This window comes from Monodelphis domestica, chromosome 3, assembly GCF_027887165.1.
Source record: "Monodelphis domestica isolate mMonDom1 chromosome 3, mMonDom1.pri, whole genome shotgun sequence".
NCBI lineage: Eukaryota > Metazoa > Chordata > Mammalia > Didelphimorphia > Didelphidae > Monodelphis > Monodelphis domestica.
In genome coordinates, this window is record NC_077229.1 from 510,353,682 (window position 1) to 510,425,770 (window position 72,089).

The 72,089-nt window shown below is 37.7% G+C and overlaps 1 long non-coding RNA gene across 1 annotated transcript; it reads left to right on the forward strand.

Moving 5' to 3' along the window:
- The first annotated feature begins 24,123 nt into the window (after positions 1–24,123).
- Positions 24,124–41,120, forward strand: LOC103097282 (uncharacterized). Its single transcript, XR_463763.3, has 4 exons — positions 24,124–24,202; positions 26,615–26,703; positions 34,358–34,525; positions 40,837–41,120. It is a non-coding gene; the product is annotated as an uncharacterized LOC103097282 (long non-coding RNA).
- The last annotated feature ends 30,969 nt before the right edge of the window (positions 41,121–72,089 follow it).

Consider the following 72,089-nt stretch of genomic DNA (forward strand, 5'->3'; position numbering starts at 1 on the left):
ATTTCTGGAAACAAAGCAAAAAAAAAAAGTATATGTGCCTCTAATTTTTATTCTTGTGGCAAAGAATCCCTGTAGATCCTTCAACTGGCTCTATGAGCTACAACAATGCAATCTTTCTATTACCTTGGAACTGCTTACTACCGTATATGTGTTTGTTTTCTCTTCAGAGATCTCAGGGCAGAACCCTATTTCCCCACCCCCTACCTTAACTAAGTGGAGCTCTAGCTTAGAGAGAAAGGGGTTGGTTTCCTTATCCTGCACAGGCTTTCTGAAACCTGTTAAATTCTTAAATAGCTTATGAGCTTTTGAGCATCTGAGGTCACCAGGCTTCACATCATTGTTTTCTTTGCTGCTACGTGAACCAGAATAGATGGGCTGTGTCCTGGAGTTCCTGAAAGCTGGATTTCTCAGCATTCAATGGCTATCTCGTCTCCTAGACAAAAGCAATCCGGCTGGAAGGCTCCCCAAGCTGACCTTGGCAATTGTTCTTCTTGCACGTGGTTTCAGTAGTAAAGGGTCTCCTTCCTCCCCCAAATGGGAGCCATGCCCTCTGTAGAGATACCATCTTTTTCTCAATAGACTCATGTAAATAAACTTGATATTGGTTGAGGGACAAGCTCCATTTCTCGCACAGAGGGTCCTATCATTTTTTTTAGTTTTTTTTATCTTTATTTTAATAACAAATTTAAACATGTTTTCCAATGTTAAAGAGGGCCACATATTAATAGATGCTTTTGAATTGGTTTGAATTGACAATTCTGAGAAAATCATTCCCTGTTAAGAAGGCACATAAGATATGTTCTGCCCTCCCTCCTCATTCTCCTGATTCTCCTCATATTCAACCACAGTGCTGTGAACGCTGAAGCCTAACTTACCCACCCTCACCTATCACCCCTGAACTCACCTTATGAATCTCACTAGATGCAGAGCCAAAATTCTCATGGTAAAGTCTAGACTCTTGGCACTTACCAGTCATGCTAATCACTCAACCATTCTGGTCTTTGGTTTTTATATCTATAAAGTTAAAGTAATAATGCTTACCCTGTCAGTCCTACAGGGTTTGGGAAAGAAAAGCTATCTCACCAGCTCCCAGGGCTGCAGCTGATTTCCAGCTCTGTACATCTAGACCTTGTTTCTCTCCTCAGCTTCATTCCCCAATATTAAAATGCACATTTCAAACTGATTGTTTCATAGACATCTTAGACTCAGTATATCCAGAATTGAGCCCATTACCATCACCACTATGACCCTCCAAAAGGAAAAATCTTTCCATCTTTGGAACTTTCTTTCCCATTTTTATCAAGGACACCACTATCCTTCCACTCTCCCAAATTTGCAGTCTTAGCAATACTCTATTCAGTCCTCATTCTCATTCATCCCTCCATATCCCATCAGTTGCCAAATCTTGTGTTTATCTCCATGATATTCTCATATCCATTCTCAAAATATCCATTCATATGCACACACATACATATTCTATGTATCTTCAAATACAAATGTATTTTCTCCATCAATAGATTTTTAAGACTTTTGAATTAAAAGTGTGCATACCCTTTGATGCTAAAATACCATCTCTGTATCCCAAGGAGATAAAAAAAAAAAGAAAGAGGACCTAGTTATACAAAAACATTTATAGAAGTCTTTTTTTGTGTGTGTTGGCAAAGTATTGGAAACTGAAGGGATATCCATCAAACTGGGGAATGACTGAACAAGTCGTGGTATATGATTGTAAAGGAATGATGATAAAGATGATTTCAGAAAAAACTTGGAAAGCCTTACATGAACTGATACAGAGTGAAATGAGCAGAATCAGGAGAACATTGTACTCATTGAACACAATATTATATGATGAGCAATTATGGAATGACAGCTATTCTTAGCAATAGCGTGATCCAAGACAATCCCCAAGAAGACTTGATGAAAAATGCCATTCTCCTCCAGAGAAAGAACAGAAGTCTGAATACAGATTGAAACATTCTGTATTTCACTTTGTTTCTTGATTTGTTTTGTTCAAATTCTCTTCCACAAAATGACAAATATGGAAAAAAATTTATATTATTTTAGCTGTAGAATCTTTTTAAAATTAAAATTAATTTATTTAGTCAATTTATAACATTATTTCTTGATTACAAGAATCATATTTTTCCCTCCCTCCCCTACCCCACCCTTCCCATAGCTGATGCGCAATTTCACTGGGTATTACATGTGTCCTTGATCAAAACCTATTTCCATGTTGCTGGTATTTGCATTAGGATGCTCATTTAAAGTCTACATCCCCAGCCATATCCCCTCGATCCATGTTTTCAAGCTATTTTTTTTCTTCTGTGTTTCTGCTCCCACAGTTCTTTCCCTGTATGTGAATAGTGTTTGTTTTTTTTTGTTTGTTTGTTTTTTTCTCATAGATCCCTCCAAGTTGTTCAGGATCACTGCATTGCCACTAATGGTGAAGTCCATTACATTCAATTGTACCACAGTGTATCAGTCTCTGTGTACAATGTTCTCCTGGTATTGCTCCTTTCGCTCTGCATCAATTTCTGGAGATCATTCCAGTTTTCATGGAATTCCTCCACTTTATTATTCCTTTTTGCACAATAGTATTTCATCACAAACATATACCACAATTTGTTCAGCTATTCCCCAATTGAAGGGCATCCTCTCATTTTCCATTTTTTTGCCACCACAAAACACAGCTATCAACATTCTTGTACGTGCCTGTTTCTTTATTATCTCTTTGGGATACAAACCCAGCAGTGCTATGGCTGGATCAAAGGGCAGACAGTCTTTTAGCACCCTTTAGGCATAATTCCAAATTGCCCCACGGAATGGTTGGATTAATTCACATCTCTACCAGCAATGCATTAATGTCCTGATTTTGCCACATCCCCTCCAACATTCATTATTTTCCATTGCTGTCATATTAACCAATCTGCTTGGTTGGAGGTGATACCTCCCAGCTGTAAAATCTAAATCAAATTGATTGCAGACTAAGAGAGGAGCAAAGGGAGGGAACAGGCGGAAGTTTGGCTAAGATGAAAAGAAACAAAGGTTAAAAACTCTTTTTATATGTAATTGAGTAAAAATATTATTTTTAAAAGTTTTTAAACACTTTGATGGCAGGAGCTTTATTATTTTTATATTTATATAATGCCATGGGGTGGTCCAGCCTCCCACAGGGGATGGGGTCTTAGAGGTGGGACAGTGTTGGAGGAATGATGGGACACAGCTTTCTATTAAATCCGCAGCACAGGGTTTCACAGAGAAACTGTTCTGCTTTGGCTGAGACTTGGCTTTATTTTATACCCTCATGATCACACATCTACTTGGCACACAGTTTCATTCTCAATATACATGTTTCCATAAAACTGAACAATAGACACGAAGTCTAAGAAGATAGTCAATAGAACATTGTTGTTAAGTGCATGGTCAGAGGGTAGAATCAACATAATCCAGATATAGGTTGGGGAATTCAGAGCACAGATTTGCCAGAAGTTTTTATGCCTAGAAAAGAGGGTCCTATTTAAGTGGGTATATAAGAATCCTTAGGTTTAATTTTGTAAGTGGGATCTTCTGGTAATATTTTGAGGGGACAGAGTGGGACATCTGCATTAATCCTGCACACATGTTGCTCTCATATATTTTTCCTGGGGCTAAGTAAGAATAATAATCATAGCAATTCCAATAATAAAAAGATGTTAATAAGGAATAAGGGTTTCAGTGGGCATTTCCATCCTTCCTGGGGGCTGCTTTGCAGTCTCCAGTTTCCATATGTAACTATGTCAAACAGTGTGGTCTTTGATGGCTCCCAGCAATATAAGTAATTAATAAATGCTCATTGAATTGACTAATGAAGTGAAAGCATTTTGTACTTTTTGAAACATGATGAAACTATGAGCCTTCTCAGTCAGCTGTCAATATGCTCTTCTTGACTAGGGTTAATTACCTGCTAGAGACAGTTAGGTGATAGAGTAGATAGAGTACAGGGTGTGGAGTCAGAAAGATACTTATTTTTGAGTTCAAATCTGGCTTCAAACACTTACTAGATGTATGATCCTGGGCAAGCCACTTTACTCTGCTGATCTCCGTTTCCTCATCTGTAAAATGAGTTGGTAAAGGAATGACAAACCACTCCAGTATCTCTGCCAAGAAAACACCAAATGGAATCACAAAGAGTTAGACACAACTAAAATGACTGATAAACAATTACCTGCTGCTGAGGTGGCTAGACTAGATGATCTCTAAAATACTTCTAAAACAAACAGTCTCATCCACTAATTCCATGATTACCAGATGGAAATGGAATGGTGAGATTGTCAGTACTTTCATAACATTTTTAATGCTTGACCACTACTAGTCTTTTATAGTAATATGTTTTGATGTTATGTAAGAAAAGCTGGGACAGCTGGGTGGCACAATGGATAGAAGGCTGAGCTTTGAGTCAAGAAGACATCTTCCTGAGTTCAAATGTGGCCTCAAACACTTAACATCTATGTGACCCCAGGAAAATCACATAACCCTGTTAACCTCAGTTTCCTCAACTGTAAAATGAACTGGAGAAAATGACAAGTCATTCCAGTAACTTTGCTAAGAAAACCACAAAAGAGGTAAAAAAGAGTCAGATACAACTGAAAAAAATGACTAAATAAAAGGAAGAGCTTTTTTTAAATTTCTATTTTAAATAGAACTATTGACATGATAATGGATTGAGAAAAAATTTTACTGGCGATTTGGTAATTAGTTGATGTTTGCAAATCATTTTTATATGCTCTCAGACATTTGTACTATTCAGTAGTAAGATCATAGAGCAACATTTATGATAATCCATCTTTCACTGTCAATATAAATCCAATTAAGTTTTCCATTATTCCAAATGACGTACCAAATTTAATATCCAGTAGGATTGAAATGGAATATCCATAGAGCTCCTCAGAAATAACGTGGCTGGTATTTTATCACTTTATATGAAAGTTAGAAAAATCAGATAACCTTGTTTGTTTCCATATTGTTTTATGATAAAGTCCTTGAAGCAGAAACTGTTGCATTTTTTTCTCATAACTCTTGCCCTTAGTCCAACAGCAGACACATAGTATGTGATTGATTAATTATATGTAGAATGATGGTTCTGCTTTATCTTAACAACGTTTTTTGGAGCTAAGTCAAACTGTTTGTATTTCCTTTATTTACAGATAAGTCTTATAGAAGTCCAGGGACTTGCCTAAGGTCACTCTCTAAATAAGTAAAATGACAAAACCAAGAAGTTGGGTATAATGATAAGAGCACTTGCTTTGTAGTCAGTGAAACTAACTTGAAATTCAATCTCTGATGTTTACCACCTAGCACCTTAACTAAGAAATATGACTCAGTTTCTTCTTCAGTAAAATAAAGATATTAGACTAGATGCCCTCAAGATCCATTTGAACTTTAGATCTAGGAAGACTTCATTTCTTATTTCTTTCTCCAGATACAGGGCTCTTCTTGCTATGACATTTCTTTTCTTCCCCTTCTTGCACCCTCCACCCCTCCAAGTTTCCTTCATGCCTCCATGATCAATCATATTTAGAGCACCTAAAACATTCCCATTTTGGTGCTAGCCAGCATACATGTTATTGACCTACTCCTATTATGGGCAGGGAATAAATAAATGACTTACTTTGAAGAAGAGTCTTAACTGTTTCAGTGCTGTATAGATTGATTGAATTTACTAGAAAATAATTTAATAAGTGGTACCATTGTGCCCTACAGGATTAGATACAGTCTATAATTGTATTGATTTACTTTCTAGTTAATATTAGTAAAAGCAGATCTATTCTCATAGTCTAGTCAAAGGCTTAGTTGTATGCATGCTTCTGCCTCCTCAGTGTCAGAGATGTGTGCTGCTTGGATTCAATTAGGAAATTTAGCATCAATTTATTGCCACATAAAATATGTCTTCATGCGTGCTTGGATGAAATGAGGCACCAGTGCTATTATTTCAATGAAAATTCATCTTTCTTCAATCACAGCAAAGCCAACTTTTAAAAATAAAACAAAACAAAAGGCATTAAAGTTACTCAAGTCCACTTAAATTTATTCTTTGGTGGGCTTTTCTTTTGGAGAAACTAAATGGTAATCATATTTACATTGTACAGATATTTAAGGAAATCTCTTTCCCCTATCCTGTCTTCTTATCTTTTTTCTTCTGTTTTCCCTAGCCCTAGAATAAGGAAACAAATACACACAACAGGCATGAACATGCATATCAATGTAACCCAGAGACTTCGTCTTGAAAATATTAAAATAGTTCATGGAGAAAAGCCTATCAATAACTGCTATCCAAGTACAATGAATTGTGGTTGCATTGAGCTAAGAGCTCAATAGTGACAATGAGGTAGGCACAGAGAGTTGCCTTTCCAAAACCAGGAAGAGAACACATGGACGAAAAAGTGGAGATAAAAAACATGGACTTACATTTAGACATTTGCATGATTTCCCTGGATCCATTGGCCACTTCCTTTGGGACACTGCCTAGAAGGCTCAGAGTTCAAGTTCATGTTCAAATGTAGCAAACACCCCTCAGCTATAGCTACATCCAGAGCATTTGATGACATTTCCCAGGGTATTAATGTGGAGATTCTAAAATGGGGCCCATGAAAAAGGAGGAGCTTTAGAACAAAGTGAAAGTAGAGTGGTAAATGATACATAGCATTATAAATGGAAAGAAGAAGAATCCAAGGAATTGGAGTGTACTGAGCTTGATATCAGGAAGATGAGTCTTCCTGAGTCTAAATCCCACCTCAGACACTTACCAGCTGTGTGAGCCTGGGCAAGTCACTTAACAAATTGCCTCAATTTCCACATTTGTAAAATGAGCTGTAAAATGGCAAACTTCATTTCACTCCAGTATCTTTGCCTAGAAAATCCCAAATGGGGCCATGAAACATCAAACAAGACTAAAATGATTAAACAACAACCAAAAATAATTATAATGATCAAACTATTCTTGAAGAAGAAATGTGAAAATGTACTTCCTCTTTTTTGCAGAGGTAGGAGACTACAGGTATAGGATATTGCATGTATTATTAAACTTGGGTAATATATTGGTTAGTTTTACTGAAATACATACCTTTTTCTATTCTTTTTATTATTATTATTTGTTACAAAGGGCTCATTATTATGAGACTGTGTGACTTGATGGATAAAGAACTAGTTTTGGAACCAGGGTAGACCTGGGTTCAAGTCATGCTTTTGACACATACTAGTATAAGATCTAGAACAAGTCACTTACTTAACCCATCAATGTTCTATGCAATTCTATAGGACTATAAATTGTTGCAGAGGTACTAAGCTACTTGTGTAGATGTAGTCTCCTCATCTGGAAATTTCCTGTCCCAATGATATAACAAGTCTAGTCCCTGTCCCTGGACCCTATAATAATAGCACTTAATCAGTAGCTTTTTAAATACCATTTTAAGGTTTACAAAGTGCTTTACAAATATCATCTCATTGGATGTGCATAACAGTTCTGGGAGGAAGTGCTACTCTTATCCCTACTTTAAATATGAGGAAACTGAGTCTGAGAGGTTAAGTGATTTGTTGAAGGTTACATAGTAAGTGTTTGAGGCAGGATTTAAAGTCTGTTCTTCCTGCCTCTAGGTCCAGCAACCTTTCATGGCCTGTTGTATTTGGAAATTAGGGTTATATGAAAGCAAGATACATCAACATACATTCTTAAAAGTGTATATTTCCATACAAGGAACAACTTCAAAAATCTGCTATTGCTTTCTGAGACCTTTGTTGGATACCAATATAATTTTTGTATACTCAAGAACTTAAAAAGAAAGTAAAGGATATCATAATTTATCTGAATGAAACCCAGGTTCCTCCACTGTACATCATCTCTGTACCTTAGGAAAAAAGATATTTCTGAGTTTTTATTGTTGAAAATCCTGTTCATCTATGACCAGCTTTTTGACTAGACTGGCCTCACTTGCACCTGAGACAAAAGACTTAATCTACAGACAGCATACAAAACTCTTCCAACTTTGGTGATCCTTTAAAGGTTCCAGGGAGATTTAATGCCATAATGAGGCAGTAAGTAGGAGTTAAATGGAAGAAAATAGCACCTATTTTTAAAAAATCATTCACTTATTCATTCATTTATTCACTTGATTTTTTATTTATTTGTTTGCTTGTTTATTTATTTATTCATTGATATCTCCATCCAATTGTTTGCTTATTTATTTCTTTGTTTACTTATTTAGGGAAGAGCATGTAATTAGTTTTCACTTATATTGTTTCCCTTTTCTCCTCTTCAAATAAAACAAAAAACAAACTCTCAACAAATTATACATAGTCTAGCAAAACATATTCCCCCATTGACGATGTCCAAAAAAGTATACCTCATTTTGCATTTTAATTCCATTATTTGTCTTTCATGAGGTGGGTAGAGCCTTTCATCAGATCTTGCTCATTGCATTGATTAGATTTCAAAAGTCTTAACAGTTGTGTTTTTTTTTATAATGTCACAGAAATTATTCTTCTAGTTTTATTCCCTTCATTATGCATCAGATCATAGAAATCTTCCTGATTTCCCTCTGAAGCTGTCCATTTCATTACTTCTTATGGCAGAGTAATATTCTATTATATTCATATGCTATAATTTGCTCAATCCTTTCCCTGTTGTTGGGTATCTCCTTAGTATCTAATTCTTTACTACATCAAAAATGATAAATATTAATATTTTAGAACACATAAATTCTTTCCTTTTTTAAAATTTCTGGTGTATAAGCCTGGAAGTGGCATTTCTGGGTGAAAGGCTATCCACAGTTTAGTAATTCTTGAGGCAAAGTTTAAAATAATAGCACCTATTTTTTATAAAAATAATATTCCTCTCTAATAGTTATGACCATAGCACAAAAACACCAGTTTTGACTTAGCAACCATGGTATAATAGTTAAGACCCTGAACTTGGACTTAAAAAGGTCTGATTTCAAATCTTGCCACACTTACTTGTCAGAAGCTGGGAAAATCCTTCTCTTTCTATTCTTTAGTTTCCTTGTCTGTAAAATGAGCCATTGAGCCTTGATGGTACATGGTCTGTTCAACTCTTAAAGTTAAAATACCGCATATCTAAACCTAGATCGATAAACATTTTTTTCCTCTAAATGGTTGGTAACTGTATTTCAACAAAACTTTGTTGTCGTGGTTATTGTCATTTTTCAATCATGTCTAACTCTTAATAAAGATGTTAGAATGGTTTTCCATTTCCTTTTCCAGCTCATTTTACAGATGAGGAAACTGGCACCAACAGGGTGAAGTGATCCCCCTTAATAAGTATTACATGTCTGAGGCCACATTTGAACTTGGGAAAAGGAATCTTCCTGACTGTAGTCCTGACTCTCATTTATTCTGAGAAAATGTCCACAGGTCATGAGCTTTACCAGCCTGCCAAAGAATTTGTGACACATTAAAAAGTTACAAACTCCTGATCTAGGAAGAGAATATTCTGGGAGGTTCCTCCTCTCCTCTAAAAGGATATTCAAGGTTCATCCAAGATCATTCTTTGCTTCCAGACGAGTGCCCCAAAGTTAAGGAGAGCCATTGTCTTCAGTTTATATGGCACCAAGTGCCACTGACTTAAGGGTTTTCCCATTTGTATTTTACTCTCTTTTATCTACAGATGTAGACATATGCACAACATACGACCAAATAGTCCTTGGTCCCGTCCCCCATTTCTGATTGGTCAGCTTTTACCTTTTTAAAAATGTGATCCAGAGCCTCCTATGGCTGTTCCATCTTCGTATCATGGCAAGGAAGTAGATGGGACAGAGTTGCCTATGCAATGTAGTATACCATGTTACTACTATGGCACTGAGGAATCTTACTCAGATTTTAGAAGCAGAGAAACCAAGACTGGGAGAGATAGAAAAACACATGGAGAGACAGAGAAAGAGAGACAGACAGAGACAGTGAGGCAAAAAGAATATGAAGTAATATTGGTAATAATGTTTCCAACCCGTTTACAAAAGTTTTTTCTTCTCTTTTCTTCTTTTTCCTCTTTTCTTGTCTTTTTCTTTTCTTTTAGTTAAGTTTCTAAAAGTCATTTCCTTTCTCTATTCTCAGAGAAAATCTAATCAGTTCCTATCATCCTTTTTTTCTTAGGAACTTTTCAGAGACTGAAGTTAATTCATCTGTCAATTATCCCCTTCCCAGGAAAAGGACAATTTCCTGTCTGTGGATTTCACAAAATATTGGCTACCTTCTCACAAGTTGCAGTGTGGCGTTAGCCATTCAACTCATCTGTTCTAATGGTGTTTAGATGAACCTCACACTTTAAATTCCACATTTGGAAATGGTATCTTTTTCACCATTTCTGTAATGGCCATGGCTGGGGCTAACTCTGTACCTGTGGAGTTGGCTGTTCCTTTCATCAGTTCTCTCTCTCTCTCCTCCATGGCATCTGCTCCACGCATGGCATCTGTTCATGTCTATGTGAGGTCATAAATCTGAACTTTTGTTTTCCCCATTATTGTCTTAATTATCAAAGATTTATAACATTGATGTCTACAATGATGCAAACAAGCGATTGATATGAACAAAAGCATACGATTTCCATTTGTTTTATTTTAGGTATTTTGACTATTATAGATCCAGATCAAATCTGTAGGTCAGAGATAATGTGATATAATGGATAGTGTTGGGCTTATAGTCAGAATGATCTGAATTCAAACTGATCTTCAGTTACCTGTGAGATCTTGAGCAAGTCACTTGCCATCTATGTGCTTCTTAGCAGTTCTCGACAACTTATCTAAATCATGTTTGGGGGATGATTTACCTTGATAGGAAGATTTCTTACACACAGAGTTCTGTAGCCTGAAAATCTTTCACTTAGTAAGTATATCTAGCTTAGATGTCCTTGTCTTGAATGTCATGACATCAAATTTAATAATGTTGTTTCAAGTTCTTTCTTACAATTTCTTTTCCTTAAAAGAGTTTTCACTTTAATATTGTCCTCCAAATAAATTGACATTTTAAAAATTAAAGTGTAGGTTCCCTATTTCCTGAAATATTTCAAATGAAAATCTCCTGTAATAACTAGTTATGCATCATTAAAAAAATCTCTAATCTCTTCAAAATGACTGAAAGTATCTTTTTCAATGTCTTGACTTGAATTCAAGTATACTTGATTTTCATTTCCTTAGGAGGGAAGTGATGCTGCTTTCCTGCCAAGATTGAAGTCTATAGCCACTTGATTCTGAATAAAATGAACCCCAGATGTCAGAAGACATAAAGATAGGTTTCTTCTTTTCCATCCATAACTTTAAAATAGTTGAATTTTCCAGAATCTTCATTATTTAATTCAGAATCTGTTTTCGGTTTTCCCATTTAAAATGAAAACCCTATACTTGAATGCTCAGGCACCCATCAAAATGGTGTTTTCTGCCTTTGTTTTTTTTTTTTATAATTTGTTTATTTGAAGAAAATATGGGGTCAGATTAAGAAAACAGTTTGCCAAACTACAATTACGTCAAGATCCATTATTGTTCATGTGGATCTTTGAGAAGGCAGCAGAGAACAGGTCCTGGGTTCAAATCTCTACCACCTATGAGATCTTGGGCAAGTCACTTAACTTCTATGAAACTCAGTTTCTTCCTTCTTAAAAAATGAGAATCTAGATTAGTTACTCAATAAGCAATGATTAAATGCTCCCTCTGTACCAAACATTGTGCTAAATCCTGGGGACACAAGGAAAGGCAAAAACCCAGTCCCTACCCTCAAAGAGCTTACATTCTAATGGGGGGAAACAGCATGTACACAACTGTACCTAAATGATCTATATAGTACAAATGGAAGGACTAGATGATCTCTCAATTCCCTTCTAGCTCTAAATCTAGAACTATTCTTTTAAAATAAATAAATAAGCAGATATGCACATTCAGGGCAGGTAGGTGGTGCAGTAAATACAAGTCTAGATCTGGAGTCAGAAATACTCATCTTCCTGAGTTCAACTCTGGTCTCAGACACTAGCTGTGTGACATTGGGCAAGTCTTTTTGCCTCAGTTTTCTCATCTATATAATGAGCTGGAGTAGGAAATGGCAAGCTACTCCAGTATCTTTGTCAAGATCTCAAATGGGGTCATGAAGAGTCAGACAAATCTGAAACTACTGAATAACATAAAATTCGCATGTTATGCATGCCTATGCCCATTGGGGACTTTATGGTGTATTCCAACATGGCAGATGTAAGCCCAGACTGTAGACCAAGGAGAGGAGACAACAGGTCAGTTGCATTGACAATTTCAACACAAAGCCAACCATACAGTGCAGTGAGAGAAAGGTGGGTTTGTAGTCACAGCATCCGGTTTGAATTCTAACTCTTCCACTTCCAACTATATGACCATGGGCAATCATTTAACCTCTCTTGGACTCAATTTTTCCAACCATAAAAGTAAGTTCTTGCATTAGATGGGCGCTGGGCTTGATGGCTTATAAGGTAGCTTTTAATTCAGTATCTACGATGCTGCAAAGAATATGATTTGGTGCTCCATGAAGAGTAGGTAGGTTGGAGGACAGTGTCAAGAAGAAAGATTTCAAGCTCCACTTCCCTCCAGTCATGAATTTATGCAGCTGTTACAGGTCCCAGATCCTTACTGGGATGAAGCTACAAGTTTGGAAGTGGGATTAGGAGTGTATGAGGACCAAGACAGAGTCAGGGCACAACTGTCACATCAGAATTTGAAAAATAGAAGCTGGGGCAGCTGGGATTGGCCTGGGTTCAAATCTGGACTTAGACACACTCAAGCTGTGTTACCTTGTCCAAGTCATTTAACCCTAGTTGTCTAGCCTTTACTGCTCTTCTGCCTTGGTACCAATATACATTATTGATTCCAAGATGGAATGTAAGGGATTATTTTTTAAAAAAGAAAAAAACAGAGACCATTTGTGGAAGACATTTTAGATAAAAATCTGTTTGAGTTCTGAAATAAAAGCTGTTTTTGCAGAAAAAAAGTTTGTCTTACAACTCTAGTCCCTTCCTCAAACTTCCAGGGCTGCTATAAACTATGGGAGTGCCTTGTGCAAGTCTTCTATGCTCATTCACATGGTGGGCCTTTCTCTTATAGTAAATAAAGAAGGTGCCATTCTGGTGTAGAAATCAGTCTTTTGAGGAGTTTGGTTAGTGTGACTTGATTATCCAGAGACTTGTTACTCTGAAGTAAACAAAAAACAAATAAACAAATATATTTGAGTGCCTAAACTTTTATAAGCCCAGGGACAGACTTTGGGTCCAATAAATCAGAATTGGTACCCCCAAAAAATATTCAAAACACTTAATGAATCATGAACAATGATTTTCACATGAAAAAGTATCATTTTTATTTTGGCTTACAAAATTTAATTTTTTTTTTAAATTCCAGAAGTGAAAACTTGATTCCTTCCTAGTCAAGTCTGATTTCTATCATTTAGAATGACACTTAAATTTTTTTTTATTTTAAAAATATTTTTCCATGTTTACATATTTCATTTTATTTCCCTCCTGGTTCCAATAAGCCCTTCCATTGGGTTATACAAATGCTATCACTTATTTATATCTATTTCCATATTATTCATTTTTTCAAAATAGCAATCTTTTAAAAGCAAAACTCCCAAACATATATCCATATAAATAAATGATAAGTTCTTTGTTTTTCTCCTGTGTTTCTACTCTCACAATTCTTTTTCTTGATGTAGATAACATTCTTTATCATAAGTCCCTTGGGATTGTCTTATATTAGAAAACTCCATTACATTGTATTGTTCCACAATGTTTCACTTTCTGTGTATAATGTTCTCTTGGTTCTGCTCATTTCACTCTGCATTAGTTCCTGAAGGTTCTTCCAGTTCATATAGAAATCCTCCAATTCATCTATCCTTTCAGTACAATATATTTCATCACCATCATACACCACAATTTGTTTACTCAATTCCCAATTGAGGGACACCTCATTTTTCATTTTTTTTTTTGCCACTGCAAAGAGCGTGACTATGGATTTTTTGGTACAATCATTTTTCATTATTATCTCTTTAGGATACAAACTTAGTAGTGGTGGCTGGATAAAAGGTTGTGCAGTCTTTGAAAGCCCTTTTGGCATAGTTCCAAATTGCTTTCCAGAATGGTTGGATCAATTCACAACTCCACCAACAATGCATTAGTGTCCCAATTTTGCCACAGTCTCTCCAACATTTATTATGTTCTTAGCATGGCACTTATGACCTAAGTGAACTTGGGCAAATACTTTAATCTGGTTGGACCTCAGTTGCCCTCTTCTATAAATAAAATGAAGAGGTTAGACAAGGAGGTCTCTGAGATCGCTTCCAGTTCAAGGATCATGGTTCAATGATCCTAAATGTAATGGTCTGAGTGATTCGCCTTCATTTTTATGCCTCAGCTCAATCATCCCATATATGATGGCTGTGCCATTTTTTTAAGTTCTGGGATGAATCCTACCACTAGTCAAGGGAAAGAAATTTAAGTAAACCTAGACCACAGTTTCAGCATTCCATCATCCTAATGGTTGCTATAGGTAACTAGTGTAGGTCATCTATAAAAAGAAAAGTTTCAACTTGGTGGCTCTATCCCATTTTAAAATCTAGGATCTTATAATAAAAACTGAGACCAAAAACTCTAGCTCTGAAGCAGAAGCATTTTTTTTTACTATGGAGGCAGTAGCTTTTATGCCAATGAATTTAACTTGCCCCAAGTGCCTAAAAGCTGTCATCAAGGGAGTGACAGACCCCTGATTAGGTTGAGCTTTACCTAGCAGTAACTATTAGGCAATGATTTAAATGCAAACTTTGCAAACCTAGTTGCTGATTAATCATGGACTGGTGAATCACTCCCAAATATGAATTATTTCCTATAAGCAATCCAGACATTTCCTCAATTAGGTGTCACAGAGGCAGGTGAACTTACTCTTCTAGGGATGTGAGAAAAATCCTCTTGATGAAACCAGAGTCCCATAAAAAGTCCCCAAAGCAAAGTTCTGTGAGCTTCATTCCCCATTTGGGCTGAATCCATTCTAGTCCTACTTTTCATTCCCTCTGTGGGGAGGCTCCAAAACAAGGGAAGGGGGACAATGATGAATCAGGATTGGAAGGAAAGAGAGATAAGCAGAAGAAATGCAATTTTAATGTTTCTTTTTACCTCTGACCTGCGATTTCATTAAGGTAAAGAGCTTCTGGGGAAGGAAATTCTTTACCAACATGGCTCAGGACTTTCTCTACAAAAGAGTTAGTTGACTGATATAGGAGGGATTCAGGCCACAGAGCCAATATTTGACCCCTGCCTCAGAGGCCCCCAAAGGCAGGGAAATATTTGAAATGGCCGTTAGATTTCTAGACCAGCTTGCAAAAGAGAGAGAACTCATTTGATAAATGCAGATTGCAACAAAGATAGGCATTAAAGGAGCCTCCCACAGCCTTGCAACTGGTAGGTGTCAAGAGAGGCTTTTGAATCCAACTCTTTCACACCGAGACCAGTAATCTATACACTATACCATGCCGAATTCCACCTCTGACCCATACTGGCTGTTTATGCTCAGTGTCTTAGTAGCAGCTAGATGGCACAAGGAGTAGTGTTGGGCTTAGAGGGCGGAAGACTCTTCTTGAATTCAAAGTTGGCCTCAGACACTCAGTAGCTGTGTGATGCTGAGGGAGTCACTTCAATCTGTTTGCCTCAGTTTCCTCATCTGTAAAATGAATCCGACAAGGAAATGGCAAACTACTCCAGTATCTTTGCCAAGAAAACCCCCCAAAGTGTCAAACACAACTAAACAACAGTAGGGTCTCAGATGATTCTTTTTCAGGGATGAGACTCATCTGCACTGGTAGAGGGAACTTCTTAGTGGAATTTAAAACCAAGGAAGAGAAGAAAACCATACTCAGAGAGTTGTCTTTAACATCAAGACATAAAGATATGGAACAAATCAAAGAAATCTTTAAAAAAGCCACTCAGCATTATAATTAGACAAAACAGAAGATCAGAAAGGATTTTATTTCTCTTGAATGTAGCCCTTTAAAGAAATGTTGGTGTAATTAGAGAGAATGTGAGGTCAAAAGAAATTTTGATAGGGATTCTAAAAGAAATTCTGGGCACTTTCAAGGGCTCTTGAGGTTGAGATTAGTGGTTCCTTATGGCATTAAATTTCCCTTCAAAATGAATAGTTTTTGTAGAATCACAGCATCTCTCTGAGCTGGAAGGAACTTCAGAAGTCATATAGTCAAATCCTTTTCATTAAGAACAATTCTGGCTTCCCTTACCAACCAATCAATCAATCAATCAATCAACATTTATTAAATGTTTACCATGGGCCAGACACTCATAAATGCTTGGATTCTATTGAGAATCTCTTCTTATTGAGGACATACTATCTCTTTCCAGAAATAGACCATACTATTTCTGTATATCTCTTTTTTTCAGTTTAAATGTATTTGTTACATTAAATTTCCCATGTAGCTTCCTCTCTCTCTCTCTCTCTCTCTCTCTCTCTCTCTCTCTCTCTCTCTCTCTCTCTCTCTCTCTCTCTCTCTCTCTCTCTCTCTCTCTCTCTCTCTGTCTCTCTCTCTCCTGCCTGTACTAGAAGGCATCATTTGACAAGAACAAAAAAAAATAAAATAAAACCATATACAGTATGTGTAAAACAATATCAAGCATGCTTCTGTTTATAAGATCTTTTTCTCAAGGTGGCGATTTACACTTATTCTTCAAACAATATTTCTTTTGCTCTATAGAATGTTCTCTTGGTTTGGCTCATTTTACTCTTTATAATTACATTTAGGTCTTTCCATTTTCTAATTGCTTTAAAAAAAAACTTTTAACTATTAGTAAGTATTTAGGTTCTCTCCCCTCCTGCAATGAAAATAGAAAAACAAAATTCTTAGAATAATTAATAATAATAAAATAAAAAATCTTGCCTTGGACAAGTCCAAACATATATCTCATTCTGTTTTTTTAATCTATCACCTTTCTGATAGGAGTATGTTTTTAATTGCTAAAGAAATTCTTCCCCCTCCCCTTCCACTGAGCTTTAAAGTAACTTCTCTGGAATTCATATCCACTAATTCTGATTCAGCCTTCTAAGGCCAAACAAAACCTTCCTGGATGCCTCTTCCATACAACAATCTTTGTGTTTGAGAAGTTGTCACTGTATTCCTAGCCTTAGAGTCCCTGGACTCTCCCTTCCTCAGATATGCCTCAAATTAGTCATCCTCCCCTCCTCCCATGAATTGTGTAACCTAAACTTACTTTAGAAAGTCACCGATTAATTAGCTAGCTGTGAAACTTCAAAGAGAGACTCTCCATGGTGGCCACTGTTTTGACAATGTTTATTTCAAAAAGTGAGATAACATATGAGTAATTTTAGGGTTTTATTACTATTCTTACTTGTTCACAACTTGAATCTTCTCTTGGTCAGTGGTATTCCGTAAGAATCCAGGTCTGCATGCCTGGACAATTTTGGAATCATCCAATCGTTTGGGACCCATCTGATTTTCCTTTGTCATCTGTGATGGGTACCAGGCAAGGTCGGTCATCTGCTGCTAAGACCTGGCACTGAGGACAAAACAGGCCAGGTGAGCTCTCAGGAACAATCTTTTGTTACCACTTTCAAAGGACCAGACAAATTCCTCATTCAGACAAATACGTTCAGTGTGTCATCCCTTGACTTGTCAAGGTGATCACAGTAAAGTCTCAGAAATTGGACTTGGCCAACAAATGCTATTTTAATGGCTACTTCCTTGGAAACCTACCAGGAAAAAGCATGTCTCCTATGTTTTCTGAGTCACAAACAGTCCAATATTATGACTGGTTAATGGTCTAGTAGTAAATGGGGAACGTTACAGAAAGGACAAGAAAAAGAAGGGCTGGAAGGAAGCTGCTGGGCGACAGATTCTTCAGAGAATCAATAGTCAATAAAGTGTAAATACCTATTTTTGATTACTTTGCCAAGTTCTGGGAATATAAATAAGAAAACGACAGTCCCCCCCACCCCTACCCCAGCCCCAGAAGCTTACAACCTAAAGGAGAGAGAAAATACACAAAAAGAAGCCAAAAGGGAAGTTGAGGGTAGACTGGAAGCAGGGTCATGATAGTGAAAGAGTTATGGATTAGGTTATATGCATACATGCATACTTTCATACACACATATCTACATACATCTATGTGTGTATATATATATTTTTTTTTTCATATAGAAGGTCAAATGAGATAATATTTATAAGGCATTTAACACAGTGCCTGGACCATGAATGCTTAATGTAATATAAATGCTTCTCTTTTGCTCTTCCCCCACAGATAGTAAGCTCCTTGAAGAAAGGGACTAATCACCTTTTTCTTTGTATTTCTGATGCCAAGCACAAAGCCTGGTACCTAATAAATGCTTAATAAACGTTTCTTGATTTATTATGGTAAATGGATGGATGGGTGGAAAGCCAAGCTCTGACTCCTACATGGAAGTCATTTTTATCATTCTCATTATTTTTTTATCTGAAAAATAGGAATAATAATACTTAACACAACCTACTTTAAAGACCTTTTCTGAGCATCAATTGAGACATATAAATGGTTTAACAAACTTTAAGAGCTCCATCAGACATTTTTATTGTGAACTGAGCAAATAATGCACCCAATTCATTTAACAGGGTTCTTTTTTTTTTCTTCTTTCAAAACCCTCACCTTTTGTCTTAGAATCAATAATGTATGATGCTTCCAAGGTAGAAGAGTGGTAAGGGCTAGGCAATGGGAGTTAAGTGACTTGCTCAGGATCACACAGCTAGAAAATGTCTGAGACTAGATGTGTACCCAGGACCTCATACCTTTAGGGCTGGCTCTCAATTCCCTGAGCCACCTAGCTGCCCCCTAGCAAAATTTTAAAACTCATTCTCTTAAAGAGAATAACAGAGGTGGGATATACAGAAAATTCCACCTGTCTCCCCTACTTACACAATTGTGAATTCCTTGAGGACTCAGGAACAACTAGGGAACAGTGGCAAGAGTTGGGGGAACTTAGCCCTCAGTCCAAGTCCAATGATGTGCCTCAGAAGATAATTTGTAACACTTGCCACCTAGAACAGTGATGGTGAAGACCCTTTACACACACAGGAGAGGGAGAAAGAGCTCCCATTGGACTGCTGGATAGAGGTGGGGGGGTGAAGTGAGGAATGTCCTCAGAGAGTGAAGAGAGGGGGAGGGGAGTGAGCCAAGTGCTCTGCTCCCCTCCAGCTCTGCCACCTGTGAGCCACCCACCTTATCCCCTGTACTCAGCTCCTATAAGGCTGCCGGGCAGAGGGGTGGGGATTGGGAAAAATGTTCTCAGGCATGGGGGAGAGGTGGAGGGGAGCAGATCTATCCTAGTCCCTCTGTTTCTATAGTAACTAACTGGGGGAGGGGGGCAACCAGGCAACCATGTATCCACAGAGAGCGCTCTGCATTCCATCTTTGATAGCTGTGCCATAGGTTTGTCATCATTGACCTAGACTGTATTCGCCTCCTCACTGGTATTCCTGACTCTAGCTTCTGCCCATATTCAGTTCATTTAATGATTCCATAGCTATAAAAAGAATGTTCTTAATGTACAAATCTGCCCAGTCAGAATGCCAGATTGGCTCCCTTCTCAAAACTAATCAAACCTAGACTACTAGATATGTCCCAGTCTAGGCTTAGCATCTCTTTCCCTTCACTGGTGATCTGTGAAAGCTAGCCCCCATCTTTGGAAATGTTCTCTCTTCTCATCTTTTCCCATCAAAATCCTTCTCTTCCTTCAAAGATCAGCCTGGATGCTTCCTCCTAGTCCTTCTCTAGTTCTTCTGGTTAAAGGAGTCCTTTCACTTTTCAGATATTCCTAGAAAACTTTGTCTTGTATTTCTAGCTTTTCTTCTATAACACTATGTCTTGCATTATATTTATTTGAGTAAATTGTAAGCAATTTTCTAAGAGGCTAAATCATTTTTCATTTTTGTATCCAGTTCCTGACACACCTTGCTGTGCCTAGAAATGTTTTATTGAACTAATCAATGTAAGACTGTATATCTAGAGCTGGAAGGGTCCATCAAACCCCTCCCTTACAAAAGATGAAAGTGAAGCCCAGGGAGATTTTAGTGACTTAGCCAACACTGCACAGGTAAGTAGTGTCAGACAGTATATTAACTGGGTTCTCATCCTTTAGAAGCAGCACTTTTCCCACTGTGCTTCCCCACCTCTGTGGGTGACAAGTGAAGAAGCCACATTCCTCCATAACTCGGTGCTTTTTCATCTTCAAAGAAACGTCCTCCATTATTAGTGCAGGACTCATGCCACTCCCACAGCTGCTCCCACTGCAGAAATGCTCTCACATTTCATAAATAGTCGTGGAAATGACAAGCCGAGATTGGCATGCAGTTCACATTTGGCAGAAGTGAATTTCACCCTTGTAACTTCACCAGAAGTCTAAACGTCATTGGCAGCTTCAGCTGTGAAAATAAAAACTGGTCTAAGAGAATTATAATTTTTTAAATAAAGCAGATTTAATGCGGATTCTCACCCAAATTAATGACTGAGCAAGTAGATAAACAAATGAATGAATCTCCTCTTTTTGCCACATCTCCATTTGATTTCTGATTGAGTTATACTTAGAAACTCTTGGGTTTGCAGTGGAAAATGCTCTGTGATCTTTTTTTAGCCCCTTTGGAATATTTTGAGAAGGAGTAACACTAGTAAATTTGAACGAGGATTGGGAAAATTTCACATCTGTGAAAATTGTGAAAAATATCACATGTATATGATGGGGGGGTGAACTTCTCTATCCAAGCTAAGAGCTTTTAAAAAAAATGTCAATTGATTTATTTGTTTGTTACATTAAAATACCCAGCTAACTTCCTCCCTCCTAAGCCTACCTTTCCCATTGAAGAAGGCAACATTCGACACAGAGAGAGAGGTATATGGAAAAATGTGTCTTACTTATTTTCTCTATCAGTTCTTTCTTTGAAGGCGGACATACACATGTCATCCTTCCAACATTTCCGTTGCTATATAGAACATTCTCTTGGTTCTGCTCCTTTCCCTCTATTAATTTCATGTCGATCTTTCCATGTTTTCCCAAAATTCATCTGTCCACCATTTCTGAAAGCACAGCAGTTTTCCACAAAAAACTGAGGAGACAGCCTAGTAGCAGCTGCCCATCTGGCTGAGGGACAGGAAATCTTGACATTCTGGCCACTGTGCATAGCTGACTGACCTTATGTGAAGCCTCTCTCTAATGCCCCAGAGATGACTTAATAGCCCACAATGAGGAGGGCACAAGCAGAGTTCGGATTAAGAGGAAATTGTGGAAAGAGCTCTGGCTTAGGAGCCAGCGTTTGGTTCCCCAGTTATGCTACTGATGCTCCGTAACAACGAGCAAAAGCCAGGAGCCTCTCTTGGCCTCCCCTCTTGCATCTGTTTATGAGGGGCCCCTAAGATTCCGGCCAGCTCTATGGCCTATGATTGTGTGGCCTCTTTCAGAACCACTGACTTTCCTTTCCTGCAAGGTCTGTTAGATGGGAGCTTTCATTTTAGGGATGGGAAAAGGGTTAGAGAAATGCAAATTCCATTGACATGAAGTCATGGGGATTCCATTTCTTATTTTTAGTAGCAAGACCAAGTCAAAGGGTTACAGAAGGAAGGAAATTCACAGGAATACAATCGCACAATATTCCCAGGATGAGAGGAAGGAAGGAGGAGAAAAATCACTGAGATTCTACTGTACTGGAACGACATGCCTCTCTTAATTTCAGGCCTAATAGACAGTCCTTCCACCAAAAGAGAGCAGCTAGTTTGCTTTTAGTTTATTTATTTGTTTGTTTGTTTATCTGTTTATTTATTATTTGTAGCTAGTTTTTAGATAAATGCTTAAAAAAAACAACAACCCTGTCTTCTGCTCTAGTATCAATACTGTTTATTGGTTCCAAGACAGAAGAGTGGTAAGGGCTAGGCAATGGGAGATAAAATGATTATCCAGGATCAAATAGCTAGGAAGAATCTATAGCCAAATTTGAACCCAGGACTTCCTGTCTCTAACCCTGACTCTTAATCCACTGAGCCACCTAACTACTCCCTAGATAATTCTTTAAGGTTTATAAAGTTCTTTAGTAAAGAAGCATACATTTATTAAGTATCTGTTGTGTGCCAGGCACTGTATTAAGTCATTTAAAAACATTAACTTATTTGATCCTCACAATAACTCTAGGAAGTGACTGTTACTATTATCTCCACTTTACAGAGGAAGAAATTGAGGCAAATAGAAGTCAAGAAACTTGCCTGTTGTTTAGTCATTTCAGTTGTGTCTGGCTTTTTATTAGTCTATTTAGGGTATTTTTTTGGAAAATATATTACTGGGGTGCTCTACCGTTTCCTTCTTCACTTCATTTTACTGATGAAGAAGTGGAGACAAACAGCATTAAGTGACTTTGAGAGTCACACAACTAGTAAGTGTCTGAGGCAAGATTTGAACTCTAGGCCCAGAATATTATATACACTGCACCATCTATGTGCCCTTAGTAACTTGCCTAGCATCACACAAATAGAAAGGGTCTGAGGCTGGATTTACTCAGGTCTCCCCTAATCCAGGATCCAGAATTCTATGCAATATCCCCCATCCAACCCTTTCCCCCTCATGTCTCTCTCCTCATCACTTTATGACTGTCTTTCTCCCTTCCTCCCTCTCTGTCTCTCTCTGTCTCTCCCTCCCTCCCTCCCTCCCTCCCCTCCCCTCTGTCTGTCTGTCTGTCTGTCTGTCTGTCTGTCTGTCTCTGTCTCTCTCTGTCTCTCTGTCTCTCTCTCTGTCTCTCTCTGTCTCTCTCTCTCCCTCCCTCGCTCCCTTCCCTCTCTCTCTCTCTCCCTCTCTCTCTCCCTCTCTCCCTTTCTCTCTTTCCCTCTCTCCCTTTCTCTCTCTCTCTCTCTCCCTTTCTCTCTCTCTCTCCCTTTCTCTCTCTGTCTCTGTCTCTCTCTGTCTCTGTCTCTCTCTCTCTCTCCCTCCTTCCCTCCCTCCCTCCCTATCTCTCTCTCCCTCTCTCCCTTTCTCTCTCTCTCTCTCTCTGTCTCTCTCTGTCTCTGTCTCTCTCTCTCCCTCCCTCCCTCTCTCTCTCTCCCTCTCTCTCTCCCTTTCTCTCTCTCTCTCTATCTCTCTCTGTCTCTGTCTCTGTCTCTCTCTCCCTCCCTCCCTCTCTCTCTCTCCCTCTCTCCCTTTCTCTCTCTCTCTCTCTCACACACACACACTTATCCTTTTATATAAATTAAAGCAAGGACCATTGAGTTTTGATGGTATCACATTTGCTGATATCACATTTTCTCTAAGCCAGCCACTAGAGAGATTAAAAATCCAAGTAATAGTTAAATGGTTCTTGCATTTACATGCCCAAATGTACCTCTGTTTACTAGTCAAGGGGAAAGACCAGCGTTGGATCAAGGCACATAGAGCAGAGGGAGAAGGAGATGAGTGACAGATGGATTTGGTTACGTGGTCTTTGTGAAGTCTATACATGTGGTATGGGAGAAGGAATGCTGGATTTGGAAATAGAAAGGTCGATATGAATTCTGTCTTCCTCTTGCTTCCTGCATTTTTTGTTGTTGTTCAGTTGTGTCCAACTCTTCCTGACTCCATGGACCACTGCTTTCCATGGGGTTTTCTTGGCAAGGATCCTGGGAGTTTGTCATTTCCTTCTCTAGTGGATCCTTTTGCTGGACAATCAAGAGGTCCAGTGACTTGTCAAGGAGCAAGCAGCTAACAAGTATCTGTGGCTGGATTTGAAACCAGGTCTTCCTGAATCTAGGTCCTATGCTCTTTCCACTGAGTCACTTAGCTGCCTCCACTGCCTACATGATCCTAGATAATTTACTTCCCATTTCTGGACCTCCTTTCTTCATCTATAAAGGAAGCTATTGGACTAGACAAGCTCTACCAGATTTAAACCCCTGGTCTTTTGATGGTTTCTGCTGCATATACTCCTTTAGATATCAATAGAATGAGTGCTACAGCCCCTGAGCACCTTTGAGACCCTGAAAAATTCATTTTATTTCTCAGTTTTCTTATATGCAAAATGGCATCATTAAACTAGTTGATACACTCCTTTCCATTTCTAATGCTAAATCTATCCTCCTCCTCTATCAGTTTGCAAGAGGTGGAAACCCAGATCAAGGGCAGACTACGGAGACCTGAATAAAGAGAAGCATGTTTTAGAGGTGAGGCCAGAAGCTATCTGAAGACAATGTGCTCCATTGTGATAGAGCAATTCAGAGATAACATCTTATTTTATTTATTTGTAGTGGTAGCGACAATTGTCTTTGTGCATTAATTTATTGCATTATTATTGCATTCTTTATTTATATTTATATACTTATTTTTAAAAGGGCAGAAAGCTCTTTGTTTAGGGCTCAATCTCTTTTTTTCATGGGGTTTTAGGAGCCCAGGAAGTTGAATAAAGTAATAAATTCCTCCCAGATAAGTGTGACTGAGTTACACCTTCTGGGACAGTAGGTGGAGATTCCATTTTGGCATCAGGGCTTCACATTACCACATGGGTGAGGCTGAGCAATGTCCAAAGGGAAGAAGCTGCCCTCACACGCCTGGAGGTGTTGACCTTATAAGGAGTTAAGTGGCACCTCCCAATGAGGCTATATTGAGAAAGGCAACTGTGGGTGTAGTACATAGAGGGCTGGCCCTGGAATCAGATAGATATGAGTTCAAGTTGTGCCGCCTACGTATACTACATACATATAAAGGCAAGTCTTTAGGCAATTCTAGAAGACTAAGTCATAGAGGCATTTTTCAGAACTGTGTAGATAAAGGGAATTTGGACCATGGATGGGAGCTCTTTCTCCTTCCACTCACAGCTCCTTCCCTTCATGGGAGAAGAAAAAAATGACTCCAAGGGTAGAAAATTTCCCTTCTAGATTATCTTTATATACATGTATGTATCTTACACATACCTAGATGTGCCCTCCATTAGAATGTATGCTTGTTGAGGGAAAGAGCTGTATTTTTGACATTTTAGTGTTTAGCACAATGTTCAGCACATAACAAATACTTAATAAATGCTTGAGTGTTGAATGAATGACTGTAGAGAGAGACACAGCCAGGAGGGAATGAAGTACAGTTAGGAAGGGCCAGTTCCTAAAAGGAGGCTATCACATTTACTTTCCACAACCTCTTCATGAGATAATGTCAGGATTATTGTTCCCATTTTTCATACTTGGAAACTGAGTTAGAGAGTAACTTGCTCTAAGGTCATTGAGAATTTAAAGCCAGGTTTTCTTATTCTAAATACACTATTCTTTCATGGCATCACTTCCTAAAATATATGTTTCCATGGAATACAATTCCTTGGAGAATATTATTAAAAGGATGACTATTTCATAAATAAATTAAAATTGCTATAAGACTCCTTGAGCAAACATAGAGCTCAATGGTCATTAAACATGGATCTTTCATGTTAAACTGAAGAAACAAATTTTGGTTTTAGAAAATGGAATACACACTCAATACCACTGAAATCCTACCCTTGCTTCCCAACTTTACTAATTTCAAAATCTACAAATATTTCAAGGGTGATACAAATCCATCTGGTTTTGATTCATTTACGCTTCATTTGCTGGGCTGCTTCATATGAGCCATTAGATGTTCAAGGTACTTTGATGGGTCACATTTCTCTTTGAACAAAGTTGGGGTGCTTTGCCGAGATGAAAAACAACTTAGATTTCCAAAGGCTGAAGTCTGGTTTGAAACCTAAACCCAAGAACTTTAAGTAGGTTCTGAGAATTGGCACACTCTCCACTTCCAGTCTTGTTCTGAAGGACCTCAACATGTTTTGTACACCAGCCCACCACTACCTGTTCCTTGGTGAAGAGGCTTGCTCTTTCTCTGAACGTTGGAAGTTCACTGAATAGTGACAAGACTTCTGAAAATAGGTTAAGCAAATTGAAAACATCATTGGGCCAACTTTTGGGAAAGGACAACTCACAATATTCCAGAGGTAAATTAACTTTGACCTTGTAGGAGATGCATAGCTAATCTCAAGGCTTTAGTCAATGTAATATGGATTTGGGGACAGGTAGGTGGCTCAGTGGATCGAAAATCAGTACAAAGATAAGAGGTCCTGGGTTCAAATCTAGCCTCAGACCTAGTTGTGTGCCCCTTGACAAGTTACTTAACCCTCATTGGCTAGCCCTAACTATTCTTCTGCCTTGGAACCAATTCACAGTATTGACTCCAAGATAGAAAGTAAGAGTATTTAAAAATTGTCATATGAATTCAAGGGTTTGAATGGTGAGGGAAAAATATGGGGTGATACCTCCCTCATTTTCATGCAGGTCAGAGAGCATGGGAGCAGAAGCATCTTTTAACCTGATCACAATAATCTAGTTTCCTAAATTGACTAGGGAATCCCATCCCCTCAATACATTCAGTTCAACTCAGTTTAATCCAATCCAGTCCAATTCAACAAAACTTTAAGTGCCTACTATAGCCATAGCTCTGTGCTAGATTTAGAGGGTACTAAGATAAAATAATAGTCTTTGCATTCAAAGAAATTACAATGTACTAAGACTAAATAACTCTATGTCTTTCTGTCTATCTGTCTCTCTTTCTGCAATTAGATAGTGTGGTGGATGTGGTAGGTATGACTTGGAGTAAGGAAAATCTAACTTTGAATCCAGCCTGAAACTAAGGAGCTGTGAGACCCCAAGTAAGTAATTTTTCTCTATATGATTCAATTTCCTCATCTATAAAAAGGGAAGGGTGACTTCTAAGGTTTCTTTAAGGTGCAAACTGACATATTCTGATTATATCTATTGCAGCACTGGTGGAACTTCTAGAGATCACATGCCCACTTCTTTAGGCATTTTACACTATTGGCAATAACCTCATTCTGAATTTTTATAACACTGATCTTTTGGTTTTTCTTTTTCTTCTTTTTTTAAACTCTTACCTTCAATTTTTCATTCAATACTGTCTATTGATTCCAAGGCAGAAGAAGTTTGAGGGTTATAAAATGAAGGTTAAATGACTTACCCAGGGTCACACAGTTAGGAAGTATCTAAGGCCAGATTTGATCCCAATACTTCCTGTCTCTGAGCCCAGCTTTCAATCTACTGAGCCACCTAGCTGCCTACTCTTGGTTTTTCTTGATCACTCCCTAGATTCATTGACTGAATCACCATTTCCTCCCATCCCCTAACTTTCAAATTATACATCCCAAGACTCTGGGTGAAACCCTCTTCTTTTCTCTCTTTTACAACTCTTTCTTTTTGTGACTTTATTAGCTCCAATCATCATCTTGATGCAGCTGACTTACAAATCTATATTTTCAGCTCTCTTCTATTTGCAAAGATCCAGGTCCATATTACAACAGTGTACTGAGTATTTTCTGGAAATTCCTAACATGGCATGGTCAGAAAAGCATATATTTAAGTTCATCACTCTTCCAAATTTTATTTTTTCTATTGAGAGTTCCACCATCTTTACCACTTCCTAGATTTACATCCTTAGAGGAGTAGTCAACTGTTCCTCTTTCTTGACCTTCATATTGTATAATTAGAATTAGAATAATTGCATAATTAGAATCTGTTACCCTAAAAACTACGATCCCCAGCAAAACTATGATCCCCAGAAAAACTACAATTCCCAGAACCCCACTCACTTCTAGTCATTATATGCTGACATAGACAGGATATAAATTGGGTGGAGCTGCATCTCACTCTCTTTTCCTTCTTGTTGAAGCTATGGTGGAGCGGGGATTTTAGAGCAGGACAAAAAACTTAGTCACATGGCTCTATTTTTGCCAGATAATAAACTCCAGAAAATAAAATTGAAGTATTGGACATTAATTTAAATCCTACAGTATCTAATCATTTGCTAAGTCTTGTCTGTTCTACTTCCCAACATTTATTGCACCCATGCCCTCTCTACTCACACAGTTTATATCTAAGTTCAAACCCTCATCACCTTTCCCCTGTGTTATTGCAACAGCCTCCCAATTGCTTTCACTGCTTTCATTATCTTTTGCCATGAGTCCACCCTCCACATTGCTACCTCATTGATATTCCTAATGAACAAGCCTTGCTGGGCCACTTACTTTAGGACTTTCTGTGATTTGCTATTTCACCCATCTGGCTGTTTAAGCCACTCACAATCTGAAATTTCTTTTGCAAATTATTGTGATTCTACTTATGTGTTCCTATGTCATATATATAATTCCAATAGGATGTAATCTTGATGCCTTTTCTCTTTTTATGCCCAGTGACTAGCACAGAAAGCACATTGAATTTTCACACAGTAGGAACTTAATAAATGTGTTTATTGGTTAACTAGTATTGTGTTGCTACCATTCTCTGGGGCAATACCTTTTTATCCAGAAAAAGCGAGTCAGACATGACAGTACTCAGAGCCTCAGTCTTCCTGTGGCCTAAAGTTATTAAGCTTTTCCAGTTCCTTTATTCCTGTTTTACCAGGGGCAGAGCTGTATTTTAGATTTATGTGACCATAGATTCCCATGATGGTAGGAATATTGAATAGAACCTCAGAGATCATCTATCTATTCAACCCTTTCATTTTAATGAGCATTTAGAGAATTCTTAGTAGCATTTTGACAAAATATAGTTTTATTTTACCATTTAAATATGAAATTTTAAATGTTTAGTGCATTACCAACCTCAATTTTTAATGAGTAAGGGCAAATAATTTTTCTGAATTTCTGAAATTATTACGTATCAGTGGGAATTTAGAATTGATAAGCATCCATGCCATTGCTTCAAGGGATGCAGCTTTTAAATAAAAGCGAGCTTTAAATGCTGTGTTACATGACTTAGTGAAGTAGTTTGAAGTCAAGAGATCGAACCCTTACCATCAAACAAAACGACTTCTACCAAAGTAGCCTGTATCCTACAAGTATAAGTGAGTTGGAGAATTTGGTGCTCCCATCCCTCAAGTAGCTACCACAATCACAGGAAGAAAGATGTAGACAACAAACGTATTCATTACTAAATTAACCATGTAGAAAGATAAAGTCAGTGCTTCCTCTTCTCCTTATAAATTGAGAAGGAGTTTGCCAATTAAACTGAAAATTCAAGAGAGTCCAAGGCATAGATGAGCTTCATCCAGCATGAATGAAGAGAAGCAGTATTATTCTAGGCAAAAGGAAGTTTGAAGTTGTGGGACCTCTGGCAGCAGAGAAAAGAACCGAGTATGGCTTTGGGATTATTACATCTACTAGCTAAATATTAAAGGTGAGCTCCCTGGTTGACCTTGTGGGTTAAACTTGAGGGGTGCTATTGAACCTGGGAATAGTTGCTTCTCTGGGGACTCGACCTGCAAATCTGCCCAGTTAGGCATTAATGAGGTATACCAATGGAGGCAATAACATAGGAAGGGACCAAGTGGACTTCTTGAGTAGTGAGGTTAAATCAAAAGGAAAGGACTCAGGTTAAAAATAGAGAGCAAATAAATGGGAATTTTACCAGAGCAGAAATGATAGTGTATGTTTGCAGAAGGAATGTTATTAATCAGTGGGCTCTGCATGTATAATGAACTAATCTGGCATTTGATGTTGGGTAATAGTTCTAGTGATAGTTGTAGAGAGATGTCTAAAGAACTTAAGGTCACGTTTAAATAGAAGGGAACGGAGTAGTTATTTATGTAGCACCTACTATGTGCCAGATATTGGGCTAAGTGTTTTACAAATATTTCATTTCATTAAAAGTTTAATTTTTAATTTTTTTCTATGATTACATGATTCTTGTTATCTCCCTCCACCCTCCCAGAGTTGACCAGAAATTTCACTGAGTTATACATCAAATATTTCATTTTATGCAAAACAACCCTGTGAAGAGAGGAACTTTATCTCTAGTTAACAGTTGAGGAAATTGAGGCATACAGAGATTAAAGTAATTTTCCAGGATCTCCCAAGAGAGTATCTGAGTTCAGATTGAACTCAGGTCTTCCTGACTCTAGACCTGATGCTCCATCCACTATATGGCCCAGTTGCCTTGGCATGACTCAAGTGATGCCTCTGTCAGAGTCAGGGTACCTCTCGTAACTTTTCATAGATTTGAGAACAAAAGGGGACCTCAGAGGTCATATACAAAGCTTGCCCCTTAGCTTTCATTTTGTATTTTTTTAATAAAAATTATAATTAAAATATGTATTATATTTTATGAAGAATACAAGGCACAGAGAATTTGCCTGAGGTTTCAGAGGTAGCAGTTAGTAGGAGAAATGTGAACCCAGAACCTCAGACCCCATGGTTTGTTTGTTTGTTTTTCCCCCACTCAACCAAGAACTGCTCTTCCCTCTGCCTTTGAGATAAGGGCACCCGTGACTCAGAGGGAGCCACGTCATGGGCTTAATCACTGCATCTTATTTCATTCACAGTAAGTTTGCCTGGGAGCTCTCCTAGTCATATCCTGTACCTTGGCCTGAGCCTTGATTTCCATGTTTGTCTAATGAAAGCAGAGAATGTGTGTGTGTTTAATGTAATATTATGGCACCAGCCTCCAGGTAGAGATACAGGTAACCAGGCTAACTGGGCACATTTTAACATCCAGTGCGTTCATGAATAGGCGTCTTGGAATCCAAATAAACTTTTCCTGTTTGCACTTGGCCTTGCACTTGAGACAACACCCACTTCCCCAGATGCACAGCTGTGGAGATTCATGGGGAGATCCTCTGGCACATGCGTGCCTTTTCTAGAATGACATAGTTGCACTGTGGGTTTTCAAGGTGAATAGTTTTGTCTTTATACTTGAAGCTGGGCTGTGTGCAAACTTGCCCAGAGAGAGAGGGGGGGGGGGAGAAAGAGAGAGAGAGGGGGGAGAGAAAGAGAGAGAGAGAGAGAGAGAGAGAGAGAGAGAGAGAGAGAGAGAGAGAGAGAGAGAGAGAGAGAGAGAGAGAGAGAGAGGGAGGGAGGGAGAAAGAGAGAGAGAAAGAAAGAGAGAGAGAGGGAGAGAAAGGGGGGGAGAAAGAGAGAGAGAGAAGAAGGGAGAAAGAGAGAGAGAGAAAGAGAGAGAGGGGGGAGAAAGAGAGAGAGAGAGAGACTGAGGGAGAAAGAGAGAGAGAAAGAAAGAGAGAGAAAGGGAGAGGGAGAGAGAGAGAGAAAACAGAGGGAGAAAGAGAGAGAGAGAGAGAGAGAGAGAGAGAGAGAGAGAGAGAGAGAGAGAGAGAGAGAGAGAGAGAGAGAGAGAGAGGGAGAGAGAGAGAGAGAGAGAGAGAGAGAGAGAGAGAGAGAGAGAGAGAGAGAGAGAGAGAGCTGGGAGTTTGGATGAAAGGATCACAACTCCTCTTCCAACCCCCCAGCTCTGGATAATGGGTCATCATTCCCTCTTATGCTCTGACCACCTACACACCCACACTGAACAATGGGAGACCAAATCATCAGTTATGTGTCTCCCTGGAAAGTAGCATTTGTTTAGACTAGGAGTGGGCATCCTACTGATGGAGCACCAAATCTGGCCTGCAGCCCATTTTCTGGAGGGCTCTTGAGTTAGAATAGTGTTTTTTTTGACATTTGAAAATAAAATGTTATTGTTTTTAAAAATGTAAAAACTATCCTTAGCTTACAGGCCATAGAAAAATGAGTGGTTGGTCCCTTTGTCTGGGCTATGGTTTGCCAATCCTAGTTTTTGATCAAGGAGTACTTAACAGGGGTCCACAGACCTTTGAGATGTTCAGGGACAGATTTCAAAAAGGCCTGTGAACTTGGATAGGAAAAATATGTTTTCATTTCAACCTAATTGACTTCCTTTGTAATGCCATGTACAATTAACCTTTCCACGCTGCCACTTTTCCAGCCACAGTCTGAATATACATCACGAGATGGTATAAGAAATTAAATGGGAATTTTGGCACAGTTTTGGGAAAGCCATAGGCAAGCACCACATGAAGACTATTAGATGATACAGAGAAAGCTTAGAAACTCAGAAATGCTTTCTAATTCAATATGTAAGGATTAAAATTAATATCCAATAACTATTATATTTTATAAAGTTTTATTAATAATAACTAAAGTAAAAGAACTACCAGAACACAGCCCAGTCAAGGAGTAAAAGAGAGAGCATGGGAGGAGTCACAGTAAACTTAAATACAATCACATAAAGGAAGGACACAGGAAAAGGGAAAAGGATTCTAGGCAATACAGAAAGGAATTTTGGGTAATGTAGTTTTAGGGGTTCAAGAATTTCTAACTATACAAATAGGGAGTAATCAATAGGAATAACTAGATGATAGTTGGATAGACGAGAAAACTGAGGCCTCTTGCTGTGATCACAAAGCTAGCAGGTTTCAAAGGTAGGACTTGCAACCACCTCTGGACTTCACTTCTAAGACTTTCCACTAGCCTTTATTCCTCAGTATTAGAACAACGAAGAATCAAATGAGACTCAGAGTAGTCCCTTGGCACGGACAACATCACATTAAATATTCATGAGCAGAATTGGGACTAGAACTTGGGTCTTTTTTTCATTAGGGTAATAGAATTCATTATTTTTGTACTTCAGAATCACCTAATCTAAGCTCTGTGGGTCCTCCTTCTATTATTCTATAAACTAGGAATTCTTACCCCTTTGGCAATCTAGTGAAGCCCATGGACCTCAGAATTATGTTTTTGAAAGCATAAAATGAAATATAGATATCTCTTCCCCATCATGGGGATTAGGAATGCTATGCCCACACAATCTGGAAAACTCGTATAAAATTTGTATCCTTTCCTTAATATAAGAGAAAAAAATCTGAATTATTTTTCTCTTTCTTTTATGGGATTTTGACAGTACTTTAATGCAAATTTTGGGTTAATGCATTTGGGTTAATATGCTTTCTGTTATTAAAGTGATCCACGCTGTGACATAAACATGAAGCTTGTTAATATCAGACCAATGGCTATCCATGACACTTATTCACTCACTCAGCGGCTACTCTACCACTTTCCACTACCTGCCTTCCTATCCCTGACTCTCCCTAAGGGGGAAACACTTAGGGTCAGCTTTAAAATTTGAGCTTCACTCCTCTTTCTTATGATAAGCAAAAGGTGGAAAACTTATCTGATATACAAATTAGCAAAATGCATTCCACTTGGTCTCAGGTGTGCTTAGTTAGCTTTGTGGGATGCTCTTGCCATGTTCTCACATTACAGACAATTAGCGAGGGAAGGTTTCATTATTTGAGAACAATATACTAGTCCTACATCGGAAGCATCTCTCGTTAACCAAAGGTAATGAGGGGACGCTATTATTCTTGGCCAGGGATAATAGTTGAGATGGGTCACCTCTTCAAGGACACCACATAAGTAAAATGGGGTGGTCCATGGGGACTTGTAGCCTTTCTGGCCTATTAACAAATGTTAATTAAGTACTTATTATGTGCAGAGTAGTGAATACAATACAAAGATGTGAGACTCAGTTCCTTTCCTCCAGAGATATGTCATTTAGTTGGAGAGATTGAAATGAATACACATGGCAAGCTAATTAACAATAATAGGCAATGAGTGCCAAATGAGTGATGCGGACAATGGGTACTATAGGAGATTAGAGGAAAGGGAGAGTGTTTAACCTCTGGTAATATGCTTCCCTCTTCATTTTAGGGAAGCACGCTTTAGGAAGTCCATTAAAAAAGCTGGAACTATTCAGGGGACAGATTGCAGGGATGGGACGTTAGGATTAGCTTAAGTACCTAGGGAAGATAAGGTTTAGGGGGCTTATGAAACTTGTCATCTAGTATTTCAAAGGCAATCAGGGATAGAATGATTAGATTTATGTTTGAGCCCCCCCTGGGGGAAAATTAGGAGCAATGGGTAGAAGGCACAGTGGTGGATATAAACTTAAATGTAAGGAAAAACAACCTAATCATTATAGCTGTTGAAATGTGGACCAGCTGCCTGGGAAGTAGTGAATTCCCTCTAATTGGAGATCTTTAAGCAAAGGTTATATGAGCATGTGTAAGGGGATGGCATAGAAGGTAATCCCTGTTTACATATGGATAGAACTAAATCAAGGTTTACAAAGTAGAGTGCCTGAAATTCTCCTTTGAAATACAGAAAGAAAAAAAAAAGAGAATATCTAATCATTTTTAATATTAAAAAATGAGAGACATTCAACTCTAACATTTAATAAATAAGGAAGCTTGATGCCCCATATGTTCTGTATGTCAGATGGGCAAAAATGAATTGTATGCATTATTATGTACAGTATGCCTGTAACTGAGGGAAGAGTGAGAACTGAACAATGAGAAAGTGCTGACCATGGTACTGTCTTCTTGCTTTCCTATTGCAATTTACACCTGGATAAATGGATTTCCAGATTATATCATTTGGTTTTATTTATTTAATTAATCAGTTTGTTTGTTTTCTCATTTAGTTTTAAATGAACAAACCTCCAAAGAATGGACGAGTCCCTTAAAAAGAGTCCTTCAAAGAAAATGTGGATTGAAGATAATTCCGATGAGCACCTAAGTGAAAAAGAAGAAAATGGCAGACAGACCTGGTGCTTCTATTATTACATGCTTTCTGTCAATTACATTACAAGGTAACAATGAGGATGACATAATGAGATATGATAAAAAGTCCAGAATACAAATTAGCAAGCAAATTATTTTAAAGATGCATTATCTGTTATTATTAACGTAGAACCTTACCCTATGAGACCATTGTGCCTTTTTTTTTGTCATTATTGGTGTTTGATCATTTTTCAATCATGTCTGACTCTTCACAACTCCATTTGGGGTTTTCTTGACAAATATACTGGAGTAGTTTGCCATTTCCTTCTCTAGCTTATTTTATAAATGAGGAAACTGAAGTGACTTGCCCAGGGCCTCACAGCTAGTACAAACAGAATTTTCAAGCCTGCTTAAATATCTTTCAAAAGAATAATATCAGTGAAGTTTGACCTTGTTTGTTTAAAAATATATATGTAAATCATCCTTTCTCCATTAGTTCTTGGGAACAACTGATTAATGTCAGGAAAGATGGAAATTTACTAGCTGAATTTCAATGAAAGTCTTTGCATAATTTATGGACGGGATTGAAAAATGAGTATAATGATATATATTTTGTTCATTTATATCTATTTATTTTTGTGATACATAGCTATGGCAAATCTTTAAACCAAGCATCAAAAAAGAACAAAACCAAAATTGAACTTAAAATCAGACTTTAAGTGATTGTGTCTCAAAGTGTTCAATTGAGATTAAAAATGATAAAACATAGTCAGTTACATTTTTCTTGATGTTATAGTAAAAGCATTTCAGTGAGAGCAAAAATGGGTGTTCATGCCATTAAAATACAACTATACATAATTTATTTTTTAAATGTTTATAATGTATAGGATGTATTCATATAGTAATACATGTATCCAGATTATTAATAAACATGAAAACAGATTTAAAAGGGTAAAAGCCATGTTAAGATGGGGCTATAAAGTGGGACTAGAAACACTTTCACAGTGTAATAAAATGTGTATTCATGTTGTCCCTTTCCTGGTCTAGATGCTAGGTGCTGACATGTTAGATGCCTCCTTTTTCTCTGGTTCAGCTTGCTCACTCTAATCTGTTTTCCTATTAACAGGCTTAAGTATCTAATGATAGATCCCTGCTTATAGGGTGCTAGAGAAAGATGCCTAAACATCATTCAAGTTTTTGAGCCTGTATACAATTCATTTCCTATCTACACAGAGTACTCAAAAAATAATACATCCCAAAAGCATGTGATGGATATTTATACATCAGGACCACAAAGTGGAGCAGTGGTTAGAGCACTGGCTCTTGAGTCAGGAAGACCTAGTTAAAATCTGGTCTCAGGCACAAACTGTGTGACCCAAAGCAAGTCACTTTACCCTCTCTGCCTCATTTTCCTCATCTGTAAAATGGGCTGGAGAAGGCAATGACAAGCCACACCCATAGAATCTTTGCCAAGAAAACCCCAGGTGGGGTCACTAATAGTTGGACACCACTGAAAGGACTCAATGATAACAGTCACATTTATATGTCACTGATCACTCACAATAATGATACTCAGATCTTACATCCTACTATTTTGCAGATGAGGAAACTGAGGAAAGCAGGGTCAAGTGATTTGTCCACAGTCACACAGCTAGTGAGAGTCTGAGGGCAGATTTCAATTCAGGAAGATGAGTCTTCCAGTCTCCAGCACTCTATATACTATATTCCCTAACTACCACAGACTCAGCTTAAATTCTTCTACCAGTTTAGTCTCAGTCTCTTGCAGATTACCCATTTTCTGCCTTGTACTTATTATTAATGTATCTAGTTATTTAGATATTGTCTCTCCCATATCAACCTGAGATCCTTAAGAGCAAGGGCTGTGTTTCTTTGATTCATTGAATCCTCAGCAGTTATCATGGTGCTTGGTTCATAGTAAGGGGCTTAATAAATACTTTTGACTCATACACTGGAATTCATGGCAACCAATATTGTATGCATATGATCCAGCAGAGAAGCAAAGATCCAAAGCCTGAAAAAACAAAACTGAAACCTGCTCTAGAATTAGTCAAATTGTAAATAAAATTTTTAAAAGCCTTTAGCAAATGCTTCCTGTTTGTCAGTCTATGTCAGACCCTGAGGATATAAATATGAAATTGAGATTATCCCAGTTCTTTCACTCTACAAGTTGGCATTTTAATGAAAGATACAGCAATGTGAGAGAAATGAAAATTTACATTAAAATGGGAGAAATATTTTTCTTTATAGCCTTGAAAAATTATCAGTTTTATAGTACTTCTCTTGTTACTTTCTGACACTTTTTTTCTTTTTCTTCTGACATTCAAAGCTAAATGTGTACTGTGGATAGAGACAAGAAGACCTGAGATCAAATCTGGATTCAGAAATTTACTTAGTTGTGAATAAATCACTTTATCTCTCTACCTCAGTTTCCTCATCTATAAATTGGGAGTAATAGTGTCTACTTCCCAGGATTGTTGTGAGGACCATATGAAATTCTATCTATCTATCTATCTATCTATCTATCTATCTATCTATCTATCTATCTATCTATCTATCCATCTATCTATCCATCTATCTATCTATCTATCTATCTATCATCTATCTATCTATCTATCTGTCTATCCATCTATCCATCCATCTATCTATCTATCTATCTATCTATCTATCTATCTATCTATCTATCTATCTATCTATATCTGTATTAAACCCTTACCTTCTGTCTTAGAAGTAATATTAAGTATCACTTCCAAGGCAGAAGAGTGATAAGGACTAGGAAATTGAAGGTGATATTAAGTGACCTGGCCCAGAATCATATAACTAATGTTTCTGAGGTAAAATCGGAACTCAGGTTTTTCTGACAAAGAAGAGTTCACCACTCTATTCACTGTGTTAACTGATAATTTACCTTATTTTTCTCACTTGTTAAATAGTAGCATTTACCTCTTGAGGTTTTGAAAGGATCAAATGAGATAATATTTTGAAAGTACTTAGCACAGTGCCTGGCACATAGTAGGTACATAATAAAAATTTTGCTCCTTCCTTCTATGCTCTGGAATACCCAGTTGGTAAGTGGGTCTGACATTGTACTTGAATTTGTCCTTTGTGTTCTAGGTTCAGAGATCTATCCATAGTCACTTCTAGCTACAGACCTCAGTTTCCTCTCATTTAAAATGAAGAAAAGTAAATTACCTTAATGGTTCCTTTCTATTTTAAATCTATGTGCCATATTTGGATCTCTTCCTACTTTATACTTTACTACAATTTTTAATGAATAATGAAAATGATTGCAAAAGCAACAATATTCCTTCCTACTTCTCTTTAATGCTTAAAAAGAGTAATTTCACCATAATAGCAGTGCAAAGAAGAATTGAATAATGCCAATTTAAAATTATTTTCCTTATGGTGGTAATTATATTCAGTAAGAGTAGAAAGGAACATTTACAGCATTCTTCATTTTTTGTCTTATTAAAATACAGGAAAATCTGACAAACTTGTTAGCAATTTTGAATTATTACCCTGGACTGTGCCAACCCATTGAGTTTCTGTTTTACTGAGGCCCAAAGGGGCTGCTGAACCACTTGTAAAGAAAAGAAGAGGGGCAGGAGACAGTTTATAGGGATCAAGGGTTTTGCTGCTTAGAAGAATCCTGGGCCACTGCCTGGAGTAGGTCAAGAGAATCATAATCATAGTAATGGCTTAATAATCCATATTAAAGAATAGTTTTCTCACACATTCTACTAGTTAGAGATTCATTTCTGTGAATATTCTCACGTAGGAGGTAGAATTCTATAAGGAAAAGACTAATCTGGGAGAAGGGAAGCTATTTGTGGAGAAAATAGCATTAAAAACAAATTGTAGGTATAATCAAACGTAATGGACTTCTCCATTAGTGGCGGTGTAATGTCCCTGAACAATCTGCAGGGATCCAGGAGAAAAAAACACTATTCATAAGCAGAGGACAAACTGTGGGAGTAAAAACACCGAGGAAAAGCAACTGCCTGAATACAGAGGTTGAGGGGACATGACAGAGGAGAGACTCTAAATGAACACTCTAATGCAAATACTATCAACATGGCAATGGGTTCAAATCAAGAAAACATCTAATGCCCAGTGGACTTACGCGTCGGCTATGGGGGGTGGGGGGGAGGAAAAGAAAATGATCTATGTCTTTAACGAATAATGCTTGGAAATGATCAAATAAAATATATTTAAAAAAAAAACTGTAGAAGGAAGAGTAGAATTTGGACAGAACTAGCCCAAAGTGTAACTTACTGTAGCAAAACCTAAAAAAAGAAGATCAGGGTTCCAGACCTAGCTCTCCCAATGTGACCCTAGTCAAGTCACCTAATCTTTTGTTGCTCTAGACAGTTCTCTAAGACTATAAGAAAAGTTGCAGAGAAGGTACTGACTTGGACTGGTAGAGTAAGTTTTCTCATCTGAGAGTTCCCTATAGCAGTGAAATCTCAGGTCCAACCCTAATCCTTAGCCTTCTTTCCTCTCACCCCTGACTCCACTCTTTCTTACCCCTAACTTCCAGTCATGGTAAAATCTTGAAGCAAATGTGTCAGAAGACTTTGCACCCCCAGATCCAGCTCACTAAATAGATAGCTTTCAATAAGTCATTCATGTTTCTGGGCCTCAGTTTCCTCATCTAAAAAATGAGGCAGTTAAGTTTGAAGATCTTTGAAGTGCCTTCCAGATTGGACATTCTATATATAATTTTAAAATATTCTTCGTTAAGTAGGGTGAGAGGAAGTAGTGAGAATAAAGCTAGAGTGAAGGATTTGACTGATCAATATTACTACTAGGTCTATGTCCAAAAGAGATCAAAGATAGGGGAAAAGGATATACTTGTGCAAAATCACGTCTAGCAGCTCTTTTTGTGGTGGCAAAAAAACTAGAAACTGAAGGTGTGTCCGTCAATTGGGAAATGGTTGGATAAGTTGTGATGTACAATTGTAACTGAAAGACTTGTGTGAAATGATAGAAAATGAAGTGAGCAGAACCAGGAGATTATACATGAGCAACTAAATGACTGAAGAATATTATCAGGAATGCAAGGATCAAAAGACATTACAAAAATGGCTATCCTCCATCATAGAAAGAACTTATGAAGTCTAAATACAGATTGATTTCCTTGGAATAACAATCTAGTAGTTGGAATTTCTGGGTCAAGGGATATGGCCATTCAATAATTTCTTTGGATAACTTCAAATCGCTTTCCAGAATGGCAATACTATAATACTATAATATAATACTATGATAATTCCCATTATCACCAACTATGCATTAGTGTGGCTATCTTTCTAAAACCCTTTCAACATTATTTCCATTTTTCTAATATTATTTTCCATTTTTTTGGTTATTACTAATTTCCTGAGTGTGAACTCAAACCTTAGGGAGAATTTTTTGTTTTTGTTTTTGTTTTGCAAGTCATGCTATTAGTAACATGGAAAATAATTCATGTTCATTAATAGTCATTAATTCTTCACTTGGGAACTGCTTTTCATGTCTTTTGACCACTTATCTATTGGGAAATGGATATTGATCTCATATGTTTCTGTTAGTTTTTAAACATATCTTGGATATTATAAACTAACCAAAGATATTAAATGCAGATTTTCCCAGTCAAATTCTTCCCTTTTTATCCTAGTTGCATGTATTTTGTTTGTGTAAAAGGTTTCAATTTCATGTAAAATTATCCATTTTAACTTTTATGATTGCCTCTATTTCTTGTTTGGTTAATAATTCACAAATCGTCCCACTCCCATCCATGACTATGAAAGGTCCATGATTTATTTTTCATTTAACTTTCTTGTATGTTTATTAATACTCAATGAGTCTGTGAAAAATTAAGGAATTCCTCAAAGTGGAGAAGACAGAGAATATTCTGGGCTTTGGGGACAGATTGTACAAGACCATGGAAATGGATGATATCCTCTCCTTTTAACAAAGAATATCCACAACTCAGATTCCTATTAATATTCTAATTGCTACTATCACTTCCACATCTACTGTTATGACTACTACTGCACCAAAAACTAAAATGATTACTTCTAGAACTACTATAGATACTGCTATGACTTCTATGATCACGAGTACAATTGCTACATCTACTATTATGATGACTGATTATTACTACTAAATATAACAACCTATTGGCTGTTCTAATGGTTTGCAAGTACTTTACATGTTATCTTATTTGATCCTCACAACAACTCTATGATGTTGTAATCCCCCCTACCCCCATGTATAAAGATGAGGAAATAGACTGAGAGATCAAGTGACTTATCCAGGCTCACTTGGTTAGAAAGTTATCTGAGGCAGGATTTGAACTCAGGTCTGACTGACTAACTTCATTGTGTTCTTTTCATTATAGACCTTTGAAGTCTGAGTGTTAGGCCAAGTCTAATCATCTGGCCTGAGACTGTCCCTTAAGCTTCACCAAGGCTTTCCAGTTTCCCTTCTGCTACATCCTCCAGATGCCCAGACAATGCCATCTGACACCCTGCTATACCCTAAGGACTCCTAGACCTTGCAATCTACTATGTCACTTTAATGACTACCAGGTCTTTCCATCTAGCCATGCTTTGTCTCTCCTCTAATTAGGGATGACTTTTCTTTTTTATTTCCATCATTAGTGTTTGGTATACACTGGATTAAGTGCTCAATAAATGATTTTTATTCATTCATTCATAGAGTGTTTTAAAATGTTCTCTCTCTAGAAAAATGCTATGAAGTAGATAAATGGAAATAAGGGTTGCCCCATTTTACAAATGGGGAAAATAAGACTCGGAAACATTGGTCATTAAGTGTAGAAGCTATAATTTAAGTCATATCCGAGTCTCCTGACGTCAGACCCAACATTTTTCCTTTCATCCCACCTTTCCTTATAACATGCGGCCTCTTGGAATGTTCATTGGCATTAAAATTCCTCCTTCTCTCTTGGTTAAGATAACTTTTGAAAAAGAGAAAATCAGAAATAGTTCTTAGCTTTTGCTTTAAGGAATAACATCAATGGGGCAGTTTATCCTCGAGGATAAATATACTTGGTTCCCATTCCTATGGAACTTATATCTAGGAATTTTTATTTGCTGGCAAAAGTGAATTTGAAATTACAATTGTGCTTTGCCACACTTTACTGGATTTTAGATCAGAGAGAAACTGCAAGTTTCACCTTGAAGCTTTGAAAAATTGAGGACAGCAAACTACTTACCACCAATGTCGCCTTCTAGTGGTTGTCCAAAGAAAGCAAATGAGCTTTAGGATTTAGGGGGATGGCAAGAGGGAAAAGAGAAGAAAGAGGATGTCTCAATTGCAAAGTTGAAGGTTAAAGCGAGACTTTACAAGGATCTCTGCTTCAGACTGTCCTCTTATTCCCAGAGGCTGTAGTAATTCTAACCTTCCCTAAAGAAGATCCCCTTTCTGCATCAATAGAGAGAATTTTCCTATGCTTGAGGATCAGAATTAAATTTCCATCTGCCATTTCTCAATCCCGCTGAAAGTAGACCATCTTCCTCATGATATCCAGGAAGAATCAGCGCAACCAGAAGTAGAGGCAGTGATAGAGTGGACAGATGTATATTAGGTCAGGGACCGCCAGGAAGTCAAATCTCTCTTTGCCTCTGTTTTATCTATAAAAATGAAGGGGCTGGACTTGACTGCCTCCATGGTCCCTCCCTGACATAAATCTACATTCCTATCAATTGATTGCTTCCAAAGCCCAGAATCCTGAAAATATGGCTATTGAGAGGTTCTCTGGCCTAATTCGAAACCCTCAATTTAGATAGTATAAGGTTTAGAGCATTTTAGAACAGAATACTATCTTTTTCTTTCTTGACTATTTCTAGGAACAGGGACACAGAATGGTAGACCTCAGAAATCCCCTATGACCTGGACTTAACCAATAATCTCTTCTGCAACATGCCTGACAGGTTCTTCTTTACTGTAATATCTCTAGTGGGATAGAACCTGTTAAGTCCAAATGAAGTTTGTGCTGCTCTGAGATAGATTTAATTACTTATGAGGCAGCATGATAGATCAAAAAGAGAATGGGCCTTGAAGCCATAATCAAGTTAATAATCATCTATTAAGTTCCTACTATGTGCCAGAAACTGTGCTAAGAACTGGAAATAAGGAGAAATATAAAAGTCAGTCTCTTCTCTCAAGGAGTTCACAATCCAGCAGGGGAGAAAGCATGCAAATAACTGTGTACAAATAATATAGAGAAAGTCATTGTCAACATACATTTTAGTACCTGCCAATGGGGTACCTAAGTGGCAGAATGGATAGAGTGCTGGGCTGGAGTTGGGAAGACTCATCTTTCTGAGTTGAAATCTGACTTCAGACAATTCCTAGTTGTGTGACCCTGGGCAAGTCACTTAATTCTGTCTCAGTTTCCTCATCTGTAAAATGACCTGGAGAAGGAAATGACAAACCACTGCAAGTCTTTGCCAAGAAAACCCAAAATGGAATACAAATAGTCAGGCACAATGGAAACAAATGAAAGATAGTGTGGCAAGACCTAGATTAAACATGCAAAGAAAGGCATATGGCAGTCTATGCTTTCAAGGAGCTTACAGTCTAATGGGGAAAGACCCATATATAAAGACATATATAAAAAGAAGCTGAAAAGAGGGGTAAAAGGCATGATGGAGTCCTACAACAGAAGTGGGAAATCATTTGAGGAGGTCAGAGTTTCAGGGAGGGTGTGATTTGGCAGAATTCTGTGTTTCTGGAGATCATGAAGTTCAGGATAGTAACTGGATAGGAGATGAGGAGGAGGAGAAATTCCTTTTTAAATGGTGAAAGATCTGGGAGGAGCTCTCCAATGTCCACATTCTACTCTTTCCAATTAGATGGAGGTCAGGGTTTTAGGGGCAGGTTATGCTGAGGAAGTAAGAGTTTCAGGCTTAATATAATCTTGGTGAATAACGAATTTCTGGTGATCTTTAAATTCAGGAGAGCAGAATATACAGGATAATTTCAAGCTAATCAACAAAGGGAAAGCATTAGCAATAAAATGGAATCTAGAAGATGAGATTTTAACAGGAACTTAAAGGAAGTCAGGACAGCCAGGAGGGGGAAATGAGGAGAGAAAGCATTCCAGGAGAGGGAGATAGCTAATGAAAATGACCAGACCTGAGAGATGGGATGTCTTGCGCTAGGAACAGTAAGGGAGACAATGTCACTGGGATCAGCCAGTATGCAGAGGTAAGGTGTAAAAAAAAAAAAACAACAACCTGGAAAGGCAGGAGAACATGAAATTATGAAGGGCTTTAAAAGCCAAACAGAAGATTTTGTATTCGGCCCTAGAGGCGATGTTGTTCAGTAGTTTTTTAGATGTGTCCAAATCTTTGTGATCCCATTAGGGATTCCCTTGGCAAAGACACTGGAATTGCTTGCTGTTTTCTTCTGTAGATCATTTTACAGATGAGGAAACTGAGCAAACTGTGTTAAGTGATTTGCTCAGGGTCACAGCACTAAATATCTGAGGTCAGATTTGAACTCATGTTCCTCTGCCTCCAGGGCCAGTATTCTATCCACTGTGCTTCTTAGCTGGCCCTTAGAGGTGATAAGGAGCCACAGTAACCTGAGTTTAAATCTGGTTTCTAACACAAAGTGACTATATGACCCATTCCAATAATACTTCCCACTGAGATAAAACAAAATAAATTTAATGCTTTTTCCATGTGACAGCCTTTTAAATATATCAAGAAAGTAATGTCTTTTAGAAATCTCTTTTGTTGTTAAGTCATTTCAGTCATCATCTGACTCTTCCTGACCCCATTTGGGAATTTCTTAGCAAAGGTACAGGAATGGTTTGCCACGTCTTTCTCCAACTCATTTTTCATATTAAGAAACTGAGGCAAACAGGCTTAAGTGACTTGCCCAGAATTACAAAATTAGTAAGTGTCTTTGGCCGGATTTCAACTCAGGAATATGAGTCTTCCTGACTCTAGGACAGCCACTAACCATTTTGCCACCTAGCTGCCCCAAAGTCTTCTCTACTCTACTGACTTTGATTTAAAAAAAAAGAAAATCTGATATGAACTTGAGGCCCTTCACCATACTCCTTCCTCTCTTGGCTGCTTCCCTGCCTCACCTCAGGGCAGTGGATAGAGAGCCAGACTTAGTCCTAGGTTCAAATAAGGCCTCAGGTGTTTCCTAGCTGTGTGACCCCAAGCAAATCACTTAACCCCAACTGCCTAACCCTCACCACTATTTTGCCTTGTTTAGACAGAAGGTAAGGCTGTTTTTTTTTTTAATACCCTTCTTTAAATATGGAAGCATCAGTACCACAAAGATAGCACAGAGATGGTGTAAAGAGGAAAGGCTTCTCTATAGTCCACTCACTTTTTAGGAATCCTGGCTTTCAAGGGACTCCCAGGTGGAGAATTTGCCTCTTTTATCCTCTTGCTTGTCCTCTTCTTCAGTACCTCTGCCATCTTTCCCTTTCTTTCTCCTGACAATTAATTGTACAACTCATTTCCCTTCTTCCTCAATGAAATCATCAAGACAGCCAGTCATGTTTTGGAACTCTGGTAAATCAGTACTTAGTTAAAATCAATACCAAATCGCTTAGGAAATGGAGGGCTTCATCTCGATGATCCAACGAGAATGATGAAGAAATTCCTTTCAAAGGGTGTAGGTCATTCATCTTCCGCTTGAAAGAGTCTAAGATGACAAACCTCTCAGCAGGAATAAAAAGTTTTCTTTAAGACTGTTGTTGCCCAGGAGCCAGCTGTGCTCTTTTGACCCATAATTCCAAAGAATAACATGTGCAGATGATCCATGCCAAAACACGCATGAGTAAGGAAAACATTCAAAGTAAAGATCACATATCAAGCTCTATTATTTTCAAAAAGCAAAAGTATTTTTATTAATAGCTTTCTTTTTCATTCCTAATCTTCAGAAATCTCCTAAAGATGTTTTGCAATTAGGCTTTCAATTAGCTCCATTTCCTCCTATTTTCAGGTATCACTTTCCCTTTAAGAAAAAGTTCAGCAAAAGCAATAAACATATTTTAAAGGTCTGATGATGCATGGAGTGTTTCACTCATGAACCCTGGACTTAGCTTTTATTTTTTCGTTGTGAGCTCCGGCTCCTAGGAAGGGATAGGAGATGGCGTGAATGGGAAATACGAGTGACGTAAAAATAAATGTTATCGATATCTATTTGAAATCTATTATTTTATGCCTTTTGCTTTTTTTTTTAACATCCTAAAATAGGCCTTTTCTGATCTTGATAACTTACTTTCTACCCCAGAACACTTCCTTATTACAAATTAAAGTATTAACTATCATTTTTATATTTTCTTCACCACAAACAAGGAAATATACATGGGTAATTCATAGTCACATATTGTGACTATTCATACAATATTCCACGGGGATCAGAACACTAGGCAAGGATGTAAAAGAAACCAAGGTTTGAATCCTGGATCTGAAATGTACTAGTTGTGTGATGCTGGGAAAATCAACCTAACTGTAAGAGAGAAATTTTTGGCAGAAATCAGCTGCAAAGAGGAAGAGTGGGGAAAGTGCAAAAGGAAAAAACTCAAGATTTCAGTCAGAAGACAGAAGCTGGGAGTGCTCCAAATGATCTCTGAGATTCTCCTCCAGCTGAGAGCCTGAGAAGAGGATCTCCTAACCTGGGGCTCCTCTGGATATCAACTGTTTCCCAGTGAACCACTGAAATCTCTCACTCAGCTTAAGACATTGTAGACTGAGACTTTGAAGGAAGCTATCTACTAAGAAATCTTCTCTCCAAAGATCTATTCTCCATCTTTCTCCCTAACTTGTCCTGGACTCCATTAATCAAGCTAGATTAGCTCAGGAGTAGGGACCAAACCAGCAGCTGACTGGAAGAGGGGTCAAGGTCAAGAGCCTGGACCCCCAAGATTTTGGGGGGTCAGTCTGCCAGTCAATAGGGATTCCTGCTACCTACTTTCTTCACCTAATACCTTCATCTCTCCCTTCCCTGTGTGAACCCAAATGAAGTGTTTACTACTTACATCAGGTCTTCCTACTTCCTAACACTAAGAAAAGGGGCTGAAGATTTGGGGAGAATCATACCTCTCTCCCAGAAGGAGGGTTAGCTCAGGATCCTAGGAATCCAAACAACTAGATCCAAGGAGCAATACTCTCCCTTGGGTTGAGGAGTAACTCCAGGTCTTAGGAGAAGGGGAAGTGGCAGTTGGTGTACTTGAAGGACCCAGAGGTGGGAAACTCCATTCTGCCTCTCAAGAATAGCTGAGACCAAGGAGGGAGGCAGGGTGTCATTTCACCAAAGCTCTTTCCTTTGGTTCTTAACCTCCATCCCCTAGAACCACTCTCTAAGGAGACATATTCTGTCCATCAGGGAGACAAAACCAGGTTGCCTTTCCCAAGGGGAAGAGATGGGAAGATCAATTTCTTCCCCCTCCTCATTCTCTCAACTGTCTCTCTTTCTATCTCTCTCCCTCCCTCCCTCCCCCCCCCCCTCTCTCTCTCTCTTTCCCTCCATTTCCTCTGTGGGTGTGGGTGTTCCCTTTATGACCATACATTACAGTTGGCACCCCAGTTAGCTGGACAAAAAGAAGCCACCATTAACAGTCACAACTGACAGTTGAGAGAGACTGAGGGGGAAGGGGTGGCCATTTTGGACATAGAATTCTGTGAATAGACTCACAGCAGGGAAGGGGGCTTACAAGACAGATTTAAACAGACTTCTTTTCCTTTGGGGGAGGCTTGGACAGACATCTGAATGAAGGTGGGGTACAAAAAAAAGCAGAATGTATCAGAAGATACTGTGGACTGGCCTGGTGCTAGTGCTACTGGATCATTGATATTACTCACTTTGGGGGGCAATTACCACCATAATGTATGATTTCATGGGGGTAGCCATGAATATAACTAAGAGTTGAGAACAAATGAAACTTGAACTGACTGCATTATGGCCAATGTTCCCCATGGTCTATGGATCTGTCATGATGACATGGCAACTTTAGTCCACAATAAGGAAGGAACTCAAACTGATCTTGGGCAACGGTGACAGTAGCAACATGGACAGCAAACTAGACAAAGTATTATCTTTGGCAACCATGTGCCAAGACTTTATGACAAAGATGGAGAAACCAGGGATTGGAAAGGACAATATGACAGATACAAATGCAAAGACTGACACTAGCAAGGATGAGGACAAGGACAATGGGACAGTGACATCAACAACTCTGACTGTAGGGATATGAATAGAGAAAATACTGGTGGGTAGGCTAACTAATACAGAAGCCACACAAACTGAAGGGGATGCAGAGGTGCAAAGTAGTATGCCTCTCAAAGATTTTGCAAAGATTACTCCTAACTCTAGGGTCATCCATATGAAAATACACAAAGCTTTCTCTGCACAAGATTTGGAAATGCTCCATAAGAGAATGCTTAAATTCTATACTGGACCTTTCAAGTGTTTACAGGAGCAGAAACATGCTTTCAGGGTTTTTGAACTCAGTTTTGAGGATGTAGAACTTTTACTTAGAAAATTATTTAGCCCCCAGGAAAAAGGCCCAATTCCCTAAAAAGACAAGAGAGGATGAAAATTTAACCAGCTAGCAGGAATACCATGTGGACGTGGAATATTCTAGGCCCCCAAATTTAACTTATCTAAGAAAAGCTCCTGAAGACCTCCTTGAAGCAATCAAATCCTTTTGTATGTGTCCCAATGCATGGAGGAAATTTGAAAGAATTAGGCAGGACCCCAAACAGCACCCTTACAATTTTAGGGTATCCCCAGGATAGTAAACAAACAATTCCTCATGTCAAGAGGTAATTTTTGCGGTGATATAATTGCACGCTTAAGAACTTTTACAGACCATTACTGTATGCAATTTGAATCATTTTCACTACAAGAATAGTGTGATTCTGCAGCATATTTGCATGACACACACATGGAACAACAGAGGGAGAAGGATGACCAAATCAGAGACTTAAAACAAAATTTAGGGGAAACAAAAGAGAACTGAGACAAAAGGAAATAAAAGTCAAGAATTTAGCAACAATTAGGACTTTCTCACAACAAAAAAGGCCCCAATACCAACAAAGCGTGCAAGTGGATGCCAGAAGATGTGCCAGAATCAGGCACATGGTCAAATTTTGTCCCATGAAGTCATGATATGAGCAGGGGAACAATAAAGGGTCACAGTGCACTAACCATTGTAATCGAAATAGGAAATTTATTAGTTGTGTGATGCTGGGAAAATTAACCTAACTCTCTGAGCCTCTGTTTCTTCATTTATAAAACAAGCAGGAAGGATTAAGAATTCATATAGTACCTACTATATTTTAGGCACCATATTAAATGCTTTTTACAAATCTTTTATCATTTGATCCTCACAATAACACTGGGAGGTAAGTGTTAACATTATTTCCATTTTTTAGAAAGCCAAGCCTGGAAATGGGAGTTCTTGGGTTCAAATTTGACCTCAGTTATGTCCTAGCTTTGTGGCCCATCTTGAGTCACTTAACCCTGACTGCTTAGCTTATCTGTGTTCTGCCTTGAAACTAATACTTAGTATTGATTCTAAGACAGAAGGTGAGTTTATTTTTTTTAATTTAAAAAAAGGGAGGGAGGGAGGAAGCATTTATCAAGCATCTATTCTACTCTGTATGCTAAGCACTTAAGTAATATTGTCTCTTAAGATTCTGTCAACAACCATAGGGGATAAGGGCTATTATGTATCCCCATTTTAGAGTTAAAGAAATTGGTAAACAGAGTTAAGTGACTTGTCTAGGGTTCCACCCTGAGGGTAGATTTGAACTTTACTCTAGGCTCTGTACTCCATTCCCTGAGGCATTTAGTTGCCTATTTAATCAGATCAGTACCAGGAAGCTTCTAAATCTTACTTAGCAGAGAAGGAGCTTGGCCAGTGTGTGCTTTAGATCAATCATTTTGGCAACCCTGTGAAAAATGTTGAATGACATGGCTTCCTTCATTTTCTTTTCTTGCTTTTTTGGTTTCTTTTCCCTTCATTTTCATTTTGGAATCTACATAATAGTTACTCTGCCCATTTTTTTTCTCACATGACCTAAATTAATCCACTATAGATTACCTTTTATAGATTTAACCAGTGAAGTTGGGAGAGAGGGTAATATTTGAGGTAGTTTTCTCTTCTATTGTGAGAGGTGAAGCCTCTTCTGAGAGGACCTACAGTAACTTTAGAAGCATCATCCTCTGAAGGGCTTGGTTCTGGGCCAGCTAAGTATGGAAATATTATGCCTACTAGCCTCTCCCAATACTCTCCTCAACTAATTTAGTCCATTTCTAAATGTTTAGGGAAGCCAAAACTCATGACCTGGCTCAAAGACTCAAAGGCTCAAAGGCTCAAAGAATTTGGGAATCACCTGAGAGAGTCCAATGTTTTCATTTTCCAGGTGAGAAAACTGATCTATGGGAAAATCACAAGGAATATGATAAAGGAAGTCAGAAATCCATTTTTTTTTTCTCTCAGGGAATTGCCTATTCTCTTCTAAGTTGGGAAAGAATAGTGTTCCCTCACAGATTCTTAAGAGTTGGAAGTTAAGACATCAAATGTAGGTGGCAGTTAGATAGCATAATGGATAGAGCACCAGGCTTGAAGCCAAGAGACTTCAGGTTCAAATCTGGCCTCTGATGCTTCTTAGTTATGTGACTCTGGACAAATCATTTACCTTGATAGCCATATGTCATTCTTTTACTTAAGAGAGAAGGTAAGGGTGAAAAAATGCTGTTAAAATTAATCTGCCCCCCAAACTATTAAACTGTCCTTCCCCTTTGACCTAGCAATACTACTACTAGGATAATACTGAAAGGAGATCAAAGGAAAAAGAAAAGAATCCATATTTACAGAAATACTTATAGCAGCATTTTTGTAGTAGCAAAGAATTGGTAAACTAAGGAGATACTCCTTAATTGGTGAATGGGTGAACAAGTTGTGGCATGTGAGTGTGATAGTGCTTTTATGTGAATGGATGCTTTTATGCTATATGGAATGATAAAGGGGATGGTTTCAGAAAAAAAAACTGAAAAGATCTGTATGAACTAAAGCAAAGTGAAGTAAGCAGAACCAAAGTAACAATCTATACAGTAACAACAATTTGTAAAGGTAATCGAGTTAAAAAGATTTAGTAACTGATCAATAAAATGACCTATCATAATTCCAAAGGATTTATTATAAAACAAGTTATCTATATTCAGATAGAGAACTGATAGACTAATTGCAGAGTGAACATTTTTTTTCTTTTTCTTTCTTCTTTGGGGAGGGGCATAGCTAATGTGGAAATTTGTTTTGTCCCATTACTTTTCTTGCCTTTTCTTTGGGTAAAGGAAGAGTTAGGAGAAGGGAGAGAATTTGTAACTAAAAAACAAATTTAAAACAAAGAAAAAATCCAATGTAACCCCTAAAATAGAGACTTGCCCAAAGTTCCATGGCAGACCAAGATTTGAATCCCAGTCTGATGATTCCAAATGCAACAATCTTTGTACCACATTCTTTTTTAAACCCTTACCTTCCATCTTGGAATCAATACTGTGTATTGGTTCCAAGGCAGAAAAGTGGTAAGGGCTAGCCAGTGGGGGTCAAGTGACTTATCCAGGGTCACACAGCAAGGAAGTGTCTGAGGCCAGATTTGAACCTAGGACCTCCTGTCTCTAGTCCTAGCTCTCAACCCACTGAGCCACCCAGCTGCTCCCTCCACATTCTTTTTTTAAAAAACTTATAGGAGAGAACAACAAATCCTCGAATCATGTTAGTGAACTTATGGCCCATGTGCCAGAGGATGCCAGAGGGATTGTTTCCTTCCCCCTCTCCACACAGGTCTGAGGACATTTCTCACATCACCTGCTCCTCTGCCTGATGGCCCAATGGGAAAGCTTCCTCCCCTGAGCTATCTGATGCAAGGTTGGGGTGGGGATTGGGCTTGCATGCAAAGTAAGGGTTGCAGTTTGAGAATTCAGTCTCTAAAAGGTTTGCCATCACTGTCCTAGAGTGACATTCTTTTCAGGAGGCAAATTCCCAAACTCACACTAGAAGGGGAACTTCTTTGACTGAGATAGTTGCATCATTATGACCTCTGCCCAGGGAAACTTCTGAAAGTATCTTTGACAAAAGTCTGCATTTCATGGTCTTCCAGAACAGGTTTTTCTCGTGCCCTTCATCAAAACTCTCTTGATGAGGAAGTTTTTCCATGGCAGGGTCATTTTCAATCAACTCTTTCTGGCTAGAATTAGACAGAGCTATTCCTCAGTTCCTGGAAGCCTTACACAGCAATGGTCCACAGGATAATGACAAGTGGAGAGTATAGCCCAATTGAAATGGCAATTATATTGTAAAAGACTGAGATCTAATCAGCTTGTTAGCACTTTGCCTGTGCAACCAACACTTCTTCTCTTTTCATAAATTTAGCACCTGCCTCCTTTTGCCCCTTTTAAACAGGGGGAATAAGACTTTCCCCTGTTAACGGACTTCTTTCTAGATCTTAAAATGAAATCCTATGACTGGTGAGTCACAATGGATGAAACATGATTTGGGGGCAATTTTTCTTTAACCCTTTTTATGGTTATTCTTTGCCATGATGAGACTGAGAAGTTTATTAAACCTTTTAAAGATTTTTAAAAAGGTCTATTTTACTCAATCCAAAAGAGATGAAACTGTGGGCATATGAGAAATGTCATTATGAAGAAAACTGTGGTTGCTAGGGTCCTAGTGTTTTCTGGTCTCTGGCAGAACCTGGCTGCAACATCTGGAAATAAAGCAAGTACCACTGAAAATGATTCTGGTTGAGATAGATCAGAGGATCTAGCACCAGAAAGCTCCTTATAGATTCATAGGTTTGCAACAAGAAGAAGCCTTCGAAATCATCTAGTCAAGAGCCTTTGTCTTTTTCATGTCATGGAACCCTTTCTTATAGATAGTGAAATGTTATTATCTAAATACTGTTATTAAATAGCCAAGATAAAACATAGAGAATTATTAGAAAAGCCAATTATATTTAAAAAATTGTCAAAATAATACTTTCTAAAATCCTTAGAGCTCCGGTGAAGACCCTCAATCCAGTTCAACATTGTAATTTTATAGATGAGAAAATGATCCAATGACCCTATGCAGCCCAAAGACGTTAATTGCTTTGCCCAAGATCATGAAGGTTAGAGAATCAAGATTTGAAATTTAGGTTTGTTTCTTCAAATTCAGTGATCTTTCTATGATTCTTCATTGCCACATTGAATATTTATTTCACTCTAAAGCAATGTATTTTCAAAGAATTTCAGCTCTGGAGGGAACATTAAAGATGAACATTATATAGAAAAGATACAACAGGAGCAAAGGAAATGACAAGTCAAGGAACCTGAGACTGAATGATGGATATGCTTTTTACTCCCTGTGTGATGCTAAGCAAATCACTTACTCTCTTTAGATCTTAGTTTTGTCATCTTTAAAAATGAAGAGGTTGTAGATCAAATGCTTCTGAAGATACTTTCCAAATCTAAATGTCTCATTCTATGACCTAGTCCAATTGCCTTTTTTTTTTAACCATTAACTCCTATTTTAGTAACAATTCTGAGATAGCTAGGCTAGGCAAATGGTGTTTAGTGACTTTCCCAGGGTCACTTGATGAGGAAGAGTCTGAGGCCAGATTTGATTCCAGGTTCTTGTGACTCCAGTTCTGCCACATTATGCTCTGTGCCACTTAGCTGTCCCTCAACAGCCTCATTTTTGGAGAAGAGGAAACTAAGGAACACGGAACACTTATTCAAAACCAGATAGATAGTAAAAATATCAGATCTAATATTCAAACTCAGATCTTCTCATTTTGAGCAAGAATATGCTTTTCTTTTCTTTGCAGCTGACAGATTTTTTTCCTTATCACTGATCTACAAACACACTAGGAAAGTATCATTGCATTAGAAAGAAATGAATCATGTGATCGATATTTGCATTTTTCTCCAACCCTCACAAGCTCCCCTATCTTTTTAAAATAGAAATAATGCTCAAGAAATAAAGCAATTTTAGCTGTCTCCATGGTCTAAGCTGCTAAGAACTGGAACAAGCTAAAAACAGAATTGAATGTAATGCTAATGCTAGAGGCATCAGTTTGAAAAGTGCAAGTTACAAGGATTTACTAAAACACACACAGATGCAAATCTCACCTTCACTTACATGGACAGTACAGCAAATGCTAATACGCAGAATGATTCTCCTGGGGCTACAAGATTTTCAATAATCAACAAACAGACGAATGATGCTCTCTATCCTATATCCTGTTTAGTAAGGCAGCAAAGTCAACTAATCCCTTTAGGAACTGTGAGGGCTACACAAAACACAGCAAAAATTCTAATTACTGATTTCCATATGTTGCATATATATTTGTATACTACTTTGTATCTATTTTCTCCTTTTATTTTAACAACAGGGGCAGCTAGATGGCATTGTGGATATGGCACCTGGCTTCAAATCTATCTTCAGACTTTGTGACCCTGGGCAAGTCTGCTTGCCTCAATTTCCTCATCTATAAAATGAGCTGGAGAAGGAAATGGCAAACAACTTCCTTATCTTTGCCAAGAAAATCCCAAATAGGGTCATGAAGTGCTGGACAACTCAACAACTAGATACACATACATCTTTACAACAGTCTTATGACTCTTAAGTTGTATTATTCCCATTTTACAGATGAGAAAAACTGAGGTTTATCATGATGAAGTGACTTGCTAATGGTATCATACTAATAAGTACTAATAAGGAGGCATGATTTCAATCCAAGTTACTTCTGATTCAAATTCTGTTATTTCTCTGTAACCTAAAAAACAGTTTTTGTTTAGCCTTTACTTAACTAGGAATTTAATTAGCCAGAATCCCCCATTTTTTAAACATTTTGCTTAATTAAGGTGGATTTTTTTAAAGTTTCAGAATATCTCTCAAAATAGAAAGTAATAATCTGAATTTAATTTTTACTTCATGATGGGCGGATGGAATAAAAGAAAAGGTAAAAGAATAAAGTTGAAGGTAATAAAGTTAAAATGAAGATAATATTTTCCTTATAAACAGTGTGTGGGGGGGAAACCAGAAAACTAACATTAAACACTATTTTAAAATACCAAGTTATGCATGCTCTAGCACTGTTAAGTTATGCAAAATTACCAAATGATGATGCAACTTCAAAAAATCCTTGTGAATTCAAAGGGTTGAGAAGCAGCTACAATATACACCTGCAATGTAATCAAGCACAGAAACACATTTAACAAAGAGCCCCAGAGATGAGCTCCCCCAAGATACATCTTCCCTCAAATTATTTTTTCTAAATCTTAAGATTTCAAGCAAAACATCCGGTGCAAACTCCAACCAATCTATTTACAAAAAGAAAATATTTGATGCTCAAAAGCACCTTGGGTATTTATTGGATCTCAGGGTCAAAGATACAGAACTAGAAATGGGCTTGGAGACCATCTAGTCTAACCCCCTCTTTATACAGATGGTCTTTACCCTCTGGGAGGTGTAATTATAATGACTTGCCCAAGACCATACAAGTAACTAATGTTCACTAACAATGTAGCTTCTAAATGAATTACAATTTGTACAAAGCACTTTGCTTTGCATTCAAGGAGATACAAAAATTGGCCAACCTTCTTCTATCCTCAAGGAGTTGCCCAGCAGAGGAGATAGGAGATTTTCAATTTAGTAGGAAATAAAAGGGCTAGGTTTGGATTTAAAAGAGTTGGGCTTAAATTCCAGCTCTGCACTTTAGGATAATGAGGTGGTGTCATATAGCACTGGGCCTAGAGTCAGGAAGACTTGAGTTCAAATCGATCCTCAGACATTTACTAATTGTGTGATTCTGGTCATCATCTAACCCTACTTGCCTCAGTTTCCTCCTTTGTAAAATAAACTGGAGAAGGAAATAGCAAACCAGTCTAGTATCTTTGCTAAGAAAATCCCAAATGGGGTCATGAAGAGTCAGCCATGACTAAAAAAACTGAACAATAACAACACTGTGGGTCACTCATCTCTCTGTACCTTAGTTTCCTTATCTATAACATGAGAGATCAGACAAGATGTCTTCTAAGGTTCCTTTTGATTATTTCTTCCACATGCAGATTTCTACAATAGAAAATCAGTATGATGAGTGAATAAGAGGGGAATGGATAAAATGCCATGAGAGCTTAGAAGAAGAAAAGGTAATAAAACTATGAATTGCCATGTCAGTTTTACTCTCACAAATTTTAGGTTATAATAAATGTACATGTTGTTCTACCTTTGTTCATCATAAGGGCATCCTGCAAAAAGTCTTTATTTTTACATTTATTACAGACAGCTGTGCTTTATTAAGGTAACAGACCCAGAACTTTCTTTTGAGATTATTTTCATTTTATTTTTTACAAGAATGGATTAGATACTGACCTTTTACTCTCCCTCCCCAAACTCTGGACAAGACTTTTTAGGCCAGTGATAGAAAACATGTAAACTCATCTCCAGCACTGGAAAAACTCAAAGGGTTGAGTTCACTGACTTGGGGTTATTCCCCTCATCTTTGTTATATGGGCAGCACATTTTCATTAGAGCCATTTCCCTCCATAAGTCACAAGGTACTCTTTCCCTAAACTATATACAGAAAGATGGAGGTGCAAGGAGATGTGAGACCTTGATAACACTGCCAATGAATACAGACATACAATTCAATTAGTAATGATTTCTGAGGGGAGTCTCTCCTCCCAGGTGTCCTTAGTAACCCAAATGGACTAGGTTTTTTCTGCCTATTCTTCCTGAATCAAAGTGGCAACATATTCCTTTCTCCTTTAAGATCAGTCTGACTGTCCTGGGCACACAGTGTTTGTTCTTAGGGCCATATGGCTGCCATTTTGTGAGAAATGTCTTAAATTCCATTCTCTCACTTCATGGAACAATCCAGTCATCTGAATACTTTGCCTAGTATCAACTGTACCCAGCTTTGAAATTAATTTGATTCAATTCAATAAGCATTTGTTAAAGACCCATTATGTGATTAGAATTGTGTAATAAGTATGTTGGAGATGCAAAGAAAATAAAAACAAAACAACAGAACAGACCCTGCCTTCAAGGAGTTTATGTTCTATTGGGGGAGTAGGATTACACACAAAAAGAACAAAATCTATGCAAAATTAATGCATAGGGGATTATAGCAATTGAAGTAAACAGGAAAGACCTCTTATGGAAACTTACAGTTGAGCTAAGATAGGAATGAACAATTACTAAATCATTCAAATGACTGGTCTACACAAAATTAATCGATTTTATGACTTCATGCTTTTTTCCAGCTGAATAAAGCTACTCTAGTCTTAGCTAGTTAGTGCCTCAAGTCATCCTTCACAAAATGCTTTCTATATTCCACATGTGATCTGTTACATGTTTGTGTGAGTTGGGAAGACACTGAACTCCTTTCATTTCTTGGGAAATGGCTTCTTTTTCTATTGTGATGATGTGAATTTGATATTTACTTTCATTAAAATATCTTCACTCTGTCCCATTCTGCGCCTACCCAAAGCGCCCATTAAGAGTGGAAATCTCAAAGGCAGTTAGCAATTAAAAAATGAACTTCCAAAATGGAGAAATTGAAACATTTGAGAAGTTGTAGAATATCACAGATTGTTAGCTTGTGATTGGCATGAAACTAAAATTTAGCTCAAGATTTTCTCTGTTGTTTCAAGACCCACACAAGAGAAAGCACCATTTTCCCTCAGTAAGAACATCAAGAATTATTGATTGACATTAGAGGCTTGATTTTTTTTTTTAATTCCTTTCCCAGATGCTTGTAGGAAGCATGAGATGATGATTACTTGTCTTCAAAAATAAAATGTTCTGTAGCTATTAATCTCTACCAGAGCACCCCTGGCAGAAGTCCTCCTGTAAGACAAATGTGAAAAGGAAAGGTGAATTTAAGGCTAGGCCCAAATGCAAGGAAAGAATAAGGAGATTTTGGCACTTTTCAGTTTGTAAAAGACAAGTTCCCATTATAAATGGTGGATCGTAAACTGGGGTCTGTGGACCTGATTTTTAAGAAATGTATATCAATTTTTTTCGGTTGTAGTTTATTATTTTGTTAAACATTTCCCAATTATATTTTATTTTTAATTTTTTTAATTACAGGGAAGAAAAATTTTAACATTCATTTTAAAAAATTTGGATTCAAATTCTTTCCCACATGCCCTCCCCTCCCTTTGAGAAGGCAAACAATTTTATATGGATTTTAGATATATGCAGTCATGCAAAATATATTTCCATATAATCCATGTTCCAAAAGATACAGCTATTATTATAATTTCATTTTAATATAATTGATTACTTTTATAGTTCTATATATTTTATTTTTATTCAGAGGTAGATAGGTGATTCAGTATATAGATAGTTAGGCCTGGAATAAGGAAGAACTGAGTTAAAATATAGCCTTAGAGACTTACTAGATGTGTGGCCCTGGACAAATCACTCAATCTCCATTTACCTCAGTTTCCTCATCTGTAAAATGGGGATAATAATTGTACCTATAGTCCAGAGCTGTTGTAAGGATCAAATGAGTTAATAATTATAAAGTACTCAGTGCAGGATCTATAGTCATAGAAGGTACTTTAATAAATATTGATGGATTTTTATTTTAAAATATTCTGACATGGGCAGCTGAGTAGCTAAGTGGATTGAGAGCCAGACCCAGAGACAGGAGGTCCTGGGTTCAAATTTGACCTCAAACTCTTCCTAGCTGTGTGACCCTAGGCAAGTCACTTAACCCCCATTACCTTACCACTTTTCTACCTTGGAACTAATACATATTTTTGATTCTGAGATGGAAGATAAGGGTTTAAAATAAATATTATGAGGAGTCCACAGGCTTCTCCAGACCACTAATGGGGCCTGTGCCCCCCAAAAAGGTTAAGAACCCCTGAGTTCAGGGATTATAGATTTAAAATTGGATGTTGTTGTTGATCCCATATGGGATTTCCTTGGCAAAGATGTGGGAGTGGTTTGCCATTCCCTTCTCCAGCTCATTTTACAGATGAGGAAACTGAGACAAAGAGGGTGAAATGATTTTCCCATGGTGCTACAGCTAGGAGGTGTCTGAGGCCAGACTCATACTCAGAAAGAGGAGTCTTTCTCTAGACTGATGTTCTTCCCATTGTGCAACCTGGCTGCCCCAAACTGAATGATCATGTAGTAAAACTCCATCATTTTACAAATGTGGAAAGATCTTAAAAAATCAACAAGCATTTAAGTACCTACTATGTGCCTGTGTGCCTACTGTGCCTGACTTGCCAAGGTCATATAAGTTATCAACAGCAGAGCTGGGATTTGAATCTGATCCTATGATTCCAAATAATGGCCACTTGCCATTAAACCACTAGATCTAGTTTCAACTCTCTACCATAATTAACCCTCTAATTCCATGAAACAGATGAGTTAAATTTGTTATTCAGCCTTGTCTGGTTTTGGTGACTTATAGAAACTTAAAGTTTTCGTTTATCTACTCATAAACAAAACTCTTAATTCCTCTTAGAGAAGCTTCTTACCCCACCCTCTCATGTAACAAAGGAAGTTACAAATGAAGTTAAAATCTAGAGGCAAATGCTTTAAAATATGTGATAAGATGGCTAGTACCACATACCACTAGCTTGTGATTGGCTTGGAAATTTAAAATTATCTGTATTCAGATTTAATTAGCTTAAGGGGGGGAGGGGACAAAATCCACTGTGAATCTACCAAGAACTTTTTTCTTTAAAGTATTATTTTTCACTTAACACAGTGGTTCACAGTCCAACCCAACTTTCCATTTTTCCCGCCATCTTCTTTTTCATAGTGAAGACCCCCGGGAAGAAGGTACCATATTGAACAGCAGCAAACCAACAACCTGATTACTCCTCAGAGAAATCCACCCATTCAAGTCTGCAGTAACTTTGCATTGTGTTTGAGATGTGAATTTTCACCATCTATTTCTGGCAACTCTAGTACTGTTACATAAGAACAGAAAGGAGGAATAGAAGAAGAAAGGTCAAAACTTGTGCAATCTGTAGATTTCAGCATCAAAGCAAAAAAGCAAATGACAGATTATTTTCTCAAGTCTTGAATCTTATTTGGAAGAAAAACAGCACTAAGATTTTTATTCACATCTGACAGTACATTTTTTATAAATGGCAAATCTCTGAGTGTATGCATAGAACTCCTTCTGTGGTTAGCATCTGTGCTCACATACTGCATCACCCATTAAAGTCTGGGAACTTTCTACCTAGCTGTGAAATCAAAGATGTCCCAGTGGCATGCATGGCTGCCTGCATGCATGTGACTGGCTTAAAAAAAAAAAAAAGCAACCAATGGTGGCTTTTTCAATTTGGGGTCAAGGTCATTTTGTTGTCTCTCTCTGGCTCCTAACTGCATGAAGACATTACTCATGGAACATTTTAGATGTAGACCATCTGCTATTTGGTCCCTCCTCTGGCTCACCATATTTCTGTGTAGTTCTAAAATCAGAAGATTTTGCAATCAGAAAGGATCTAAATGGTTATCTAGTTCAACTCATACCTGAAAAACAACTCCTTCTCTGGCATACCAAAAAGAAAGTCATCCAGCCTCTTCAAGTCTGGACTCTTGCAGCAGCCTTCCAATTCATTTCCTGGCCTCCAGTGTCTCCCCACTCCATTCGTCCTCCACCCACTTATCAAAGTAATTTGCCTAAACCACATGTCTGATCCTGTCATCTCCTTCATCAATAAACGTCATGGCTCCCTATTACCTCCATCATTAAATGTAATGTCTTCTGTTTTCTAAAGATTTTCATAACTCACATTTTATTCTTCTCTATACAATCTTTGATACGATGTACTTGCTTCCTTCTTATTCTTCATACTTAGCACCTACATGCCTTTGTACTGACTAATTCCCATGCCCCATTCCTGGAATGTTCTCTTTCCTCTCTCCCACCTTTTGGCTTCCTTGACTTCATTTAAGATTTAGATTAAAACACACATTCTGCAGGAAGCCTTTCCTACCTCCCCCAGACTCACTCTAAGATTACCTCTTATTTAAACTATATATATATATATATATATATATATATATGTATACATATATATATATATACTTATTTAAACGTCCCCCTTATATTTTAAAAATATTTCATATTTTTAATATATTGCTTCCAGATTGCTTCCAGATCCTTCATTAAAATTTATCTTCTTTGAGCACAGAGTCCATATTTTTATTTTTGTTGTATTCCAGGAACTTAACACAATGTCTTGCATGTAGTGGGTGTTTAAATAATGCTTAAGCAATCAACAAAGATTTTTTTAAGCACTTATTATATGGCATGCATTTTACTAGTGATTCAAAAATTTTAAGCCCTCAAGAAGCTTATATTCTAATGGGGAAAACAACATGCATGTTTGTAAGCATAATAGACAACCTTTAGGTTTTCCTTTAGAGTAGGCTCATTCATTACTCCTGTTGACCATGTGGAAACTTGAGAGAAGGAAGAACAGATTCTAGGCATCTATAACTCATTCATTAAGAATCTTTTGATTGGTCACTGAGGCAGAAGAACTGAGCATCTAGAGAATGCTTTCAAAGAGAATGCAGCAACAAACTGGGGGAAAAATCTTTAGAGCAAACCTCTCTGACAAAGGCTTCATCTCTCAAATATGTAGAGAACTGAGTAAAATTTAAAAGAATACAAAGCATTTCCCAATTGACAAATGAGCAAAGGATGAAGAACTCAGCTGAAGAAATTAAGACTATATTTAATCATATGAAAAAATGCTCCAAATCATTACTGAACAACTCTGAGGTGCCACCTTACACCCATCAGACTGGCTAACATGATAAAAAAGGAAAATGATAAATATTGTAGGGGATGTAGAAAAATCAGGACACAAATACAGTGCTGGTAGAGCTGCTAACTGATATAACCAAGCAATCTGGAAACCAGGGGCCCAAAAGGCCATCCAAATGTTTATACCCTATGATTCAGCAATACCTCTAGTAGGTCTATATCCCAAAGAAATTAAAGGTAGAGGGAAAGAGTCTACCTGTACAAAGATATTCATAGCAGATCATTGTGTGTGTGTGTGTGTGTGTTGGCAAAGAACTAGAAGCTGAAGGGATGTCCATCAAGTGGCGAACAAATTGTGGAATATGTTTGTAATGGAATTCTGTTGTGTTGTAAGAAATGACAAACAAGATGGTCGTAAAAAAACCTGGAAAGATTTCTATGAAATGATGCAAAGGAAACTGAGGCAAACAGTGAAGGGACATAGTGTCATACAACTAGTAGTGTCTGAAGCCAGATATGAATTCGTGAAGTTGAAACTTCTTGACGCCAGGTGTAGCCCTCTATCCACTGTGGCCCCATTGTCTAGCTTACCAGTATAATATTCTCAATATGGTTTGATTAGGGGAGAGTATCACTAGAAGAGAATGGATGTTCATTTACTCATTCAAGAATATTTTTTTAAATGTTTTCTACATGTGGAACGCCATGCTAGTTCCTAAAATGGGGATACCAAACTTAAAAAAGATGAAGGCCTTTCCATCATGTCTAGAGCAAGAATAGGACACAGATGCATCAAAATATAATATCCAGGATTACTGGATATTAGAAAAGAGGAGCTAACCATAGTGAAGCCTGCCTGAGAGTTCTCTCCAAAGTACTCTGGTATTTGCTTGGGCACCGAAGGCATCTCACTGTTTCATTATAGTGCCAAGTCCCAGGATCTATTTCCCCTTACCATTCTCTGTCAATAACTAAAAACAACTTGAACAAGACATATTCCTTGTCCCCTTTTCTGCCTTCCTCTAGCATGCCAGTTTAGTCTAAGTCAGAACCTAGGAGGCAAATAATACCAAGAGACAGAGAGACAAACAGCTAATCGTATCTTATTTTTGTTCCTCTTGGTGAACATAATTGAACCTCCCTCTTTACTCAATTGTCAGGATACTAACAGATTAGAATTAGGGCTCGAGATCCAAGTGAAACCTGATTTTAAAATTTTAGTATTATACTGGTTTCTGTAGGGCAGGCTTGCATGCCCACTGCTTTTTGTATTTTAGCCCTGTCAGCAATATTGCTTTGTTAGACAACTAGTCAGCAGAATGGATTGGGGCCAGATGCACCAACCTCATCTTGACTCAGAATTCTCCCAAGCTTTGTCTGCTCCTTTGTCTCACCTTTCTTCCCAATGGTAAATTTATGTTGCTCTTTGTTGGATAGTAATGAATAAAGTGAGGCATGATGCCTCCTTAGGCTTCTTCTTAATGCAGATAAAGGCATATGATTTTTCAGTTTTTATTTTTTATTTTGGGATTTTGATTTTATAACATTATTTACTTACAAAAATATATGTTACCTGTTAATACATGTATAACTCAGATAGAATTGCTTGCCAGCTCCAGGAGGGAGGAGAAGAGGAGCAAAAGGAGGCAATTTGGATCATATAACTTTGGAAAACTTATGTGGAAATTTGTTATATTACATGTAACTGTTTAAAAAAAAAACCAATGAAGGAAGGAAGGGCTACCGGACCAAAGGTACTTCCTAGCCACAAATTCCAGGGCTGAAGTTACCTTCCAGGCTGAAGAGGTTTGTGGGACGGAGTGGAGAAGCTCAGCATGTACGTAGCCCAGTGAGAAATGAAGACAAGATCTTTAGGGGCTTAAAGAGTTTCTATACTGTGAATCACCACATTGATAAAACCACAGATTGAGACTAAAATATTCCTGTCTACACACCAGAGGGGAATTTTGCTGAAGACTTTATGTATACACTAGACAGGTAGAGCTAAAAGTCTCTCAATTCAGCCATGGAGTGGTTTATGCTTGAACCAATCACCGAAATATGTTATTATAGAACTCCCAAGTGTTAACCGATTGACTGCCACCTGTTGTGTAAGATCAAATTATTGAGCTGGTGTCAAGACAGAGGACTCAATTTTATAAAAAAAAATAGCTGCTCTGTCTCAATGAGGTTCCTACTCCAACAAAGCACAGGACAGTGGCAACTTTCCATGCAGTCTACCCTTTCCTCTCATGCTAGCTTATTAGCCTCACTTGACTTATTTTTCTACAGCTTCAAAAAAGGATTTTTGATACAATTCTGTGATTCCAAATGTCACGGTGTTCCCCGTAATCATTGAATGCAGACCCTCCAAGGTCAAGAGTAGCGATTTATAAATTGTAAACATATGTGTATATTAATTGTGTATATATGTAAACCATATATATGTATGTATTCCTTCCACATCACAGCTTTCTCCATTGCAGTTTCAATCTATCATGGGTAAGCATAAGAAATTAAATGAGGGCAGGGCAGCTAGGTGGCTCAGTGAATAGAGAGCCTGATCTGGAGTTGGGAGGATCTGAAGGCACTTCCTGGATGTGTAGCCTGGGGCAAGTTACTTAATCCCCATTGCCTAGCCCTTACCACTCTTCTGCCTTAGAACCAATATATAATATTAATTCTAATTAATAATTAATTAATTCTAATAGAGTTAATTCTAATTCTAATATAATTAATTCTAACCAATATATAATATTAATTCTAATTAATAATTAATTAATTCTAATAGAATTAATTCTAATTCTAATACAATTAATTCTAACCAATATATAATATTAATTCTAATTCTAAAGGCAAAGGTTAAAAAAAAGAGAACTTAAATGGGAATTTGGGGGGAGTTTTGCAGAAGCCACAGATAATACACAGATGACACAGAAAAAGTTTAGAGACTTGGAGATGCATAAAATATAAGTTTAGTACTGTATAATATCAACATATTTTATTTTATTACTATAAATATGTTCAATTTCTTTTTCAGAGTTAAAATAAGTAAAAAATTAAACTTTGTGAAAAGAACAAGAAAGCCAGCAGACACACAAAATGTAGAAATGTAGACATATTTCAACATTGGCTTATATGTAACTTATGATCAAATACTTAACCCAAATTTTAAATTTTTTTAAATTTTTAAATAAATTTTAAATATTAAAAAAATTTTTTTTAAATAAGGTACTGTAAACATTCCATATGAATAGGGGAAAAAAAATCAGACCTCTGTTATGAAGAGAGGAGCAAAAAGTTTTATCTGGATTTTCCAGATCATAGAGGCACCATACAATGTGGAAGGGATGTGTACATCTGCACATGGATGAGTGCATATATATGTATGTGTGTATAAATATGTATGTGCATATAAATCTATGTGTGTGTTTATTACTTGTGTGTATATGGAGATATTTGTCTTTTTACAGAGAGAGAGTCTTTTATAAAGATAGATAAGTGATACAATGGAGAGAGCACTCATCTTGGAGTCAAGTTCAAATCCAGCCTCATATACTTACTAGTTGTGTGACCCTTAACCTCTTTTTGCCTCAGTTTTCTCAGCTGTAAAATGAGAATAACAGTAGCACCTACTTCCAAAAGTTGTTGTGAGAATGAGATGAGATAGTAACTCTAAAGTACCTTGAGAACTTTCAAAGTGCTATGTAAATGCTAGATATTATTATGTGAATAAATCAATACTAGCTATACAGTTGTCCCTCACTATATCGAGGTTCACTTATCTGGGCTTCATTGTATCTCGAATTTTTAAAAAATGTATCAAATTCTGTATTGAGTAGTTACACTTATTGCTGCATACTGTTGGCTGATGGAATAAAAGGAGACCAACCACAGCACTATGTTCTGTATCCTGGGCTCTGATTGGCACAGTGACTATAGCTTAAGAAGATAATGCTGCTACTTTGGGGATTTTCACCTATCACAGGGGTCTCTGGAATGTAATTCACACAAAAGGTGAGGGATCACTGTAGACACCCATCATACTAATTTAGAGGTAAATATAAAGTTATCAAGAAAATGAGGGGTTTAGACTAATTGATTTTCTAAGATCACTTTCCTAAGTTGTTATTGAGCCAGATAGGTCTACAAGTAGTTGATATAAAACATTCTAAAACAGTATCAAAGCCAAGAAAAGATTGCAACTCCCCTCAGAACGAAAATTAATCTAGGTTCATCTAGCCATGACTTGGTGACGTCATACTGAGTTTAATAGGATCCAATCGCCTAAAAAGGTTGGCCCAAAAGGGATGGAAGACTGTCAAAAAAGAAATTATGAAGACAGAAACAGAAAGCATTCTGAAGAGGAGAAAACGAAGGCATTTTGGCAAGAAATTGCTATACAGAGAACTTAGGTAGGAAAGATGGAAGCAAGGACAAGCAAGAAAGAATGAAGAAGCACAAGCATGTACTGATAAAGGCCAGAATGGACTTGGTCTTGCAATGAATACAAATGGCAATGCAAATGGTAGTGTTTTTCTGTTTGTTCTGTCTGTTTTGTTTTTTAATAGCTATGTTGGAGACAAGAAGATCAGATAAAAGATGGGAACAAGGCTGTGAGTAGGTAAAATGATGATAACTGATAAAAAATTTCTTTTTTCTATATAAATAAATAAATTTCAAGAAAGGGAAGTACTAGGTAAAATAAATTTTGAAAAGAAAACTAAGATATGGACTTTCCTTTCTCAAGTCTCCTATAACTTCTCCCATTCTCTATGATTATTCTTAGATCACCAGTTTTAGTCCGTTTGAGGGTGTTGATTTGTTTTCATCAATGTTCTATGACATTATTCAGCCTGACCTAGTGATTTGAACTCAGCAATGGGAAAGGTACTCTCTTCCCTTATCTTCACTCATTTTCAGGTTGAATCTTTGTTAATAATTTCTTTTGTTCTATCTTTACCAATCCAAGAATTTGTCTCTGATACTATAGAGGAGGCTTAATCATTCTAGTACATGATGTGTTAGAGGCAAATTACTTTCTACTGATTTATGTATAATTTGTATTTACCTATCTTTATACCTGTCATCTTCTCCACTTAGAATTAAATCTCCTTGGGGGGCAGGGTCTATTTGCTTTTATCTTTGTGTCTCTTCAAATTTTAATTACACACATTCAGTCCACAAGCATTTATTAAGCGTGTAATATATGGAAGATACTGTGGTAAGGGTTGTGGAGACAAGAAAAGTAAAACTAGTTCCTGCCTTGAAGAGGCTTACTTTCTGGTAAGAGAGAACTGTGAAAACAAGGTACACCTAAGATATTTATGGATATGTGTGGAAAAGAATTGGAGAGAGAAAGGTTTAATAAATATTGAATCAAATTAAATTTAGTCCAGCAAATTTCCTTACAGATGAAAAAGTCAAAAGTCCAGAAATGTTAAGTGATTTGTCCAGAGCCACACAATTAAAGCAGTTTCCAAAATCCAGATCTCATATTACTGTACAGTGCCCTTTCTGCTACACCACAACTCTCCTTTGGTCCCCTCCTCTGACTTCAGGATCAGCTTCCAACTTTGCATCTCTATGAAAAATCTTTTGCAACATATCATTTCTCCAGCTGTGGGATGGTATGGGAGTCTTCCTTTCAAAATTTGATGTGAAAATTGGGAAGCAATCTTCATAAAAACCTCTGACAAAGGTCTAATTACTCAAATTTATAAAGAGCTAAATCAATTGTACAAAAAATCATGCCATTCTCTAATTGATAAATGGGCAAGAGACATGAACAGGCAATTTTCAGTTGAAGAAATCAAAACCATTAATAAGCACATGAAAAAGTGCTCTAAATCTCTGATAATCAGAGAGATGCAAAGAAAAACATCTCTGAGGTATCACCTCACACCTAGCAGATTGACTAACATGACAGCAAAGGAAAGTAATGAATGCTAGAGGGGATGTGGCAAAGTAGGGACACTAATGCATTGTTGGTGGAGTTATGATTTGGTCCAACCATTGTGGAGGGCAATTTTGAACTATGCTCAAAGATGATAAAAGACTGTCTGCCCTTTGATCCAGCCATAGCACTGATGGGTTTGTACCCCAAAGAGATAATAAGGAAAATGACATGTACAAGAATATTCATAGCTCCACTCTTTGTGGTGACAAAAAATTGGAAAATGAGGGGATGCCCTTCAATTGGGGAATGGCTGAACACATTGTGGTATATGTAGGTGATGGAATATAATTGGGTTCAAAGGAATAATAAAGTGGAGGAATTCCATGGGAATGGGAACAACCTCCAGGAAGTGATGCAGAGTGAGAGGAGCAGAACCAGGAAAATATTTTACACAGAGACTGATACACTGTGGTACAATCGAATGTAATGGACTTCTCCATTAGTGGTAATGCAGTGAGCCTGAACAATTTGGAGGAATCTATGAGAAAAACCACTATCCACATTCAGAGGAAACACTGCAAGAGTGAAAACAACAAAGAAAAACAACTGCTTGAATACATGGGTCAAAGGGATATGGTTGGGGATATAGACTCTGTTAAATGAACATCCTAGTGCAAACATCAACAACATGGAAATGGGTTCTGATCAAGTAATACCCAATGAAATTGCTCATAGTCTGCAGGAAGGGAGGGTGGGTGGTGAGGGAGGGAAATAATGTGATTATTTTAACCAAGGAATGTTCTAAATTGACTAAATAAACTAATTCAAATGGAAAAAAAATTAAACAAAATTTGACGTGACTGAACACATATGTAGCATTGGCGATTGTCAAAGGGTAATTTCACTCCAAAATAAAAGTAAAAGAACCTCCTTCAAGTAAAAAGAACCCATTTAGTCTCTTATTAGCTGGAAGTCATGGCCCAGTGCAAAGACTAGCTAATCACAAATGATGGCTGATGTTGAAGAAGAGATTCTGCAGTTAGTGCTATGTTGTGGCGAACCAGGCCAGCCTGGATTTCTTAGAAGTTTGACAAAACCTTAAAGAAGGATCACCTTTGGTCAACTCAAGCACTTTGGGAGAATTTTACTTTAAGTCTGTGTCTATATTTGTAAAACGGAGTGGAAAATGGGGGCCATTCTCAGAATAATTCCTACCACAATAAGCATTCGTGCCTGAAATTACCTTCATGATGGTTGGGTTTCGGGAGAAGCGTGGTTATAACGGCTTTGCTTGCCCACTTAACCTTGTGTGTTTATACACAATCTGTAGGAGGTATCCTCCTTCACAACAATAGCAATTTAGGCAAAATGTATCTAATTAGATAAACCCAAACTGTTCCTAATCCCAATCAAGATTGTGATGCATTTAAAGGGAGGGTTGTCTACATATTAGACAAGAGCAAAATCTTATTTATACATTTAGCCCAAAGGACTCAGGTAGAAGCTTCATTAGGTACTTTTACATCCAGGAAAACTCAGATGAACTATGATGATGAGTCTTTGAGGGAGGTGGCTTAAGGGTAGTCCTGTCAAATGACACCACAGGAAAGTATTACAGGAAGGAGGAAGCTCTCACCCCAGGATGCTGGTACCAGAGACAAAGATCTGGTCCTCCTTCACTATTTACTGCTTGGACCAAGTTCTTCCCATGGCTATGGATTTGGGGAATTGGAAGAGAAGAGGGTAGAAAGAGTTGGTCCAAAGAACAGATAATGAGACCTATGCAAGTGGGCTTCAATCAATCCCTAGATTATTAAGGTTTTTTAATTATTATTATATTATTATTATAATATATTATACGTATATAATATATATTATTATAATAAATTATTAAGATTAATAATATTAAGATGTTATTACAGATGAGGAAACTGAAGTCCAGAAGTGGTTATGGGACTTTTCCAAGATTACACAGAGCACATCAGATCAGAAGAGGAAGGCCTGCATCCCTATAGGATCGATTGTTTCCAGTGTGACACCCTGCACAGGACCCAATGCATTTTGTTTTCATTATCACCAGGGTTAGACTTCTATTGCTCCCCTAGCAGCCATAGGACCTAAGATATGGGTGATAGGTATCCTCAGTTATGTTTAGTAAGATTTAAAATTGAAAGCAATTTGAGAAATCATCTGGTCTAGCGCCTCCATTTTACAGATGGGGAATTGAAGCCAGAGAGGTTGTGATTTGTTTTCAAGTTATAAGTACAAGAGTCGAGGTTGAACCTCTAGTGTTTACCAGACTCAGCAAACTAGTTACATTTCTATTTTTCAGCAACTCTTGTAGAATATATCTTGCCCCCCATTAACCACTTACTTGAATCTCCATGAGGTATGATGCTCTTGCCCTTTGTGTAAAAGGTGCTTGTTTACTAAAAGTAGAAGCAGCACAAAGAACCTGGAAGACTTGAGTTCAAATGTCACCTCAGACCTACTGGTTGTGAGACTCTGGGCAAACCACTTCACCTTCTAAATTGTAGAAAAAAATGTTGACTTGAATGGGAAGAAGGAGTTTCCTTACCCAAAATTCCTTCTAGAAATCATTTGGGAGATTTTTGAGGTGAGGAACTATGTTTTGACTTTTCTTTTTATCTCCTGCACTTAGTACAGTGCCTGGCACATAGTAGGAGTTTAATAAATTTTAGATGATTGACTTTCCCTATATGTAAGGCATTCTTCTATTTTAAATCCATAGAAATTCTAGATGACCACTCTATGGAATGAATGCAGGCTCTGGAGGCAGGGATCCAGATTCAAATCTCAACTCTGAAATGCTTACTGTCTTTGTGACCAATGATAAGTAATTCAAATTCCCTGAGTCCTGGTTTTCTCATCTATAAAAAGAAAGTTAGGTTCAATAGCCTCTGAGGTCTGCAGTTTTATTATCCTGTGGGCTCAGGGATAAAATATTCCTAGAGCACTGGGGAATAAGTAAACTTGTAAGCCCAGCCAGGAAAAAGGTAGAGTATTCATTAGTGTCAAGAGAATTACTTTCATACTACTTTTTCCTTTTCTTTGTTGTTCAGTTGGGTCTGACTCTTTGTGACCCCATTTGGGGCTTTCTTGGCAGAGATACTGGAGTGGCTTGTCATTTACTTCAGCACATTTGGCAGATGAGGAAACCGAGGCAAACAGGGTTAAGTGACTTGCCCAGGGTTACACAGCTAGTAAGTGTCTGAGACAAGATTTTAATTTAAGAAGATGAGTCTTCCTGATTCCAAGCCCAGAGCTCTAACCATTGTACAACCTTGCTGTCCCATTCCATCAAGGAACTTTTCAGAATCTCCAGAAACTTTGCAGGAGGACGTTTGTAAGAAGAAAAGAGGGGAGAGACTATTGCCAGGAGCAGATCAGGCTAATGCAGAATGTCTGAAGAAGGGTTACATGGTGATTTTAAAGAGCAAGATATGAGAGAAAGGAGAAGCTTTCATCTCTTTTAATGATCAAGGATGAATTACATAGTATTCAGGTAAGGAGAAGTCTGATGCCTGCAGCATGAAACCAGCAGGGAAGGCACTGAGCCATACCCTGGAGAAGGAAAAAAAAAAGTCTAGGTCTTTAATCTTACACCCTGGAGGTCTCCAAGGCTTCTTGCCCAGGCCTGCATTTCTCCTGCAATGTGCTGGCCTGAAACTCTCCCATTGTCTGTCCTCCCTATTATCAGACTGATTTCAGTTATCTGTCCACACTGCCTAGCGCACAGTTGATGCTTAATAAATACTTGTGGATTGATTGGACAAAGCGGTCAGACAGTGATAATAAGCAATGAATCTGACCCAAAATTGAGTAAGGAAATAATAGCAAGATGGATCCTATTGAGAAATTGGGCGACACTCTTAGGGATCCCATAGGAGGACCTCAGGAGATGCTTGATGTGCTTGCATCCCTGCTTGCTAATCCAAGGTCCTATACTGAGGACCATAAGCATCACCTTAACCTCAACTACGCATTCCACTACTATTGGTCCACCTCTATAGCATAATTGCCTTACAATTCTTTTCTGGGCAAAGCTCTAGGCTTAAGAGTTAGGAGGCCTAGCTATTCAGTCTCAGGCATTTACTAGCTGTGTGAATTTTGGCTCCTCACTTTCCTCATTTGTAAAACAGGGATAGAAATATTTGTAATGTCGCTCCCCCAGGATAGCTATGAATCTCAACAAGACAAAGTGTGCAAAGTGTATTGCAGACTTTTACTGGTATAAAAATGCTACCTTAGTGGCTAAATCTTTCCTCAAGGGTCCTCCTTGAAGCTTATTGTTTTCCTTGATACTTTTTGTGATGCTAAGAGGGTAGATAGACATTTGTGGATGGGGTTTATTATGTAGATATGAAGAAAAGTAAGCTAAAAATGAGAGATTTATGTTTCATTTATGTACAATCTTTCCCCCTTTGCATATGGAAAAGCTTTTTTTATTTGGTTTTATCAAATTTTGAATAAAGCTTAAAAAAAAGAGTCCCTCTTTAAAATGCAAATATCATGAAAGAATGGGAGATAGGTATTGAAAAAAAGGAGAGGGGATCCCAAAGACCTTCAGGTACTTCTATAAATTATGCTTTGACTGCTTTTGCTAAATCAAGTGGAAGCTGAAGATAAATCTCAGAATAATTCACACACAAAAAAAAATAGTTATTCCTCTCCAAAAAAACCTACACATTGTTGTTGTTCAGTCATGTCCCCATTTAGAGTTTTCTTGGCACAGATACTGGAGCAATTTGCCATCTCCTTCTCCAACTCATTTTACAAATGAGGAAGCTCAGGCAAACAAGGTTAAGTGACTTATCCAAGGTCACACAGCTACATTGTTTTAAGTCAGATTTGAACTCAGGTCATCCTGACTCCTGGCCTGGTATTCTATCCACTGTACCATATACCTACCCCCCAAAACTATGT